Source organism: Schistocerca piceifrons, chromosome 2, assembly GCF_021461385.2.
Source record: "Schistocerca piceifrons isolate TAMUIC-IGC-003096 chromosome 2, iqSchPice1.1, whole genome shotgun sequence".
Classification (NCBI taxonomy): Eukaryota; Metazoa; Arthropoda; class Insecta; order Orthoptera; family Acrididae; genus Schistocerca; species Schistocerca piceifrons.
The window spans coordinates 776,899,087-776,971,175 of NC_060139.1; the positions used below are offsets into that span (position 1 = coordinate 776,899,087).

The 72,089-nt window shown below is 43.2% G+C and overlaps 1 long non-coding RNA gene across 1 annotated transcript; it reads right to left on the minus strand.

Moving 5' to 3' along the window:
* Positions 1 to 17,635: 17,635 nt before the first annotated feature.
* Positions 17,636 to 56,800, minus strand: LOC124777991. Its single transcript, XR_007015820.1, has 3 exons — positions 56,777 to 56,800; positions 43,530 to 43,704; positions 17,636 to 17,992 (listed from the first exon to the last, which is right to left on the minus strand). It is a non-coding gene; the product is annotated as an uncharacterized LOC124777991 (long non-coding RNA).
* Between the last annotated feature and the right edge of the window lie 15,289 nt (positions 56,801 to 72,089).

The window sequence follows — 72,089 nt, forward strand, 5'->3', positions numbered from 1 at the left end:
GAACGCATATACAGGATGCCTTCAAGATTCTACTGCAAAGTTTTCGTTAAAATATCGTAATTATCGGAATTATCAAAATATTTTTCGAGCCGGAAAAAAGATGTAATAGCAATTGCGGTTAATGTTCCCTACAACAGCTCGTCATTATGTGCTCTGACAGCAGAATTGGTAGCAAAAATTATTAGCAATTCATTCACTGTGGAAAACCCTTCTTCCTAATGTGACATTTTTAATTATGTGTCTTACCGTCATTTGCAGTTTCATCGTCGCCTAAACAGCTGTTCCAAGAAAACAGAAAGCCCGGAAGACCTTACACACGCAAGCAATTCACCGTTCGACAGCGACAACAAATGTAATGTGGAAGACTGCGACGCATGTATGTACGCATCCCGTATCTCATCGGTTTCCGCAGTCACCAATAGTGGCGCTGTCGGCGAGAACCCGATCGATAGTTCTACTGACTACCCAGAGATGACACTGCATGCTAGGAACCTTTACACTCCATCTCATTTGTACAGGCGTGATTAGACTAATGGCGCCTAATACGCAGAAGGATGATGATTGATGTTTGGTTTGTGGGGCACTCAGCTTCGCGGTTATCAGCGCCCGTACAAATTCCCGACCTTTGCTCAGTCCAAACTCGCCACTTTCATGAATGATGATGAAATAATGACATCACAGACACCCAGTCATGTCGAGGCAGGTATTATCCCCGACCCCGCTGTGAATTGAACCCGGGACCCTGTGCTCGGGAAGCGAGAACGCGACCGCGAGACCACGAGCTGAAAACGCAGATAGCACGATATCCTTTCGTGTTTACGGTGCTACTATGTCATAGGTGTGTAAAGCCTTTTGTCGTGTTTTTCGTTATTGATATGCTCTAATGAAAGTGGTTCCCTACGGCACACTTCAGAACCGGTTCGAGAACGTTTTTACGCGCAAACGAAACATTTAGCGCTCTCCCCGAAGGAGGTTCTTGGTTCTTTGTAAATCTAATTCTATACTGTCTTCATCATGAAAATAAACTTGATGTGAGTATTACACCATGTATTTTCCGTGTTTGCTGGAATCTCGGTAGGTTGCGTTTCAGATTGAGCGGAAGCCAAGATGTCTTGAGCACAATCAAGTACTATAAATAATAAGGATACATTTTAAGCTGTGCGTTACGCGTAAATCGACTCAGAGATAATACGGACTAAGAGTTTTACCGACGCCTTTAAGTTGTACAGTACTGGATAGTCATCTGATGCAACTAACGTACAGTGACGTTAACGGTTGAGGTTAAGACGCAAACGAGACGAGCAGAGAACCAATACAGCTTCGAATATCATTTAATTTTTAAATACAATGAAATAATGTACGACAAAACGTCAGCAATACGCTTCTTAGGGGACCGTTCGGAAACATAACATGCTCCCATTCTTAACTAAAGACAGCATTGTTAATAGAAATGAGAGCCATGAAAATGCCTAAATTAAACGCAGGGTAATTTTCTTTATGAGCAATGTCTGACGTAAAAGTGTATTTCAGGGTTTTCAGCATGTAGGTTAATACTGAAGACAATGTAGGTTGTTAGTCAGTCTGGTAATCTCTGAACTCCTTCCATAACCGAATCCAAGAAATCCGTTTCAGCATTGGAACTGTCATCCGCCACGTTGATAACAAGTCGATCAACAACACAATCCACGGAGCCACCAAGCAGCGTATTTTCTCTACTTCTTTCACGGCCTGCCGTTCTGTGTCTCGCCAGGGTTCACAGTGACGTGTGACGTTGCTTCGGCATAACTTCCAGTATTAAGTGTGGCAGCTTAAAGGTGTTATTTCTGTCGATAAATCCCTTGACTTGTCTCCAGATCAGTTCGGTTCACACATCAGTAGCACGGTGGCAAATGTAAAATTGTAGCATTCGTATGGTATTCTCAATGTTGTGAAACTCATTGTTTTCCATGTTTCTGCAACACTTATTGCACTAGCTCGCGTGAGACTACTTCTGTGGTATGAAACAATGAATATAGTCCAAATAAAGAGTATTTGATGTTTCATTTTTGTCTTAAAATTTAATTTGTTATGTTTTCTTAATTTAAACAACCTTATTAAAAAATCTTTCATAAACTATCGACAATTAAAAATTTATATCTGCAATTAAAATTGGAATTTTTCGTGTAATATGTAATTAGAAATTAAGAGATATGTGTTAATGAGCATAAATTTCATGAAGTTATTTTTGAAACATATAGGTACTCCAGACAGAATGAAAAAACAACAAACATCAAAGTGAGATTTGAACCACTATTCCATAGAATGTTCTGTTGATATTTCTGAAACTATCGGGAATACGATGTACCGATATTTAAAATAATATCATTCTTGGCACTCGCGATGCTAAAGATATCTCGAGTTACTTTTCCTTTTACCATAATAAAAAATAATCAAGTCACATGCAAAGTTTAAGGAAGTTTTATTTAAACTGATTATACACATAGACAAGGCAATGCTCTCTTATGATACGAAAAAGTTACAATTGTGGTTCTCTTCCTTAAATTATGAATTCTATGTACGTATTCTTCCTGGTAAATTGGTTAGTTACACCGTCAACAGGACAATCAATGTCAGGGTGTGTTCAACACAGCTATGCCATTAAGTCGAGCCCAATATGCCAGACCGAATCGCGTAAAATACGATGATGTGGACGTGCATGCTACATAGGAAAGTACAACTACTCGATAACTTGATTCAGTCGAGTCGACTCACGAAAGAAACGAACGAGTAGCGTGCGAGCTGACTCGCGCGGGCGGCGTGGGTGGCAATGCAGGCAGCCCCGCAAGGAAGGAGGGGGTGCAGGGGGGGGGGCGCCCCGCGCATCCCCCAAATCTATCCCCCACTGGACACTCGACATATCGATAAAAGTATCGATATACCGAAGGGAATAATATATGCCTAACGGTCTGTAAAAATATGGGCTGCACATTGTAAATATGTTGCCGGTTTAAAAGTTGTATATTTAAGTATTGATTTATTATTAAATATGCTGCATATCAGCAAGCTAGAACCTGCCTGTCCCCTTAGAGCAATACTTGAAAGAAAACACATAATTTGAAGATTTGTAAGTTAATAATGGGGTTTTGAGCAGACAAAAGCCTGTATTCCAATACATTTTTCGTCGACTGTTGGTTGTTAATTCACAACTGTGTGCACGGTGCACTGTCATGCAATATCTCGTTCCAGTTACTCTCTCATACCTTACTTTTCTAATTTGTCGTTGACTAACTGTCGAAATAAACCTTATTTCACGCTGATGTAAAGAAATTGAGTGGTGAAGCTAAAAGTTCCTGTTTCTGTTCGTTGCACCGAGCGCCGATTACGTCAGTTTTTCCCCTCACACGTCTCCACCCGCCGCAAAGACCAATCTTGTGGGAAGTTAATCGAAAAGTTTGCATTTCAAATACGTTTGTACCAACCAGGGCAATATTTCACATTGAATTCAATGGCAGCTCGTAGCCAGCAAATTAAAAACTATATTCGAAGAAGACAGTGCGATCATTACGCTGTCACCATCCAATAAGGTAGGATAGATTGAGGCACTTATAGAGGCATATCGACAGCCATTTCTCCCTTATTCAAACTGAGCATAGAACAGGACAGAAAATTTAAAATATTGATTAATGTTCCCTATGCCATGAACTGTACAGCGGCTTGCAGAGTTAATAAGTAAATGTAGATTCGATCTGTCTGAGTTAGAAATCACAAGTTATCCGAATCCGAGTTGAAAATCAGGGGACTCGAGCTAATAAACGCGTGGTAAAGAAACAAACGAACCGTAAAACTATGTGAGAAATTTACATTCCAAGTCAGGTGATTCGTTCACAAATATTCATGGAATGAGATGATTGCCGTGACGAAGGTCATTAATTTATGTAGGCATTATCACAGAAATCGAGTTGCAAATGGCTACTTCTTCAAAAGCTGACAAATAAGAAGCTCAACTGAGCCGACACAAGTCGCCACTCAGTCCCTTCGCAGATATTATCAGAGGGTTACGATAATTTTAATTCAGTATAATACAAACAACAGAAGTTAACGTGAACCAACTTGTGTTGGTGCACATCAACTACTGCACTCTCAGTAGTGACAGACAAGGAAAGAGAGGTTCCAAAAGAGCACCGGTTTTTATATATCAAAGTAAGAAGTTTATTTTTACAAACAACAAATGTTGTTCATCTAATCTTGCCATTTCATGTATGAAAAATGTGAGGCATATGACCTCTATTCCGCTAGCATGCAAGAAATCTGTCCATGAAGCTCACTATGACTATACTACAAGTTTTCACATCCATTTCACTGACAACTCACCTAATTTCTTCCTTCAAATCATGTATGTTTCGGACATTCACTATTGACTTAAGATGACCCCAGAGAAAAAAGTCAAAAGGAATTCTGTTGTTTTCTCAGTGATTATAATATTGCTGTAATCAGTGAAGAGAATTTTTTCACCATGAGTAAAACTGCTGGGAAAGTCATAGATGTATATCAGGAATACTATTGGTCCTAATATGCTACCTTGCAGAACCCCTATATTAATGTATTTTGATTCTGATAAGTATTGTACTAAATGTTTAGATCTATTTGAAGTATGTGTTACCTCTATTCTTTTTACCCTATCTGTTAAGTATGATCAAAACCAGTCATTAGCTACTCCTCTTATTCCTAATGTTTCTAATTTATTTAAGAGAATCTTGTGGTCGACTGTGTCAAACGCCTTAGAAAGATCCAAAAATATTCCTGTGACACATTTGTCTTTATCAAGAGCATCAGGTAGAACTTTTGTAAATTCTACTATGGCTGACTCTGTGTTTTTGCCACTTCGGAAACCAAACTGTAATTTGCTTAAAAGATTGTATTTATTCAGGTAATTCGTTAATCCGTCTTTCATAATTGCTTCTATTATTTTTGAGAATTCTGACAGCAGGGAAATGGGCCAGTAATTTTCTATGTCTTCTGCACTACCTTTCTTAAGCAAAGGTGCAACCCTTGCCTGTTTTAACTGCTCTGGAAATGTCCCTCATGTGAAAGATTAATTTATTATATTTGTTAAGGGGCCTTGCGTAATCCCTATGCATTGTTTCAGTACACACGTTCGTACTTCATCTAAGCCTACTTACTTTTTATTTTTTAGTTTCTGAACAGTTTTATTGACTTCATTCTCTGTGGTTGGAAGTAACATCACTGTATTTAGTGCAACATTATTTACAGGGGTTATATTTGTTTTGGAGAATTTTTGCTGTAACTTCTCTGCAATACTTGAAAAATGCTCGTTTACATAGTTTGCTAAGTGTTGTGGATCATTTATTACTTTGTCTCCCTCCCTCAGAAGTATGTTATTCTGTGTTTGTTTGCCTCTCCCCATTTCCTTTTTTATAACATCTCAGTCTACTTAGCTTTTATTATCTGCATTATATATTATTTTGTCATTAAACGACTTTTTTGCAGCAATCAGCACATCCCTATAATCTTTTTGTATCTATGATAGAAATTTAAGAATTCTGGATCATTGCGAATCTTTTTCATGCAACTGAGGTGTTTAAGTGTTTGGGAGGACTTCTTAATACCTGCTGTTATCCATCTGTTTTTGTGACATGTTGATACAGACAAACATACTTTTGGAAATGCCTTTTCAAATTTCAAGTTAAACAATGTGAAGAATTTAGAGAATTTCATATTCACATTGGTTTCCTTATACACTTCATCCCAGCTTTGTTTTTCTATTTCTTTTGAAATTTTTTTTATTTTGATTTTTGATAGATGTCGTTTGTAGACTTGTAGTTTAGGGAATGATTCGATGCCCGATTTTGCTGTTGTTATTTGACAGAGATGGTCTGATAGTCTGAGAACTTTTACAGTTACATTTTTCCCTGTCCATATCTGTGGCCACATGGTCAATTACTGAGGCAGTCATTGTAGTAAACCTTGTTGCACTATTGACTAAAAGGGACATGCCAAAACTTTGAAGGATGTTTATGGAGGTGCTGCTGGATTCATTTATGATATTAGTGTTGATGTTAATGTCGCCACACAGAATTAGGTTGAGCTTTGTACTTGACACTTTATCTAAAACTTGTGTTAATTTATTGAAAAAATTGTCCACACTACCACTGGGAGATCTATACACACACAGAATGATTAATTTCTTGGTGATATCAAGCCCTGTTAATTCAATAGCTGATATTTTAAAGTGTTTGTCTTCACTTACTGTACTGAGGTCATGTCTTGATTTGAACTGTGGTCCTTTTCTGATATAAATGCATGATCCTCCACGCCTTGAAGTAGTTCTGCAGTAAGAGTTTGCCTTTTCATACAATGATAATACTACATGTTGGATTTCTGTGTCTCTACACCAGTGCTCAGTAATACAAACTACAGTGCAGTTCAAAGATTGGAGCTCAACTTCTAATAGTCGTCATCTCAGAACCCAGACAATAAACTGTCCTCTCTTCTGGCAGACAGAAAATATTTTTTGTTTTATTTTGAGGGTGTGAACTGCAGCTGATGTATTTTCTCATTATTTTTCGAAAAATTAAGGAGTAAAGTATACTGGGAACTGCGTCAAAGCTTGAGAAATAAGGAGGTATGTTTCTCCATTGATCAATAAATAAACTACTTCATCAGCTGATCTGCATACTCAGTTACAATTTATTCTCGAGCTAGGCGCCAATCAATTTAACACAGTTAATTTAGTGTATGAAAGTTGTAACATACATGCAACCAATATGTGATGTTCCTACAACAAATATATGCCTATGTGCATCTGTAAAAATAAGACTCAATAGGCAACCTGAGCTATCAGTAAACGGAATCTAACCTGCATAACACTTGTGCATGTTGTATGAGCGTCAGTTGCACTGTCGTTTAAGCCTTCAACAGATCGTTACATGAAAAACTTAAAACTAAGATCTGGATAAGCTATCTGACTGCGTCTTTGAATATGAAAAACTACAGAAACAATGAACCTGTAACAATGAATACCTAAGATATCTGACTGAGTTTCTGAACAAAAATTTACAAGAGATACAGAATCTGGCTTGTGCAATGGAATTTTCTGGATTAGAGTACATGACATGTTGTGGTGTGTCAATGTCTCTCTTTTGACCCTAAGTTTTGCACTCACCTCTTTAGATGACTGCCTTTTTCCATAAGGATTACAGCAATTCGCAGCAGCATGCAGCAGCAGTGGCTAAAGCTTATTGTTACTAAGAATGAATTTAATAAAAAGGAGTTTGCTTGGGTCCTTTCAAGTACTAAATAACTTGTGAGAAGGGATTTCATAAATTAAGTCTATTTAAAACTTCTGAATCATCATGGCAATGACATAGGTGTCAATAATAGGTGAGTGCCAGATTAACGAATTATTTCAGTTTCAAAGTTACATTAATATTTAATAATCACAGCATTTATTTATTAATTTTATGTGGATAATAATAATTATTATTTAGAGGATAAGGAGGCTTCTTTAACTGACAAGCAAAACATGGGATTATTGCAAATTCGGACTAACAATCACGAGCCTAACCCTGCAATTGCTTTTGTGCTATGGTTGCGAATTTTGTCTTGAATTCCATCCTCAAGTGTAGTTAAGCCATCTAACTCTCTCCTGGCTATATAAATGAAATCAAGCCTTGAGTGTGGTAAGATCTGCCATCACCGACGCGAGGGCAGCGTGACACATTTTCTCTCTCTGACCTGTCAACCGACACTACTACTTACACTCTCGCAGACAGACATAATCTCACAACAATGCTCAGAATCGCGCTCCCATGCTTCGCCCTCATATTGTTACTATTGATATCTCAGTGCTTACCCAATGCAAACCATAGCGTTATGTTGGATATATTATTTTCAATGTAATGGAGAGTTCTGACATACTCCTTACAACACTAGGGTCCATTTTTTACGCATTTTAAATAAAAAAGAATTATCTTTAAGACTGTTTAAAGTCAAACAAATATAAACCTGTTCGGCTATCATGAGGAGCACTTCTGGTATGGACAGTTCAGTCAAAGTCTTCAGTTAAAAATGATAGTGACATTACCAAATATCACATGATTTAAACAGTCTATCAGTATCATAGGATGGCCATTTATGTGTGTTAGAAACCGGAGTGTGACTGGTATAAAATCTTGTGTGGTTTCTCATTTCACGCCTCCCCTTCTGAGTTTAGTTGTGGTAATGCGTCATAAGATTCCAATGTAGCCATCTGGTTGTTTCTAAGAAGGCAAGGCTACATCTATAAAAAACAAACCTATTAATGCCATGAGATTTTAGTTTTAAAAACCAAATTTTATATTCCACAGAAATACTTTGACAGGAATTAAGGACCACACAGCTTGTGAATGGTAGGTATATAGCTGCTGATCTATCCTGACACCCAGCTGATATGCAACAGATTGAGTTGTTATGAACGATTCCTCATCCATGCGAGCAAGCCCTGCTTTTTCCATGCAGTTGATTACGCTCCTAGGTCGTTGTGTTGTTTACCACTTGCCCTGTTCCCTTTATCCATGCAACATGTCGCTTACATAGATACTTAGTGCGATCCATCCTGTAGACTTCTCTGAGGGTTTCATTTGCTTATTCATACACGAAAAGCATTTCTGCTAGTTGCATAACCAGGTACAGCGCCACCTCACTAGGTTTGACTGTCAATAGAGCACACGCAAAATGACTTTGCCCTTGCACAGAGCTGCATTCTCGTCGTGAGCGCTGGACGAGTCCTCCACTTTGGTCCGAAGGGGCGGCTGCTTCAGGAGGCTGTCGCCTGTCGACCCACACACAAAGTGTTCGTGTTGCTGTCTGTTAAACGAACCGCATGTCACAATAGTCTTCATGCAAGCAGCATGGCAAGCTCTTCATACTCAGGCGTGTGTGATCATATGTAATGGCGTTAAATTGATGCTAGAAGTAAGCAAAAGTCTCGTTACAAAGTGTGCTTGAGAGGGCTGCAGGAACCGCTGGCTGTTGCAGTCGCACATCAAAGAGAATAAAGGAGGATGGGGATAAAGAAGCTGCAACTACTTCCCAAGGCTTCAGCACTCCAGGAACAACATGAAAGAAGGAAAAGAAAATTTTACATTTCGGTAATATTAGAGAGCAGGTTGTCAAGGGACTTACACATTATTGTCTTTGTTTTAGACTAGCGAACCCAGCAATGCTTCATAAATGCTAAATATGCATGGGAATTGGACATACATCCTAATATCCTTCTCCCGCTCTCTCTGTCGGACTCCTCCTCCCCCTCTCTTTGTCCATCTCCTCCTCCCCCAATACTCTCTGTCCATCACCTCCTCTCCCTCTCTTTATCCAGCTCCTCCTTCCACATCCTCTCTCCATCTCCTCCAGTCCCCTGTCTCTATCTAAACTTTCTGTGTCCCCTCCCCCTCCCTACGTCCAATTCTAAAGGCCCTCCTCTGTTTTCTCCTCTTCTCCTCTCTCTATAGTCTTTGGCCTTTTTTACTGATATTCCGAATTCAGATACCATAGTAACATTCTAATCATAAGCCGATAGGCCATAAATACAACTTTCCTATTTTCTGGAAAACCGACTGCGAGGAAAAAAACAAAACAGCACTCACTGTTTTTGTTCGAAAACATATTTAATGAGAAAGAACATAAATGGGAGAAACAATTTGTCTAATGATTAAAATGCCCTGCTACAGCAGTTAAAACTGACTGCGAGAAAGGAAAAAAAAAAAAAAAAACCAACGTTTTCACATCAGAGCATAGCACAGCGTATTCTTTCTCGCAGTCGGCGTCAATAGAAAACCTGTACGTTGTTATTTTTTTAAAAAAATGTATATATAGCCTATGTCCGTCTGAATGTGTATTAGAATACCATGTAAAATATTGAAGTAAATCATTCAAGAACTTTTCGAGACTTTTGATAACGATTTTTTTCTGTTTATGCTACACACACTCATATACAGATATATTATATATATATTAAAAAGTATATAGCCTATGTCCATTCGAACATTCATTAGAGTATCGTCTAAAAATTTTACACACACGCTCATTATATATTAAAAAAGTATATTGCTTACGTCCATCCCAGTGTTTATTAGAGTTTTATGAAGAAATCTGAAGTAAATTGGCCAAGAGTTCTCGAGAGTTTTGGTAACAACGTTAAACAACGGCTTGTCCCTATATGGTAGTATGTGCAGATTGTAGTATATGCAGATTATCAGTATTATAATAGGTAATATTGTCCCCTACATTACACTTTATACCCCTTTTTTCTTTTATGAGATTTTTTTCTGCTTAGACCTGTTTTGCTTTGGTTAATCCTTTATTTATGTAATTACACTGGTGTTCAAAATTAAAGCAACAAACGGAAATTTTGCAAGGATTGTGTTTATTTTGCTACAAAATAGTATAAACAGGTGATAGTAAAGTAGAAACAATGTAAAGAATACAGAACGTAACCAACTGCAACAAGCACAAAGGTAGACAAAAATGTTCTTGGGTTTTTTTTTTTTTTCAACTTAACGGATTTGTACACACATTCTGACAACTGTTTAATGTGCTCAGTATGGGGTGCGACCACTTTTGGCACTAGTATAGGCCTGACGACGACGAGACATGCTGTGAATGATGTCGTCAATCTCATGTTGAGGCAATAACGTCCATTCTTCCCGCAGAGCTGCTCGGAAGTCTTGGAAAGTGGTTGGTGGACGCTGACGTGACTCAACCCGTCTCCCTAATGTATCCCAGTCATGCTCTATGGGATTCAAATCAGCCCACGCCATGCGTGCAATATCTTCCGTTTATAAAAAAAACTCAACCACCCATGCTCTACGTGGTCGAGCATTATCATCTATCAATAAGAAGTCTGGGACCACAGGACCTCGCAACAACCGTGCATGAGATCCCAAGATCTCCTCACGATACCTGACAGCAGTTACATCTTGCTGATTCACCCGTACAACTGCATGAGGTAGTGTTCAACATAATCGCTGCCCACACCATTAGGGATTCCTCTCGATATCGATCTCTTTCCACAATGTTTGGCTCCCGAAATCGTGTTCCATTTGCCCTCCAGATGCGAATCGGTCGAGAATCATTCTCCAGACCAAATTGAGACTCATCTGTGAAAAGACCATTGGCCTACTGTTTGACCGTCCAGATGGTATGCTGATGGCTCCACTCTAGTCGTTCTCTTCTGTGAAGACAGCAGGTCTCCAACAATATAGACCACTCTGCTGAAGCCTTCTGTACACCTTTTGCCTCGATCCAACACGTCCAGGGGATGCTGCGAGGTAAGATGCCAGTCGCAGTGCAGTACTAAGGTGGTAACATCGTGCCATTACAGCCAAATAGCGGTCCACTCTTTCTGATGTCACACTTGGTCGGCCCTATCCCGGTCTCGGAATACAGTTTCGGTCTATATAAACTGTCGCCTCATTCGAGAAACAATAGAGCAGTTCAGATTAAGCCATCGGGTCACGTTAATTTGCGACTCTCCTGCTTCCATTCTTCCTATGACCCCCTACAGCAGAGAGTCTGTAGGCGTCTTCTCTATGACACACTGCACCGTCTGTGACTGTATACACAACGATTGTGGATGTGGGACTACCCTGCAAACACTACCCAGCTTGATAGGTGCCCTGATGTCTTTGCTGGCTTGGTTGTCCATTGATCGGAATGCCGTATTCCGTGCATGACACAATCGTCACAACATCTTCTGGCAGTTTGTATGATTATATCGTGGTTAGACAGGACGGGGAAATAGCAGATTGTTGCTTTAATTTTGGACACCAGTGAACTTTTTCGGAATACGTGTGACTAGTTATTGACTATATTTGTTAATTCATTGGTGCTATTGACATAGCTGGTTAATACGATTGGTTTCAGACTTGTTAGCTATAGCTTATAATTGATGCGAGGTATACTCTATACAGTTGGTGTAGGATTCAGGTGCACCTCCTCCCATCCTACCGCACGTTAGCCGTTCACAACAGAGCTCCCACTATCCTCCTGCCTCCCCACCCCTTCCCGTATTACGTGATCTGAACCTACACTGGTACAGTCCAAATTATTTTGCGCCCCTTCCACACTTCAATTGCTGCAATCATTACAGAGCATTACTTATTGGCTGACCATACCATTATACGCAAGCCGCCATCTGCGATGTGTTAGTGGAGTTTCCTGCGCCCTGCCCCTCATGATGTATGCCTATATGTTGGTTAGATTTACATCTGCATAAATAATAAATCAGTTTATTCATCGTACAAACAACGGTTCATAGGTTCTCGTATTCCACTGGCAGAGTTGTCTACAACATGTCTGACTTCATGTTCCGTAAAGTTTGTATTACTTGCTTGGAAACACCTTTCATCTCTAAGAACGGCATTGGAAGCAATAATGGAAGACAAACAACGTGCGACACTGATTCTTGGTCTCTCCACTATGCTCAATTATAAAAATGTACTCTGGAGAGCCGATTGACTTCGTACTACTTGGATCACAAGTATGTAAATAGAAAATTGTCGCTTTTAAGAACCAAACGTAAATAAGGAATCATACTTTCCAAGGCATCTGTAGTTCTTGTCAATGAATCTTTCACATTGCAACAGAATGCTGTTTTGAAACTTACCAGCAGATTAAAATTGTGTTTCAGTCTGTGATTCAAACCTGAAACTTTGCCTTTACAAGCCGTGCACTTACCAACTAGGCTACCAACGCGCGACATAACGATCCCTCCCCCACCCCCACCGCACCCTCATAGCTCATTCTAGCTGTACCACTGTCCTTGTAAGCTCCCTATTTGCTTACAAACGTTCAATGTCAGAGGTTTCTTATCCTTCATGGTGCGATAGTAAACCGTACTTTGGCAGCTGGACCTCCTTTACACCATAACCAAACAATCTTCATTCATCTTCTTCTCCTTCTTCCCTGAGGATGGTAAATAAAGATATTCTTTGATCATCTGTCTGTTGTTCGCATTGTATATCCGTACTAGGTATAGTTGCTGTCCTTCTATTCTGTCTATGATGCTTTCTTGAGTCTGTATTATTTCCCTAATCGTTGCATTTCCTACAAGATCTCGCTGAGATATTCTAGGTGATCTTCTAAGGTAATCAATTTCTACAACTCTCAGTTTGTTTTCATTTTTTTCAGTAAGCTCCTAACACTCGCATCCATAAGTCGTCATAGGCTCTACAATACTTCTGTATAGCATTTTCTTTACTTTTCAACTTATATTCCAGATATGGTTTAACTTCTGCTATTTTCCTATGGGCTATATATTGCTGTATTTCTCAATTACTTGTATCGTCTTCTGATAGTATGCCGCCCTGAAGTGCTGACCTTCAGCTATCAAGTTTCCTACATTTTCCACTGCATAGGTATTCAGTCTTTTGAATATTTACTTTAAATCCCCACTTATCATTTTATTCTAGTAACTGTATTAGCATAAAGCAGATATCATCCTCTTCACTGGTCACCAGTACCTGATCATCTGCAAAGAACAAGATGTACAAACATTGATCCTTTGCTATGTTGTTAGGTGTCCGGACCGTGACGGACCTTATGTGAACTTTATCCACAACAACAGTACGATACAGTATGAGATCCTCAGAAAATAATAATTACATTATATCAACAAAAGGCAATTTCAGTTAATCTCATGTACCCGAAAACTAACAAAACAATCTCTACCAACATACGGACAGTGGCATGAAACAAACAAATTAAAGTGAAACGCATTTTGGAGATGAACCGAGCAGGTGGATAATGATATCGTAAAACTCTCATTAGCAAGAGAATGGCGAGCTTCAGCGCAGAAATGGATAAGGCCAGAACAATACATTATTCTTTTTAGCGTAAATAAGGCCTGGACCGAAGGTAAGTGGCTGTAGTTCATTAACAAGGCTAGGCCACAAGCCAGAAAGAAAAATAAATATGTTTATTCACCTCTAGCGAGACAGTGATTGACTGAAGTCATAATTGGCGACGCAGACGCGACACGGTGGGGAGATCTCCATTATATAAAAGCATTTTGAGACCTAAAATTAAGGTTCTCTCTCTCTGTCTCTCTCTCTCTCTCACTCTCTCTCTCGCTTGTCTCCTAGCGGACGGCACAAGCGTATGGAAATAAGCGAAGGCGTTGGGAGTTCGCTTTCTGCGAAGTGAGAACGATACACTTCCATGTATCGTGGCGACAGATAGCAAAGCGGTAGTTAAATATTCCTGTGGGAATTTTTGCGTGCAAGGAAACTGTGCACTTCGCTCCAACTCATAGCAAGGGTGCAATAGCTACACTCCTGGAAATGGAAAAAAGAACACGTTGACACCGGTGTGTCAGACCCACCATACTTGCTCCGGACACTGCGAGAGGGCTGTACAAGCAATGATCACACGCACGGCACAGCGGACACACCAGGAACCGCGGTGTTGGCCGTCGAATGGCGCTAGCTGCGCAGCATTTGTGCACCGCCGCCGTCAGTGTCAGCCAGTTTGCCGTGGCATACGGAGCTCCATCGCAATCTTTAACACTGGTAGCATGCCGCGACAGCGTGGACGTGGACCGTATGTGCAGTTGACGGACTTTGAGCGAGGGCGTATAGTGGGCATGCGGGAGGCCGGGTGGACGTACCACCGAATTGCTCAACACGTGGGGCGTGAGATCTCCACAGTACATCGATGTTGTCGCCAGTGGTCGGCGGAAGGTGCACGTGCCCGTCGACCTGGGACCAGACCGCAGCGACGCACGGATGCACGCCAAGACCGTAGGATCCTACGCAGTGCCGTAGGGGACCGCACCGCCACTTCCCAGCAAATTAGGGACACTGTTGCTCCTGGGGTATCGGCGAGGACCATTCGCAACCGTCTCCATGAAGCTGGGCTACGGTCCCGCACACCGTTAGGCCGTCTTCCGCTCACGCCCCAACATCGTGCAGCCCGCCTCCAGTGGTGTCGCGACAGGCGTGAATGGAGGGACGAATGGAGACGTGTCGTCTTCAGCGATGAGAGTCGCTTCTGCCTTGGTGCCAATGATGGTCGTATGCGTGTTTGGCGCCGTGCAGGTGAGCGCCACAATCAGGACTGCATACGACCGAGGCACACAGGGCCAACACCCGGCATCATGGTGTGGGGAGCGATCTCCTACACTGGCCGTACACCACTGGTGATCATCGAGGGGACACTGAATAGTGCACGGTACATCGAAACCGTCATCGAACCCATCGTTCTACCATTCCTAGACCGGCAAGGGAACTTGCTGTTCCAACAGGACAATGCACGTCCGCATGTATCCCGTGCCACCCAACGTGCTCTAGAAGGTGTAAGTCAACTACCCTGGCCAGCAAGATCTCCGGATCTGTCCCCCATTGAGCATGTTTGGGACTGGATGAAGCGTCGTCTCACGCGGTCTGCACGTCCAGCACGAACGCTGGTCCAACTGAGGCGCCAGGTGGAAATGGCATGGCAAGCCGTTCCACAGGACTACATCCAGCATCTCTACGATCGTCTCCATGGGAGAATAGCAGCCTGCATTGCTGCGAAAGGTGGATATACACTGTACTAGTGCCGACATTGTGCATGCTCTGTTGCCTGTGTCTATGTGCCAGTGGTTCTGTCAGTGTGATCATGTGATGTATCTGACCCTAGGAATGTGTCAATAAAGTTTCCCCTTCCTGGGACAATGAATTCACGGTGTTCTTATTTCAATTTCCAGGAGTGTATTATTTCGAGTAGAGAAAGATTAGTTCTACAGAATGCAGGAAAGTTACAACTGAGTGAATTCAGTCAAGGCCAGAGTAGGGAATTAGCGGTTCAGCTCTAGCACAGAGACAACGGCATTGCAGATGCCACTTGGTAAAGTACCATCGCGAGTTAAGTCACAGTAAATGTTGTGTCTAGATTTTGCTCACTCCACCTTGCGTACGCTTTGACCATTGAATATCAAAAGCTAGGATACTAACCCACCCTCACATTGAGTACATGAGAGATTTTCATTGGTTCAAAAAGTAAATTTATGCTCCACCAACTCGGTGCGCTGACCAGATACAACAATGTAGATTTAAATGAGCTGATGAGGATTTTTAATATTCATTCTTTCCTGTGGTAGAAAATTTTCATGTGTAGAGATAACGATTTTAATAGGCATAATTTCAATATGTTCAAGAATTAAATATTTTGTGATTGAGTATCAAAAGTAATTGAACACGATTGTTGTTTACCATTTGACCCCTGAAAGCAACAGTTGATAAATTATGTGTAAAATAAAAAAGGGAAGAGTTGTTTTGTCTTTCTAGGATAGACCCCAGACTTCCACTTTTATTAATTCATCCGTTGTAGGTACTTGACAGCAGCATTTCTAATGATTTTTCTTACGATCCACACCTGATATTAGCTGCCTTACAGGGCCAGGGTCATATTTATTTAGAATGTCTGTTTGACACCCTGGGCTTTAGAAGACAGTTTAGAAGTTTTGTCCATTTGCGTTCTAAGTGGTACACTCACTGTGCAGATACAAAGGTCAGATGTACGACAATATGAATGTTCATTCCTGCACATTTCCTGCTCCACATGTCTAAGCAGTCTGGCTGCACATTTTAAACAATGTAGGAGATAAGCAGCATTCCTGTTTTAATCTTTTTGTAATTTTAAAACGCTGTGAAGAAATTTTGTTCCTCACGTAGATTTCACAATCTGTAAACTTGCGAAGGCTGTATATACTTCTAACATATGTCTTTATCAAGTTCGCTTCCCCTCAGGATTTCAGTTTCTTTAGCGGCACTGTGTCATACGTGTTCTAGAGATCTATGAACACTAAAATGGCTTCTCAGATTCCTTTCCACCTTCTTTGCCATTAGTTGTCTTAAAGTAAAAATGTCATTAAAGGATCTTCCCTTCTGGAATCCTCTTGTCTCTTCAACGTCCTTAACGTCCCCTCTATCCTGTCTTTTAGGACTCGACCATGCGACCTTCAAACCTACCTCACTTTTCCATGTAATCACCATTCAGTCCAAAGCATTTTTCGTAGCGTTGCACTGGCTTCTTCAATTCCACTGCATAGAAGTTCTCAGCCTGAGAACTGCACCAATTTACTACTGCGTTTTTGAGTTCTACTTCAACTTCAAATCGTTGTCCAACACGCCATTGTTTCATAGATCGCGCACGCTACTTCCCATTCTCAGGTCACCTCGACGAAAATGATGAAATTCGCCAAATCCTGAAATAGTGGACCCTGTACTAGATGGGATACACACAAAACAAAAGGAAGTTCTGTTTCAAGGTAAACTGAACTTTGACTACTGTAGATTTCTTTGTTCACAGAAATATTTTGTTTTATAACAGGCAAGTCAAACTTCATTAGTTTCTATACATTCTCATTTACTGTAATTCTGTACATTTTGCTTTCTACACACAATTAGAATACGATAACAAATAATGAAGTGCTAGTGACGAAAACCTTAAAAAGAAAAAAAAGAAAATTTGAAGCTTTGACTGAAATAAAACTAAAGTTTCCTCAACCATTTTTTTTATTTCGACAGAGCATTAGTCACTTTCATGCAATAAACTTACAAGGCAAAATAAAATAAACGCAACCGTAAACAGCAAAGCTGGAACGGTAAGCTGACAGTAACTTACTACGAGCAATGCATAGTAATGTAAAGTGTGGTACATAAGAACAAAAATTATTACAGAATTGCAAGGAAATAAAAAACGTATATATTAAAAATACCCTAGTGAACATTGTTTGACTCATCATTTGTCACTGTATGCTAATCGCCCCTTTCTTCTCTTGCAGAAGTCACTACTTCTCTTTGTGTCCCAAAACTAGCAAATCGAATTTTCCAAAATATGCTTACTTTAATTTCTCTTCCAGAATTGAACATTTATCTCCTTTTCTTGTTCGTTTCATCCGATTGTGTCCGCTTGGTCGCTGAGTTCTCGCTTGTCTCTCTCTGTGACTTGTAAATTCTGTAGCCGAGGAACACTGAAACAAAACAATGCGCGTTTTGTTATCCTCCAGTTAAAGATCATCATATCAGAACAATCATAAAAAGAGAAACTGTATAGCTATTGAGTGTGTATGACAGGGATCTGGGTTCAAATCCCGATTCAGGATACAATATTAACTTGTCGATTGTATCCACTACAGCATTTGCTTTGTGTAGAGCAAGAGAATTCAGAATTAGCAACTACAGCTTGCTGCACAATTGAACTGTGGTCAGTATCACACAGAAGTTGGAAGACAGCTTTGGGGTATTGAAAAGCGTGTGTTTAGAGTAGGTACTTAGACAGTTTATATCTGATTTGAAGACAGGCAGGTGAAACTCCGCTGTGATACGTTTTAAGTGTTCTACGATGACAATTAATTTTTTTTTCATTCGAGTGACAGGATGTGAAATGGGATCATATCTTCACAGTACATAATTGAAGAATTATTTGTCGCTGTGGTGTAAGATCAGGATGCTTAAGAGCCAGTGATCAGAACAGAAAAATTATAGCGAGTGTTTTTTTAGCATGATTTATATGAAAAGCAGCCGTTTCAACAACAGGAACTGGTATATTGGCTCACTCTAGAAGCTTAAGCCATTTACGAGGGCGTCCTGTAAAGTGATGTCTCCGAATTCATTATGTGAAAACTCATTCAACTTTTCCAATGAAACAAACGTTATTAACATTCTACATCTTTATTTTTCTCGTCTACATATTTATTTCTCAACAAAGTTATCTTAGAGATGAACACATTTCTCCCAATGAGAGACCAATTTGTTTATACCGACACTGTAGAATGTTTTACTTTGTTGATGGAGCTACAGCTTCACATCTGCCTGCATCGCTTCATCACTATCAAAGTGAAGTCATCGAAGGTATTCCTTACGTTTTGGAAACAGATGAAAGTCGGATTGGGCCAAGTCGCGACTATATGGAGGATGGTCGATATCAGTGAATCCAAGGCGACGGACTGTTGCAGATGTCGCAGCGCTCGTGCGTGATCCGGCATTGGCATTCTGAAGGACAGGGTGCTCCATGTGTAAACGAATTCTTCTAATTCGAGACTCGATTAAAGTATGCAATTTCTCACATAGCCGATACAGTTAAGTTACACGCCGCCATTTTACACGCTGAAATCCGGAGCCCTCTAGCCGCAGAGGGCTGCATGTGGTTCAAATGGCTCTGAGCGCTATGGGACTTAACATCTATGGTCATCAGTCCACTAGAACTTAGAACTACTTAAACCTAACTAACCTAAGGACAGCACACAACACCCAGTCATCACGAGGCAGCGAAAATCCCTGACCCCGCCGGGAATCGAACCCGGGAACACGGGCGCGGGAAGCGAGAATGCTACCGCACGATCACGAGTTGCGGACGGGCTGCATGTACGAGGGCTACCCACAAAGTACATTACGTTTTCGTTTGTGTCCGTTAGGGGCGGAGCTAGCGCGGCCATCTTGGTGTCATGGCATTCCGCCGCTCAGTCGGCATGCTGCCGTGGTAGTGAGAGATTCGTGCTGTACTCCGTTGAGTTACTGTGACAGTTTGAAATGTCAGCGTTAATTGAAAATGCCGCGAAGTGTGAAGTGCGTGTTGTAATAAGGTTTCCGACTGCAAAAAACTGTACACCGATAGAAATCTATCGGCAGCTTTGTGAAGTGTATGGGGACAACATAATCACTGAAGGTGGAGTGTGTCAAAGGTCACAAAATTTAAAAGTGGCCGAACTAACGTTCACGACGAAGAGCGAAGTGGAAGACCCAGCATAGTGACTGCCGAATTTGTCGAAAAAGTCGATGCCGCCGTCCGTGAAAACCGTAATTTCACAGTAACGGAACTCTCTATGAGTTTTCCACAAATTTCACGAAGTTTGTTGCACGAAATCATTACCGAAAAGCTTGGTTACCACAAGCTTTGTGCAAGATGGATACCAAAAATCTTGACAGAGATTCACAAAAATCAGCGAATGGCTGCAGCGTTAACGTTTTTGGACGCTTACGAGAAAGATGGCGACTCATTACTCGATCGCATCGTTACTGGTGACGAAACATGGGTTAATCATGTGAACTGCGAGACAAAATTGCAGTCAATGAGGCACTACAATAAACTCTCAAAGGGGGTGGGGTTTCGGGTTCCGCTGGATAGGTCAGGAATCCACTACACGCAGCAAGCGGCTACACGGACAGCAGGGGTTGTGTGGCGTGGACTGGGCGGTTTTTTTTAGGTTAGATGGCCTTGGGCAAGTACAGAGAGGGCAACAGCCTCAACAGGTGCGGGGCAAAGTCAGGACATGCGGGGACCAAGCAGCAATCGGTATTGTAATTGTAAACTGTCGAAGCTGCGTTGGTAAAGTACTGGAACTTCAAGCGCTGATAGAAAGCAACGAAGCTGAAATCGTTATAGGTAAGGAAACTGGCTGAAGCCAGAGATAAATTCTGCCGAAATTTTTACAAAGGTACAGACGGTGTTTAGAAAGGATAGATTGCATGCAACCGGTGGTGGAGTGTTCGTCGCTGTTAGTAGTAGTTTATCCTGTAGTGAAGTAGAAGTGGATAGTTCCTGTGAATTATTATGGGTGGAGGTTACACTCAGCAACCGAGCTAGGTTAATAATTGGCTCCTTTTACCGACCTCCCGACTCAGCAGCATTAGTGGCAGAACAACTGAGAGAAAATTTGGAACACATTTTACATAAATTTTCTCAGCATGTTATAGTCTTAGGTGGAGATTTCAATTTACCAGATATAGACTGGGACACTCAGATGTTTAGGACGGGTGGTAGGGACAGAGCATCGAGTGACATTATACTGAGTGCACTATCCAATAATTACCTCGAGCAATTAAACAGAGAACCGACTCGTGGAGATAACATCTTGGACCTACTGATAACAAACAGACCCGAACTTTTCGACTCTGTATGTGCAGAACAGGGAATCAGTGATCATAAGGCCGTTGCAGCATCCCTGAATATGGAAGTTAATAGGAATATAAAAAAAGGGAGGAAGGTTTATCTGTTTAGCAAGAGTAATAGAAGGCAGATTTCAGTCTACCTAACAGATCAAAACGAAAATTTCTGTTTCAACACTGACAATGTTGAGTGTTTATGGAAAAAGTTCAAGGCAATCGTAAAATGCGTTTTAGACAGGTACGTGCCGAGTAAAACTGTGAGGGAAGGGAAAAACCCATCGTGGTACAACAACAAAGTTAGGAAACTACTGCGAAAGCAAAGAGAGCTTCACTCCAAGTTTAAACGCAGCCAAAACCTCTCAGACAAACAGACGCTAAACGATGTCAAAATTAGCGTAAGGAGGGCTATGCGTGAAGCGTTCAGTGAATTCGAAAGTAAAATTCTATGTACCGACTTGACAGAAAATCCTAGGAAGTTCTGGTCTTACGTTAAATCAGTAAGTGGCTCGAAACAGCATATCCAGACACTCCGGGATGATGATGGCATTGAAACAGAGGATGTCACGCGTAAAGCTGAAATACTAAACACCTTTTTCCAAAGCTGTTTCACAGAGGAAGACCGCACTGCAGTTCCTTCTCTAAATCCTCGCACAAACGAAAAAATGGCTGACATCGAAATAAGTGTCCAAGGAATAGAAAAGCAACTGGAATCACTCAACAGAGGTAAGTCCACTGGACCTGACGGGATACCAATTCGATTCTACACAGAGTACGCGAAAGAACTTGCCCCCATTCTAACAGCCGTGTACCGCAAGTCTCTAGAGGAATGGTAGGTTCCAAATGATTGGAAAAGAGCACAGGTAGTCCCAGTTTTCAAGAAGGGTCGTCGAGCAGATGCGCAAAACTATAGACCTATATCTCTGACGTCGATCTGTTGTAGAATTTTAGAACATGTAGCAGTTACTTCTGTAAAATATCTGGGAGTATGCGTGCGGAACGATCTGAAGTGGAATGATCATATAAAATTAATTGTTGGTAAGGTGGGTACCAGGTTGAGATTCATTGGGAGAGTCCTTAGAAAATGTAGTCCATCAACAAAGGAGGTGGCTTACAAAACACTCGTTCGACCTATACTTGAGTATTGCTCATCAGTGTGGGATCCGTACCAGATCGGGTTGACGGAGGAGATAGAGAAGATCCAAAGAAGAGCGGCGCGTTTCGTCACAGGGTTGTTTGGTAACCGTGATAGCGTTACGGAGATGTTTAACAAACTCAAGTGGCAGACTCTGCAAGAGAGGCGCTCTGCATCGCGGTGTAGCTTGCTCGCCAGGTTTCGAGAGGATGCGTTTCTGGATGAGGTATCGAATATATTGCTTCCCCCTACTTATACCTCCCGAGGAGATCACGAATGTAAAATTAGAGAGATTAGAGCGCGCACGGAGGCTTTCAGACAGTCGTTTTTCCCGCGAACCATACGCGACTGGAACAGGAAAGGGAGGTAATGACAGTGGCACGTAAAGTGCCCTCCGCCACACACCGTTGGGTGGCTTGCGGAGTATAAATGTAGATGTAGATGTAGACCTTCAGAGGTGGTGTCCACAATTTCATCAAGGCACTGTTGGTCCAGATAGTCCTACTTTTGAACAGCGGTTCGGTGTAGATCCCTCAGAGCGGTTGGTGGGTCACATCGTCCATAAACAGCCCTTTTAAATCTATCCCAGGCATGTTCGATATGGTTCATGTCTGGAGAACACGCTCTCCACGTGTCTAAGGCGTTCAGCCTGAACGGGTTGCCTCCAAACACGTCTCCGACGATTGTTTGGTTGAAGGCATATGTGGCACTCATCGATAAAAGAACGTGATGGCAATCCTGAGTTGTCCATTCGGCGTGTTGTTGGGCCTATCTGTACCGCACTGCATGGTGTCATGGTTGCAAAGATGGACCTCGCCATGGATGTCGGGAGTGAAGTTGCGCGTCATGCAGCCTATTGCGCACAGTTTGAGTCGTAACACGATGTCCTGTGGCTGCACGAAAAGCATTATTCAACATGGTTTCGTTGCTGTCAGGGTTCCTCTGAGCCATAATCCGTAGGTAGTGGTCATCCACTGCAGTAGTAGCCTTTGGGCGGCCTGAGCGAGGCATGTCATCGACAGTTCCTGTCTCTCTGTATCTCCTTCATGTCCAGACAACATCGCTTTGGTTCACTCCGTGACGCCTGGACACTTCCCTTATTGAGACCCCTTCCTGGCACAAACTAACAATGCGAACGCGATCGAACCGCGTCTAGGCATGGTTGAACTACAGACAGCACGAACCGTGTACCTACTTCCCAGTGGAATGACTGGAACTGATGGGCTGTCGGACCGCCTCCGTCTAATAGGCGCTGCTCAAGCATGCTTGTTTACATCTTTGGACGGGTTTAGTGACATCTCTGTACAGTCAAAGGGACTGTCTCTGCGATACAGTAGCCACAGTCAACATCTATCTTCAGGAGTTCTGGGAACTGGGCTGATGCAAAACTTTCTTTGATGTGTGTACATTACACAAAACTGAAGTCGATCAGAATTCACCATGATAATGTGTCACCCGCTCTAAGACACCAGTTTGATGATATACAAATTGAATTGTTCTGTGATTGCCTGTCTATAGTACATATTATAATTAATAGTGAAAACGGAAACAGGTGAAAGTATACGGGTGTAGAAAGAGAGATGTTTCAATAAATATGTGTGGTTACGAGCTGCCACTGTCTGCAGTATGAAATTACGTCTTAGTTGGTATGTTGTAATCGAAATGCAAACTTTTCGAGTAAGTCTCCATCTAAATGGGATCAAATTTAACCCATCCATGGTTGGGAATGCGGTACATGGATAATGGTACTGATGTAGGACCACATCTAACATGCCAGGTCTAACATGGACAGGTGGAGCAGCGACTGTACCTCGGCCCATACCTCAGTTCTCTGGATTTTTCCATCTGGAGTCATCTCGGAACTCTAAAGTACTCCCGTTGATGGGACTGCAGAACTGCAGAAGCACACTATACAGTCTTGTCAAACTTTATGTAATGAGCCAGCGGTAACTTACCGCAGAGGTGGGTAGAATAATGCACGCGAGGACGACAAATTGAACACCACCTTTAAAAAGGAAAGAGTGTAGAGTACAGGGTATCCGGAGGTGTGCAAAAACATTTGTTTGTATTTCAGTACCTATTAAGGTTCATAACTTTATTTGTCCAACATTGTACCCAGGAGCTGAAATATTTTTATGCAACAAATAGTCCTGTTGGCAGAACATCCGCAACTGAGCATTATAGCAGAGGTTGAAAATACCGCTCCAGTTGTAAATTACTTTATTTTCACATGACCGGTTTCGGACTGTTATAAGCCCATCCTCAGCCCAGCTACGACACCTGAGGATGGGCTTATAACAGTCCGAAACCAGTCGTGTGAAAATAAAGTACTTTACTACTGAAGCGGATTTTCAACCTCTGATATTTTTATGCAAGTTGGTACAGTTCAATGAGGCTGCCGTTCGTATCTCGACAGATATCGAAACGATACTCCTCACCACATGTTCATATGATAGGTGTTCTGGCCTCTACTGCGGCTTAGATCCGTTGTCTCAAATCTACCAGATCTCGAACCTTTGTTCTGTGAACAATGTACTTCATAAACCCCTGTATAATGAGATCCAGTGGAGTCAGATCGGGAGACCGTGGGGGCCAGACAACGCTCAGGAAACGTCTAATGAGGAATGTGGTAACATCCCCGTGGGCTTCAAACGAATACTTTGCATTCCACGTTTCACAGTCTCTTCATTTGATTGAGATTTAGGATGATTTTCAAGCATTTGAAATGAGACTTCACGTTTCTCGAAGAGTTACATCGCGGCCATAAATGGATTTACGTGTGGGAGGATCCACATTCCATTCTCGTCTTGGACGACACTGAACACCTATTACAGATTTTAACACTGCTAGTTATATCACCCACTGCACCTTTAGTTGTGGTGTTCACATGTCGACTCTCAGGAGAGAGTCTGCCTGCTGCACAGTAAACATATGTGCGCATGCGCGCACATGCGCTATACGACTCAGCGCTGTTCATAAAGTGGTGAGGATCACATCTTTGGAAGTGTCTCTATCGATAGCGTATTTAACCAACAACATAAAAATGTCGAGTTCTTTCGTTATAAGCATTTGTTTATGTATAAGTATGGCCCGAACATCCTGTATATTGTGACATGTAACGTACTGAAGTAGTATTCTGTTCCTTGCTAAGGTACAGTACATCATGGTTGAAATCCGAGCCCAATTAGATGGGGAAGTTTGCATTTCAAATAGACTTATACTAACCACGACAATATTTCATATCGAAAATTGTGGCGGCTCGTAATCAAGTATTCACAACTATCTCGTAAATGACTCATTTGCAGACTCACCTTTACTCTAACGTTTTCGCTTCTTTTAACGTTTAAAGTCTTCCGTGTCAGTTTTCACTATTACACTACTGGCCATTAAAATTGCTACACCAAGAATATGACGTGCTACAGACGCGAAATTTAACCGACAGGAAGAAGATGTTGTGATATGCAAATGATTAGCTTTTCAGAGCATTCACACAAGATTGGCGCCTGTGGCGACACCTACAACGTGCTGACATGAGGAAAGTTTCCAACCGATTTCTCATACACAAACAGCAGTTGACCGGCGTTACCTGGTGAAACGTTGTTGTGATGCTTCTGTAAGGAGGAGAAATGCGTACCATCACGTTTCCGACTTTGATAAAGGTCGGATTGTAGCCTGTCGCAATTGCGGTTTATCGTATCGCGACATTGCTGCTCGCGTTGGTCGAGATCCAATGACTGTTCGCAGAATATGGAATCGGTGGGTTCAGGAGGGTAATACGAAACGCCTTGCTGCATCCCAACGGCCTCGTATCACTAACAGTCGAGATGACAGGCATCTTATCCGCATGGCTGTAACGGATCGTGCAGCCACGTCTCGATCCCTGAGTCAACAGATGGGGACGTTTGCAAAACAACAACCATCTGCACGAACAGTTCGACGACGTCTGCAGCAGCAAAGACTATCAGCTCGGAGACCGCGGCTGCGCTTACCCTTGACGCTGCACCACAGACAGGAGCGCCTGCAATGGTGTACCCAACGACGAACCTGGGCGCAAGAATGGCAAAACATCATTTTTTCGGATGAATCCAGGTTCTGTTTACAGCTTCATGGTGGTCGCATCCGTATTTGGCGACATCACAGTGAACACACATCGGAAACGTGTATTCGTCATTGCCGTACTGGCGTATCACCCGGCGTGATGGTACGGGGTGCCACTGGTTATACGTCGCGGTCACCTCTTGTTCGCATTGACGGCACTTTGAACAGTGGACGTTACATTTTAGATGTGTTACGACCCGTGGCTCTACCCTTCATTCGATCCCTGCAAAACCCTACATTTCAGCAGGATAATGCACGACCGCATGTTGCAGGTCCTGTACGGGCGGCCTTTCTGAATACAGAAAATGTTCGACTGCTGCCCTGGCCAGCACATTCTCCATATCTCTCACCAATTGGTAACGTCTGGTCAATGGCGGCCGAGAAACTGGCTCGTCACTATACGCCAGTCACTACTCTTGATGAACTGTGGTATCGTGTTGAAGCTGCATGGGCAGCTGTTCCTGTACACGCCATCCAAGCTCTGTTTGACTCAATGTCCAGGCGTATCAAGGGCGTTATTACGGCCAGATGTGGTTGTTCTGGGTACTGATTTCTCAGGATCTATGCACCCAAATTGCGTGAAAATGTAATCACATGTCAGTTCTAGTATAATATATTTGTCCAATGAATACCCGTTTATCATCTGCATTTCTTCTTGGTGTAGCAATTTTAATGGCCAGTAGTGTAATTATGATACAAACTGCGTACTACTGCCTGGATGTGGCACTCCATTCTTCAGTATGCTTATCGAGGACAACGGTTTATGCAATGTCTAGCGCCACGTTTGTCTCGCCAACGACCAAAGCGTCATTCTTGGCGCCGGCGTCACGAGACGGCGGACCGCACGTGCACTTGATCGCCATGAGCACCCTTGGGGCTGAGGTGGAGCAATGACGAATGGGTGGGAGTGCCGGCGCAAGGGTGAGACGCCGGTAGCAGTCAGCATGGGGAGGGGTGCTGTGTGGACACAAACAACCTAGTAGAGTGGTTCGTTTCCTTTCTCGGGCCAGAGGACGATTCGAGTGTACTAGGAGAAAAAGGGTTTCTGCATTTTAAGAGCAACACTACCTACTTGTTTTAGTATCCGACGGCGGCATCTCGGTGGCTGAGTGAACCAGTATAGTGCGCAGTGCAGAGTACAAGCGGTGCATTGAGAGTGTTCTTCTGAAGTAATATACGTGGCAATCAAAAATTTTCGTTTCAGCACGCTGCTGCAGCATATAAGCAATGTAGCGCGACTCCGATGCAAGTATGAGTACCAACATATAGGGAGGCTATTAGTGTTGCGGTCCCGTCTTTATGGCGTGATTGCCGTGAATAAGGCTCTAAGCACTATAGGACTTATATCTAAGGTCATCAGTGCCCTAGACCTAGAACTACTTAAACCTAACCAACCTAAGGACATCACACACATCCATGCCAAGGCAGGGTTCGAACCTGCGACCGTGGCAGCAGCGCGGTTCCAGACAGAAGCGCCTAGAACCGCTCGGCTACAGCGGCCGGCCGTTAATAAAGAAATCTAAACCAACTGTGACCTTAGAAAACTTTAATAAATTTTGTTACATGTCAGATCATAACAAGAGAAGTGAATTAGGTATCATAAGCAAAACGGCCCGCGTGCGTGAAAGAGGCAAGCTGGACAGAATATTGGTGGCAGACAAAGTTTCTGAAAGCAGCTGGATACATTTACTTAATCGAGGCTGGTCAAACACGTCAGCAAGTAATACACTTGGCATCTCGCCGCCTGCGCTAACAGTCGAGGTCAACAGAACAGGAAACTTTCCAACGTATATTATGGGAGGATCCCAGTACGATTTACAAAGACAGACATTAAGGCAGTGAATAACAGGTAAAAGTTACTGCTTGGTATTTGCCTCTTGTAAGGTATTCAAAGTAGCCTGTGGGTACTAGTGAAGTAATTCAGTGTTGCTCGTTGTGTAGTTAGGCCAAGCGGTCGGTAATTAGCTGACTGAGTGAAAGTCAGTCACTCGCCTCTAATAGAAACCTTGCCCAGTAAATATTGAAAGCATCTGATAAGGTGTTTTGGTCCAACACCTCACTATGTAAATATGTTTGTAAGCACAATAAACTGATTAAAGAAGGAGTAATAACTTGCTGCTTCAGCAAACCATTCCTGCCAACTCCACGGGAGTTACCGATCGTCTATAACCTAACTCTCTCGACTCAGAGATTTTCTCCCTCCCATCTCCGCTATAAAGATCGATAACAAAGCAAACTAAACCCATAATTTCGTTAACGTCCAGATTACGCCATGGAGGGGTAGGCAATGCGCCAAGCTCATTGCTGATCGCAATTCGACACAAGAAGCCAGTCGATTTGAGAGGACGGCAGAATTTATACCAACTCATGTGCGGACACTCAAGCACCCGTCCTGTATTCCTAATCTCTCCCCATGCGATTACCACTCCTTCAGTCCCTTAAAAATGTCTTGAAGGGTAGCCAGTTCCCACTGGACGAAGATGTGCTGCAGACAGCTATGGACTCCTTCACACAGCAGGGCACAGTGTTTCACCAAGCATGTATCTGAAACCTGGTGCGTTGATAGGATGATTGCCTGGGCTCACAGTGATTTTGTCTGATTGGCATACTGATATGGCCTTTGAATGGAAACCTTTTGACTGCCCCTTATCTTGAACACACAAAATTCGTGGTTATAGTGCGATGAGTTAAGGCCTGTGTATGGTGGTACGGTGGCCGTGCGAATGTATTCTCTAAAGACAAAACCCATTTTGGTTTGTTAATGCACCGTGAGCATGGCTGATTTATATGTTACGCTGCAAGTGTGACTGAGTTGGTTTAAGCCACTTGTGCAATGAAACGTTTTGTGTGTTGTATTATCTGAGGCGGATTTATTTTTCTCTGTGAGAGTGATTTATTTATATATTTCATTGTACAGAAGACTGTATTCAGATATATGCATCGTTTCCTGTAGACCGCTGATGGAAGCTTCTCGTAGTGACGAGCTGGTGATGGGAGTAGTCATAGACCAGTGTTCAGCTGTATGCATGCGGGTGATCTTAATTAAATCTCAAAGTTGTCTTACGGTCCTATGGTTAATTGCAGGAGCTATATTTATTGTCTTTCTGTTTGAGGCCAAGATCTTTGTATTGTCATTATTATTGTTCATCTCCCATCCTGTGTGCAGGAGCAAAGTTGATTTTAATTCTGGATCACTGAATTAGATTTCATTGCGTTGAAGGTATTTTAAGAGTTGTTCTCTTGTTTGAGACCTACTTTCAAAAACCATATTGGGCTGTAAATTGAGTTGTGTCTGATTGTTATTGTTCTGTTGTAAAGACGATTTTATGATTAATAAATTAGTTGTTAAACTGAGCCCACACCTGCACAACCCCAGCCCGAACCCCCAAACCCCGCCTAAATCCTATGCTACAGGTTTGATGACTTAGACGGGTTGACACTGTGAACTATTCTTCTTCTTAAGAGTATTAGGACAGATTCACGCAAAAAGCGCCCAAGAGAACATACCTACAGTGTTACACTTGCAGTGATGAGTGCTTCGTCAGAATTTGCGGTACCCACATAGCTTTCTACATCTACATCAACATGGATACTCGGCAAATCACATTTAAGTGCCTGGCAGCGGGTTCATCGAACCACCTTTACAATTCTCTATTATTCCAATATCGTATAGCGCGCGGAAAGAATGAACACCTATATATTTCCGTACGAGCTCTGATTTCCCTTATTTTATAATGTTGATCGTTTCTCCCTATGTAGGTCGGTGTCAACAAAATATTTTCGCATTCGGAGGAGAAAGTTGGTGATTGGAATTATGTGAGAAGATTCCGTCGCAACGAAAAACGCCTTTCTTGTAATGATGTCCAGCCCAAATCCTGAATCATTCCTGTGACACTCTCTCCCATATTTCTCGACAATACAAAACGTGCTGTCTTTCTTTGAACTTTTTCGATGTACTCCGTCAGTCCTACCTGGTAAGAATCCCACACCGCGCAGCAGTATTCTAAAAGCGGACGGACAAGCGTAGTGTAGGCAGTCTCCTTAGTAGATCTGTTACATTCTCTAAATGTCCTGCCAATAAAACGCAGTCTTTGGCTAGCCTTGCCCACAACGTTTTCTGTGTGTTTCTTCCAAATTAAGTTGTTCGTAATTGTAATACCTGGGTATTTAGTTGAATTTTCGGCTTTTAGATTCGACTGATTTATCGTGTAACCGAAGTTTAACAAATCCCTTTTAGCACTCATGTGGATGACCTCATACTTTTCGTTATTTAGGGTCAACTGTCAATTTTCGTACCATTCAGTTATCTTTTCTAAATCGTTTTGCAATTTGTTTTGATCTTCTGATGACTTTATTAATCGATAAACGACAGCGTCATCTCCAAACAACCTAAGACGGCTGTTTAGATTGTCTCCCAAATCGTTTATATAGATAAGGAACAGCAAACGCCTACAGCACTACCTTGGGGAACATCTGAAATCACTTCTGTTTTACTCGATGACTTTTCGTCAGTTACTACGAACTGTGACCTCTCTGACAGGAAGTCACAAATCCAGTCACATAACTGAGGCGATATTCCACAATTCACTACAATCCGCTTGTGTGGTACAGTGTCAAAAACTATCCAGAAATACGGATTCGATCTGAAATCCCTTGTCAAAAGCACTCAATATTTCACGCGAATAAAGAGCTAGTTGTGTTTCACAAGAACGATGTTTTATAAACCCATGTTGACTGTGTGTCAATAGACAGTTTTCTTGGAGGTACTTCATAAAGTTTGAACACAATATATGTTCCAGTATCCTGCTACATATCGACGTTAACGATATGGGCCTGTAATTTAGTGGATTACTCCTACTACCTTTCTTGAGACTTGATGTGACCTGTGCAACTTTCCAGTCTTTGGGTATGGTTCTTTCGTCGAGCGGACGGTTGTATATGATCGTTAGGTATGGAGCTAATGCATCAGCGTACTTCGAAAGGAACCTAATTGGTATACAGTCTGGACCAGCAGCTCTGTCTGTTGTCTGTCTGTCTGTCTCTCTCTCTCTCTCTCTGTCTCTGTCTCTGTCTCTCTGTTTCCCCCTTCACTTTCACAGTCACAACCCAGTATTTTACGTCATAAAAAATGAAACAGCCAATCAGTACCGACACCAGAGCCACCATATACTAGTTCGATCTCTGGAGCCTTGTGCATCATCTTTGTTCTTGTAGTATCTGTGTGCCACACTTGGCACTAAAATCGCGCAAGTTCGGTCTCTGTCCCCTGCTCCACAATATCGTTCTTGTGTTTCGTTATACATACCATAGAGCCGCCAGTTTGCTCTGCTGGAATACGAACTGGAAGATATCAAAGTCAAAAAACATATTCTGGAGTATTTGACCAGAACATTTGCTACAAAGTAAGTATATAAACTGTTTCTTTTACGAATAAGTCATTGCAGACGTACAAACAATCTTTACAAATTACTTTCTATTCAGTATACAGAAAGAAGGGGTTACGACTGGAAATACAAGATATCGAAATTTACTGTAAGTACTCACTGACAGAAGCAAACCGAGCAGCCACCTTGTTGATCTAAGCGTTAACGAAGCCAAAATGTTGTATGAGTGCATTTCGTAGTTACACTTCATCATACGAAAATATGCAATTAAGCGATACACGTCGTTACAGATCTCTCCAAAACATGCGGTCTTTAGTATGTTTGTTGTGCTAAAGTGTCGGGAAATGTGACCTTGGCAGGTAAAAATGCTGTAAATCTTTGGCATTATTGAGTGGTTGGTTACGAAAAGAAAAAGAGATACAATCTGCAAACTTTTTAAAAATATCTGGCGTGATAGTTTCGATGCTAAATGTCGCAGCCTTCTTCAGGAAGGCAACCACAAACTGTGCCTGTTCAATCTTAAAGCTATGTCGCAACTTTCACGAAGAACAGTAAACATCCAGCCAATCAATAACGTCAGTTAATTTTTTCTAGTGGAAATCGTGATGCATTATCTCCTTTCTCTCCCTAAAATTCAGCTCGTTTTGCTTGGAATTTAATGACTTAACAGCTCAAAACTGTGCAGTATAACAGGTGAAAACTCGTTTCACATTTTACAAATATGTTCAAATAAAGCAAAACAAAAGTAAGTGATCGTGGAGATGGGTGCAACTTCAAACCTTTTTTCTCTCAAAACCTTAAAATAGGAAAAAAGGTGCCATATGGTTAAGACACAACAGAAAAGTCTAGCAAAGAGCAAGGCTCCCATCGTCACATACATTGCGCCCTGATCATCTGATTACTCTGGACGTGTGTTGTACTGGTCTGTGAGGCTGGTCCCGGCGGAGGTTCGAGTCCTCCCTCGGGCATGGGTGTGTGTGTTTGTCCTTAGGATAATTTAGGTTAAGTAGTGTGTAAGCTTAGGGACTGATGACCTTAGCAGTTAAGTCCCATAAGATTTCATGCACATTTGAACATTTTTTTGTTGTACGGGTGTTCGACATATATATCTGTGTCCGAAGTTGCGTGGATTCCAGTAGTGGGGTGTCAGGCTCCGATTGCCACATATGCGGCACCCTGATTATTGGGTATGAGAGTTGTACAGGATGTTTCATGTACAATCCGTGAGATGCATCCGGCACTGTGCAGGTTCTAGTACCAGGGAGGCGCACTCCGATCACTACATACGCTGTGCAATAATCATCATACTTTGGCAGTCTGACAGAGCAGTTTTAGCTGAATTACGACGTGTAGGAGCCAGCATGAAAAGAAGTCTAAAAAATCTTTGGCTCATTTAACATTTCAGTGTAAGTATTAAATGATGCTGATAAAAGATTACTTATTATATAATCCTATCTAAGCTGCATGCAGGTTTACTATAAAGCAACGTAAACTGGCATTATCAGCGAAGACAGTAAAAACTTCATACTGATTACAAGAGTGAGCACTGAAGCGTGGGGTTGGGTACCTGCATAAGGCTCAAAAGCTAGATGACAACCCTTCACCAGAATGAAATTTTCACTCTGCAGCGGAGTGTACGCTGATTTTGAAACTTCCTGGCAGATTAAAATTGTGTGCCGGACCGAGACTCGAACTCGCGACCTTTGCCCGTGAGGAGGGTTCGTGAGTCGTGCTTGGGTAGCTCAGCTGGTTTGGTCCCGGCGGAGATTCGAGTCCTCCCTCGGGCGTGGGTGTGTGTGTGTTTATCCTTAGGATAATTTTGGTTAAGTAGTGTGTAAGCTTAGGGACTGATGACCTTAGCAGTTGTGTCCCATAAGATTTCACACACATTTGAACATTCAAGTCGCCGAAAAGGTGTCATCTCGAAAGACTCCCACCAGGCGAACGGTCTACCCGACGGGAGGCCCTAGCCACACGGCATTTCCATTTACTGACACAATAATGCATAGGCACGCAGTTCGATCAGGAATCGCTTGAGAGAAAAGTTGTCAAAAGCTATCAGGAAATCTAAAAATAAGGAATCAATGGGACATCGTCTGTCGATAGCACTCATTACTTCCTGTGAATAAAGAGCTAGTTGTGTTTCACAGGTACGAAACTTTCTGATTGAGTGTTCATTATTTGTTTGTAAATAGTTTTTTTTCGCCGAGGTAATTCATAAATTTGGTAGAACACTTGTCCGCGAAAGGCAAAGGCCCGAGTTCGAGTCTCGGTCCGGCATACAATTTTAATCTGCCAGGAAGTTTCAACCCGTCGCCAGTATATACAGTCTAAATTCATTGGGCTCACAGAACTAACTGTGAGAACAAAACTAGTGGACGACGGGGTGGAGATCAAACTGCCACAGTAACATGTTCGAGAGTCAGAGAACGAACTAGCAGAGCAATCTGGCTGCTTTTGTTTATGTAGAACGAACTGCGAGAACAAAATGGCGGAGCAGTGATTAGAGATCGAACTTTCCCGATTTTAGCGCCAAGTGGAGTACAGAGAGCACACTAAATGGACAAAGATGACAGAATAGGTGGCAGAGATGGTGGCTCTGAGGTACATACTGATCTGCAGTTTCATATTTTAGTGTGGTGAAATACTGGGTTGTGGTTGGAAGAACGAAGTTTGTGCCTGTGTGTACGTGTGTGGGAATTGCAAGGGAAGGACTGTGGTCACGGATTCTATCCTTCATAGGACTGCAAACTGAAAAGTGAGCGGATGGTTCACCACTACCTACCCCACAAGATAACAAGAAGCAACTAAAAGTTGCTTCACAAAGTTACACAGAACAACTCTTAGCAACCCGCCTCGATGCAGTATGCACACATGCCTGGCGTGTGAGTATTTTGAACAAAGTGCGTTAACACTATCTGCAGTACAGTCGAGTTACTAAAAATACTAAGGCAGGAAACATATGTACAGAATCAACGTAAGTTTTTGCACACTGTTCTACACCGGTAGAGCGAAATTGATTCTTAGTCATCCTGTAATGCAGCTATAGAGTACTCTTGGGAAAGTCAGCTTACACCCACCACGAGCAATACTCCCTTTCCAGCTTAGAGACAGTCTGACAGTATACATCCCCAGCATTTCCTGTCAGTTCTCTTACGTGAGCAGACAAAGTAATTCCACTGAGCTCTTCTTTATGGCTCTGAGTACTATGGGACTTTAACAGCTGAGGTCATCAGTCCCCTAGAACGTAGAACTACTTAAACCTAACTAACCTAAGGACATCACACACATCCACGCCCGAGGCAGGACTCGAACCTGCGACCGTAGCGGTCGCGCTGTTCCAGACTGAAGCACCTAGAACCGCTCGGCCACACCGGCCGGCTCTTGTTTATGCAATGGGGTTATTTTCAGTTTATTAAATGTGTACTTATTTTCAATTGTTAAGAGAGCTAATATGTAAAAACGTTCTATGACTGAACCCTTAACTGTCTTCCAACATGCTGATACTATGTATTCGACAACGTCAATTTCATTGTCTCCACTGTCAATGGCTGGAATAGTTTTCACAGTTTGGGGAGTATCAAACACATCACCCCAGCCTCAGCTCTTCCAATGTCTGAAAAGGCCCAAAGGCTTAAAGTGCTTCCCTCTGCAGCAGAAATAGGTCACTGAGGTGTTATGGAACTTCAGATATTTCAACACAGCCAGGCGCTTCATTACAGCAGATTACTGCTCTAGACTATAACATGATCAGTCAGTCCCATTCCATCACGCATATCCTCACCTACACTATGTGATCAAAAGTATCCGGACACCCCCAAAAACATACGTTTTTCATATTAGGTGCATTGTACTGCCACCTACTACCAGGTACTTCATATCAGCGAACTCAGTGGTCATTAAACATCGTGAGAGAGCAGAATGGCGTCGTCAGCAGAACACATGTGGTCAGGTGATTGGGTGTCACTTGTGTCATACGTCTGTACGCGAGATTTCAGCACACCTAAACATTCCTAGGTCCACTGTTTCCGATGTCATAGTGAAGCACAAAAGCGTAGAGGCCGACCTCGTCTGTTGACTGATAGAGACGCCGACAGTTGAAGAGGGTCGTAATGTGTAATAGTCAGACATCTATCCAGACCATCACACAGGAATTCCAAACTGCATCTGGATCCACTGCAAGTACTATGACAGTTAGGCGGGAAGTGAGAAAACTTGGATTTCATGGTCGAGCGGCCGCTCATAAGCCACACATCACGCCGGTAAATGGCAAACGACGCCTCGCTTGGTGTAAGGGGCGTAAACATTGAACAGTGGAAAAACGTTGTGTGGAGTGACGATCACGGTACACAATGTGGCGATCCGATGGCAGGGAGTGGGTATGGTGAATACCCGCTGAACGTCATCTGCCAGCGTATGTAGTGCCAACAGTGAAATTCGGAGGCGGTGGTGTTATGTTGTGGTTGTGTTTTTCATGGAGGGGTTTGCACCCCTTGTTGTATTGCGTGGCACTATCACAGCACAGGCCTACATTGATGTTATAAGCACCTTCTTGCTTCCCACTGTTGAAGAGCAATTCGGGGATGACGACTGCATCTTTCAACATGATCGAGCACCTGTCCATAATGCACGGACTGCGGCGGAATGGTTACACGACAATAACATCCCTGTAGTGGACTGGCCCGCACAGAGTCCTGACCTGAATCCTATAGAACACCTTTGGGATGCTTTGGAACACCGACTTCGTGCCAGGCCTCACCGACCGACATCGATAGCACTCCTCGGTGCGCACTTCGTGAAGAATGAGCTGCCGTTCCCCAAGAAACCTTCCAGCACCTGACTGAACGTATGCCTGCGAGAGTGGAAGCTGTCATCAAGGCTAAGGGTGGGCCAACACCGTACTGAATTCCAGCATTACCGATGGAGGGCGCACGAACTTGTAAGTCATTTTCAGCCAGGTGTCCGGATACTTTTGATCACATAGTGTACGATGCAAGATACACAATAGACAGCAGCAAGGCGTCACATTTACCAAAACCAATCCATTTCCCACCAACAGGTCACTGACATATCACGCTTCCAAATTATTCTTCACAGCCATTGTTTATAAAAACGTATTTTACATAAAAGCTCACTTAACAACTGCAAATAAGTACTCACTTAACAACTCCACATATAAATATGAGCTTAATGAAGTTATTTTGTCTGTTAATGTAAGAGAATTGGACAGGAAGTGCTGGTTTACAGAAAACCAAAAAGCAAGCAGCGCTCATGGTGGGAGAAATTGCCTTTGCCGCTGCTGTACGGGATGACTAAGTATCAATTTGACTAAGAATCAATGTGCTCAGAGATTTACGTATATTTAATAGCTCGTATCCGTATTCCAGGTAGCGTATAGAAAATAAACACTCCCACCCCCCTGGCATTTCTGCTCACTGCGTCACCAATGATTCATAAGGCGCGCAGTCCTATGAAAATGGCAATTCATGGCAATAATCTGGCAATCTACCTTCCGTCGCGTTTCACCCTCACCTCTCTCCGCTCTGTTAAGCTCCCAGAACACAATTTGTTCCTTAATACAGCTCTACTACACTTCGACGTGGTACACACATTTAATATTTGTTCTTAACCCACTTTATTTAACAATAAGCGCTAATTTTATTCCGTTAAAATCTGTTTTAAATAATCTCCGGTTTTTCAGTCGCCTACAACGCGGAAGTTATTAGTCCTAGAAAAAAAAGTGTAGACATTTGTTTGTAGGAAATTTGAAGTAATTTATTATTGGGAAACATCTTCACTAGAAGCTGCGGTTTTCGAATTCTTCGAGAAAGTCATAGAAAAGTGACCCTCCACATCCGCACATTTACACCCCACCAGAGAGGATTTTTAGTAGGTTGTTCATGACTCTCCCTCCTACCATTGTACAAATATTTGTGGCTACACGATTTTTCCCCTAATTTTCCTTCGTTGACTGGACTAGTGCATTTTACGTGCAAGTTATGGATGCATATTGATGACTCGTCCGCTGCTCGTGGTCTTGCGGTAGCCTTCTCGCTTCCCGAGCACGAGGTCCCGGGTTCGATTCCCGGCGGGGTCAGGGATTTTCCCTGTCTCGTGATGACTGAGTGTTGTGTCGTCTTCATCATCATCATTCATTCCCATTACGGTCGGAGGAAGGCAATGGCAACCACCTCCACTAGGACCTTGCCTAGTACGACGGTGCGGGTCTCCCGCATCGTTCCCCTACGCTCTGTCACGGAGTATGGGACTTCATCATCATCATCATCATCATCATCATCATTAATGAATATTCTCCAAGAGGGTCTAACATAGTGTTACTAAATTCTACTACGCGAACAATTCTTTGTCGGGAACCTGTGGCTTGAATTTCACAGTTTCTGTGTGTGTGAAATCGTATGGAACCCAACTGCTAAGGTCATCAGTCCCTAAGCTTACACACTACTTAACCTAAATTATCCTAAGGACAAACACACACACCCATGCCCGAGGGAAGACTCGAACCTCCACCGGGACCAGCCGCACAGTCCATGACTTCAGCGCCTCAGACCGCTCGGCTAATCCTGCGCGGCAGCATAAGTTTCTATCCACAGTGAAGATTTCTTCCAGTTCGGGCAACGCCTGTTCATAAACGTTTCTTCGCACATTCGTTTGTCTCTATGGGCACTGAGGCTGCTGCTCCACACATCGAATAACTGTCCACATGGTCCTGCAACGAGTAATGTCCCACCTTCGCCAACCAGCTACGAACAGAAAACAGTGCTAAACGCTAACACGGATGCGTCGCAGGCGATTGTGAGCTGATTGTCAAGACAGCGCCATCATCATTGTTGCGGCAGGCTGTCGTTTGTTATGAAGCTCGAGTAGCTTGTAGACACTTTGCCTATTGCGAAAAGCTCATTCAAGGCTTCGTGCCGCGCGATATATTCATAATTTCTGGTCTCAAAGTATTATATTTTGGGTTCCCTACTGTCTCTATATTTTGATCCTGAAGGTTTGGGATCTCCTGTATATTTATTTGATCAATTTTGAGTGGCTAACTGAAGTACTGAAATTGTGCTCTGGGAAACTTGAATCACACGATTTGTCTTTCATACAATAACTAAATAAATAAATAAATGAAAAGCACCAGTTTGCTTTTGATCTACAATATAAACAAACGAAGATTAGCTACAAATTAAATCACCAAAGTCAAATGTCTAATGTAACTTGCAAATGAAAAACTTTTATACCAGCCTCCGTAAATCAAAATCAAATGACATGAATTAAGAAAACGCAGAAAGTTACATTCGACGTGTGACGATAAACAGTGTGCTGAGTACGGAACACAAAAAACGTATCTCATGAATTTAGGTTCCGGAAAAATAATTTTAGTCAGTATTTAGAACATATTTTGAAGAAAATGCCAGCACCAGGTGGCCCCAAGGCCATTATGCAAATGTGTATTTCAGGCGTCCTGAGATAACACAAAACGACTCAAGTAGGGGCGGCATTTTATTCAAAATAAATACACTACTGGCCATTAAAATTGCTACAACACGAAGATGACGTGCTACAGACGCGAAATTTAGCAGACGGGAAGAAGATGCTGTGATATGCAAATGATTAGCTTTACAGAGCATTCAGACAAGGTTGGCGCCGGTGCCGACACCTACAACGTGCTGACATGAGGAAAGTTTCCAACCGATTTCTCATACACAAACAGCAGTTGACCGGCGTTGCCTGGTGAAACGTTGTTGTGATGCCTCTGTAAGGAGGAGAAATGCGTACCATCACGTTTCCGACTTTGATAAAGGTCGGACTGTAGCCTATCGCGATTGCGGTTTATCGTATCGCGACATTGCTGCTCGCGTTGGTCGAGATCCAACGACTGTTAGAAGAATATGGAACCGGTTGGTTCAGGAGGGTGATACGGAACGCCGTGCTGGATCCCAACGGCCTCGTATCACTAGCAGTCGAGATGACAGGCATCTTTTCCACATGGCTGTAACGGATCGTGCAGCAACGTCTGGATCCTTGAGTCAATGGGGACGTTTGCAAGACAACAACCATCTGCACGAACAGTTCGACAACGTTTGCAGCAGCGTGGACTCCCAGCTCGGAGACCATGGCTGCAGTTACCCTTGACGCTGCAGCAGACAGGAGCGCCTGCGATAGTGTACTCAACGACTAACCTGGGTGCACGAATGGCAAAACGTCATTTTTTCGGATGAATCCAGGTTCTGTTTACAGCATCATGATGGTGGCATCCGTGTTTGGCGACATCACAGTGAACGCACATTGGAAGCGTGTGTTCGTCATCGCCGTACTGGCGTATCACCCGACGTGATGGTATGGGGTGCCATTGGTTACACGTCTCGGTCACCTCTTGTTCGCATTGACGGCACTTTGAACAGTGGACGTTACATTTCAGATGTGTTACGACCCGTGGCTCTACCCTTCATTAGATCCCTGCGAAACCCTACATTTCAGCAGGATAATGCACGACCGCATGTTGCAGGTCCTGTATGGGCCTTTCTGGATATAGAAAATGTTCGACTGCTGCCCTGGCCAGCGCATTCTCACCAATTGAAAATGTCTGGTCAATGGTGGCCTAGCAACTGGCTCGTCACAATACGCGTCATTACTCTTGATGAACATGGTAACGTGTTAAAGCTGCATGGGCAGCTGTATCTGTACACGCCATCCAAGCTCTGTTTGACTCAATGCCCAGGCGTATCAAGGCCGTTATTACGGCCAGAGGTGGTTGTTCTGGGTACTGGTTTCTCAGGATCTATGCACCCAAATTGCATGAAAATGTAATCACATGTCAGTTCTAGTATAATACATTTGTCCAATGAAAATCCGTTTATCATTTGCATTTCTTCCTGATGTAGCAATTTTAATGGCCAGTAGTGTATTACAGTTGCGGAACCTGCCCCAACATGTCCCATACGATGAACAAGAAATTTAAAATATTCCTGGAGTTTCGGTATTGCAGCTGGATGATGTCGATTCCTTGCCACGATATTGCGGTTGACAACCATTCAGCCATCTTGAGGTGAGTCCTTAGCACTGGAGATTGCTTGTTCACGTCGCTAGCTTTATTCAACAAGAATAAAAAAATTAAAAAAATCAAAAATAAAATAAAACTAAACTAAAATGGTGCGGAGGTCCATGTGCAAAGGCAGCCACTACATGAGCTACCCCGTCAAGTTTCGCGCCCTCTCCGCATACTGCTCCACCTATGACCCGCGGGGACATACGAAGTGCACATCCGGGCTCTCCGTCGGAATGCGGTCTTGGGGGGTCAAAATTCAGACCCAAAATTAACTGTTTAATGTTTCCTTTCTGTAGATATTAAGGAAATCTAGCGCTTCCCAGGCCTGATCTAGTTGAAGGCCGCTATCATGATTAATAAGGTATTCCTTGGTAACTGAATCCCGAAACGATCTCGTCGAGGTCAAGATTTCTGTGGCAGAAATAATCCATGGGACGTCCTGTGACAGGACAATGCTAGTTTATGGTTGAGCCATTGTCTGCGAATAGCGAGTATCGCGCACCGTTCACGCAATTGCACGTTGTCTGACCAATGTAGGCATTGACACACTCGCACGGTTTTCTGTAGACCTCAGCCACACTCACCTTTCGCAGCCCAGTAAGTTCGATGGATTATAACGCTACGAAAATCTTGGCCTCGACGAGATGCTTCTGGAATTCAGTTATTAAAGAATCGATGAAAATACGTTTGGCGGAAGATCTTACTAGTCATGATAGCGGCTTTCGATTGGATAAAACCTGGAACCCGGCAATTTCTTTAATATCTACAGAAAGGAAATGTTTTATGACTAGTCACTATTACTTCTGACATTAACTCGGCGAGCCTGCATTCCGGCAGAAAGTGCGCCTGTGGTACGACCATTATGCATGCGTTTGCGCGCCGTAGATGGAACAATATTCGAAGAGAGCGCGAATGTCGACAGAGATCGCTCATGTAGCGGCTGCCTTTGTGCATGCGTATCCAATTTTTGATATAAAGTTAGCACTGTGAATTAGCAATCTCCAGTGCTAAACATTCGCCTGAAGATGGCTGAACGGCTGTAAGCCGAAATATCGTGGCAAGAAGTCATCGGCGTCTTGCTGCAATCCCAAAATCTCATAGAATACTCTTTATGCCTGGAAAATGCAACTGTTTAGAACAGGGCTTCCCAACCTTTTCAGCTGGCGGACCCCTTCTTCAGTCGAAAATCCATGGCGGACGCCTAGTCAGTCAAGAGCACAGTAACTTAAAATTTCAGAGCGAAAGCCATGGGAGCTGAAAGCTTCTTAATGCAAGTGCAATGTTCGCAATGACCCCCCACCCCCACCCCCCTCCCTCGAAGTATCAATAGTCTTTGGTTTAGAGATGAATGAAAACAACTTGAAGGTCAAAAATCGACTTATGAATAGGTAGTGCACTGACAAAGCAAGTTTAACATTTAATGATGTCAGGGGCCGCACACGTGCCAGCGAGCGCTGTGACTGGTCGACAAAGTTCGCTCCGCTCAGGCGTAAATGGTTTCAGCGCATCTAGCGCCTTGAGCCGGCGCACAAACGCCCCCCGTATTGTTGCGAAACAGTCGATCAGAGAAGTCGGATTCACCGGCACTAAACTGTGTATGCGTTCTCACTTAGGAACCGCAAAGGCTGCTTGGGAATACGACCTAAAGTAAAAAAAAGTACACATGTTTTTCACACGAAAACAGTGATTAATTTGATTTTCACACTTTTATTCAATAATTTTACTCATTATTTTACACGATTTGGTGAAAGGTGTCCACGGACCCCCTAGAAAGATCCGGCGGACCCCTGAGGGCTCCGCGGACCACATGTTGGGAAGCCCTGGTTTAAAACATACTTGATGCCGGCCGCGGTGGTCTAGCGGTTCTAGGCGCTCAGTCCGGAACCGCGCGACTGCTACGGTCGCAGGTTCGAATCCTGCCTCGGGCATGGATGTGTGTGATGTCCTTAGGTTAGTTAGGTTTAAGTAGTTCTAAGTTCTAGCGGACTGATGACCACAGATGTTAAGTCCCATAGTGCTCAGAGCCATTTGAACCATTTTGAAGAACATACTTGAAATAAACAAAATGTTTGTGGCAGTTTGGTACAGCACAAGTAACACAAAAGTACAGAATGCAATTAGTCCAAGCGTAATTACACGCGGGAATGCGTGATGTTCTCAGTAATAGTGCTTATGAAATCTACGAGAAGTGAATACCGTTCGCTTTCTAAATTTGCTTTCAGCGCCGCAAAAGCCAGGACAAGAGGACTACGAATAGCAACTTGTTTTATGGGATTTAGGATGAAAGATGTAGCTGGCCACTGCATGCAAAGAATTGATTGTTAAAGATGAGCCCCGTGAGTTAAGGCGATGGCGTTATTCAAGAGAAAATTATCTTCGTTTACAGTGTGGTATCCTTCTGTATAAACCAGACATCTAATTTTTCCTTCGTGCTCCCTGTTAGAAAGATAGAGCAAAGAGCACAACATCTTTTCACTATCAAAGCAGAACCTCTGTCCATTTTTATCGCTATATGTGGTCCATTTGGAAATTCTTCTGAGTGCATGTGGTACTGAGGACACAACATTGCGTCTACTGTACAGTAGATTTTGTCCTCCGTGACGCTCTAAGAATTCCTTTCTGGCGAACACAGTACGCTGAACAGGTAACCAGGCATCGCTTATCTACACAGTGCTGTGTCATGTCTTCCGTATCAGACGCAAAAGCTCACCTTTAAGAAAGACATAAGCTCTTTAAAAATATTTATTTTAAGTTATTAACGAATAAGTGAAGGTCTAGGACAGAAAACCAAAGCAAGTTAACGGTTGTTACCTCATTCAACTTTATAGTCCCCAAGTTAACGTTAATACAAAATTTTATGCAACACGTCTTCACTGACGAAGAAAGAGAGGAGACATTGTGGTGAAGAAGTACTTGTGAGAAAAATACCTTCGTTTATCTCGTATATTTACCACTGTTAGACGCTAAGTTCTCCGCTGAATATTATGATGTAGTACAGGCAAAGACAGTAGTATGCCCTGTGAGATTCTTGAGCAAATCCGTCGACTGAAGTACATTTCACGTGCTACAATGAAAGCATGTAGAATCGGGAAACTATTCGGTATGCTCCAAACGAGATGACAGGCACTGGAAAAGCGAACAAACCAAGCATTAACGAATTTTCATACAAACAATGTACATTAGCAAACTCCAGGATGTTCAAAAGTTCAGTACCCAGACTGACAGATATTACGACAGAGCCAAATTAAATGTATTTCGTTAAGCAACCAGGTGTCGGCAATATATATTAACTGAGCACTAAGCAAGCAAAAATACGCCCGTGCTGAAGAAAACAAAAGAAAAAATAATTTCCTCAAATATTGTTACACCAAAACTGATTTAAGGCACGTAGTGCTGTGAAGTCATGACGACTCTTATTGAGCCAGCAAACAGCTCGTAGCGCTTAGTACGAGACACTATACTTGGTGTCAAAACCGGGCAAAAGCAAAACTTTGCTGCAACAGTTTGGATGTTTAGTACCCATAATACCCTTTTATGGTTGGTGTCTCACAGACAAGTCTAAAACTGTAACCTTATTTTATTCTTAATCAAACCCAGTGACGTATTGGATACTCCGTACTCAGTATGCATTTCCGACTGTTGTTTACTTAACGAAATGTGTTTGCTGTTTCCTCCGTCATCGTACCTCCCCATTTGAGCATTTGATTTTTGAACACCCTGTCTATTATCCCTTGACAGTAAAGACATTACACTGTAACGAACACGACACTGCAGAAACTTGCACGACGCAATTGACAGTTCATGTACCACAGTAAACAATAAAATGTACATTTCTAAACTTGTAAATTAGTGGTTCTGTGGGTAACATATAGACCATAAATTCATAGGTCTCAGATTAGTTTAACTGAAAGCATGTACAATCTGGAACCTGTTTCGCATCCTCTAAGGAAGAAGACACGCACTGCAAAAACGAACACACCAAGTATTAACGAATTTTCATACAAGCACTTTATAACATCAAACAATATCACTAACTCACAGTCAAGACATTATAGTATGACAAAGACGGTAGTCCAGAAACTTGTATATCGTAATTAAGAGCTCATACACCAAAGCATACACCAAAGTAAACAATAAAATGTAGCTTTCTAAAGGTGTAAATCAGTGATTTTGTAGCTAAGACGAAGACCATAACTCTATTTGTCTCAGATTAAAACACTGTGCGACTCTTTTTTGGGATTCCAAGCCCCAATCTTCAAAAACGGAACCCTTCTGGATCGCTTTATTTTCTGTCTGTCTGTCTTCCAATTATTAAGAACCGTTTTTCTCATGAACAAGTGGAAGTATCAGTTACAAATTTATGTCACATATTAAGGTCCATGGTCCCTTAGCGGTGTAAGAATTTTAAGCTTCTAAGTCAATTCAGTCAAGCGATACGGCCATTTATGACATATATTTTGAGACTAAAAATCTCACTCTTCGAAACCTATAGCGTACTTTCCGTTGACCTAGAAACATGAAGTTTCGCAAGAATAAAGATTTTACTGCAAAAATAAAGGTTAAAATCTGAAACTGTTACTTTGTAATTTTATCACATATAAAAAAATTCATTTTTCATTTGTTGTCCGACTTCAAACTTGAAATAAAAACATTCTCGAAAGTACAATGAAATGAATACCCCTAGCTGCATACAGGCGTTGATATAAGTCAACGGTGACAGTTGAAAATGTGTGCCACGACCGGGACCCGAACCCGTGATCTCCTGCTTATATGGCAGAGGCTCTATCCATCTTTTTTTTCATTTTTTTATTTTTTTTATAGCTGATCACTTTTTTTTTTCAAATTCGGGATAGTGGAACGGTGGGGGGCAGACGTCGAAACCCGAGGCATGGCCACAGTGTCCCACTCACGCGCCTCCCGTGAGACCCACATTCGCAGCTTATTGTCCCGCACTATATTCATAGTGCCCCTGCCCATTATATTCATTACTCTTTTGCTGATTCCCGTAAGAGTTCGGGTACTGTTTGTGCATCAGCACAGAAGAAGACGGTAAAATGGCCGGTGAGCCTGAAGATGCAGCTCGTTAGAATGAAATTACAATGAAATGAATACCCCTAGCTGCATACAGGCGTTGATATAAGTCAACGGGACAATTGAAAATGTGTGCCCCGACCGGGACTCGAAGCCGAGATCTCCTGCTTACAAGCAGGAAAGTCTTGGAATCCCTGGGACTGATATCTTGGCAGTATCAATGTCGATACCAGGCAAAAATAGTCAGTATGCTCGATTCCCGAAATGGATGAATTGTCTTACATGCATACTAAGTTTGCACAGGGTGACAATTATTGAACTAAAAGAAATAAAATTTTCATGACTTCTGAACGGTTTGCGTTAGGACGTTCAAACTGCACAGTTGGCCACGGGCATGATGGGAATTAGTATGCGCTGTATGGTTTGATTTTGCGGCGATGCCCACTTTCATTTGGTTGGGTTCGTCAATAAGCAAAATTGGCGCATTATGGAGACAGAATCCGCATTTCGCGATCAAGAAGTCTCTTCACCCTCAACGGGTGACTGTGTGCTGTGCAATGTCCAGTCACGGAAAAGTCGGTGCGATAGTCCTTGATGGCACAGTGACTACCAAACGCTATGTGAAGGTGTTAGAAAATGATCCCCATTAACCAAAGTGACTCTGATTTCGACAAGATGTGGTTCATGCAAGACGGAGCTCGACTCCATAGAAGCAGGAGAGTGTCTGATACCCTGGAGGAGCACTTTGGGGACCGCATTCTGGCTCTAGGGAACACAGAGACCATTGGCGTGAGCCTCGATTGGCCGCCATATTTCCGGATCTGAACACTTGCGACTGTTTTGTGTGGGGCTATGTAAACGACAAGGCGTACAGCAATAACCCCAAAACTATTGCTGAGCTGAAAACAGTCATTCAGAAGGCCATCGACAGCATCGATGTTCCGACGCCGGCCGGAGTGGCCGTGCGGTTCTAGACGCTACAGTCTGGAGCCGAGCGACCGCTACGGTCGCAGGTTCGAATCCTGCCTCGGACATGGATGTGTGTGATGTCCTTAGGTTAGTTAGGTTTAATTAGTTCTAAGTTCTAGGCGACTGATGACCTCAGAAGTTAAGTCGCATAGTGCTCAGAGCCATTTGAACCATTTTGATGTTCCGACACTACAGCGGGTCATGCAGAATTTCGCTATTCGTTTGCGCCACATGATCGCCAATGATGTCAGGCATTTCGAACACGCCATAACCTAAATCTGTATATCTGTAGTGATATTTACATGTTGAATAAAGCGTGTTCACGCCGCAGTTTGTAACTAATTTACGTTTTTTTCATATTGGTCAATAATTGTCACCCTGTATGTTTTTTTTTCTTTTTTTCTCGTGACACTGGACACTGCTTTCGCCTGTAGCGATGCTGTATGTATGCGGAAGATAACAAGCTACATCGTGGTTTGAATATCGCGTTAAGGCGCAACTTCACCTACAACAGGCCGTGTGAGCCAAGTCACTGGAAGCACAATACCATCATGCTCAGAAAACGACTGCGGTGTTTCAGCCAACGATCATTTTCATTACTGCTTTTTTTAAAGTTGTTGTTCGTCGTTTCTCACTTCCTCTGCTCGAAGTCATTCTATTGAGGTGGTACGAAGTGATACCGTCAGACCTGTTGCAGCTTACTGGGAAACTTTAGAAGAATTTCACTTGGGTGTAACACTTGATATGTGGACAAAGTACATGTCGTAATAGAAAAATGTGTATCAGTTGCCAATAAACTGCACAAGTGGAAGGAAACTCGACGAGCACCAATGACAGCTCTAACGCCTAATCATCCACACCAGGGAAACCCACGATGTAGGAGTAATTCGTTACACATCTTCGTCCACAAAGACCGGCGGCTTGGCACTGGGGAATTTCGGCACATGACCGCTGAGGACTATTTTCCTCCTCCTCTTGCATTGTATTTTTTCTTTTTTTGTTGGAAATTTGTGGTAAGCTCCTATGGGGCCAAACTGCTGAGGTCATCGGTCCCTAGGCTTACACACTACTTAATCTAACTTAAATTAACTTACACTAAGGACAACACACACATCCATGCCCGAGGGAGGACTCGAACCTCCCACAGGGGAGGGGGGGGGGAAGGGGGGGAGCCGCGAGAACCGGCCAAGGCGTCAGAGACCGCGCGGCTACCTCTCGCGGCATTGCATTTTTAATTAAGTTCCCAACCTGGTAATACCTCTGACTGTGCCTCTATTGCGTTCGAGAAATTAATATCCGTTTTATTCTGTGGTTCCTCAGAATAGCCCTTTTTTTTATTTGCGACATTGAGGAGCTTGTCTCGGGTATCTCTGTTCCAGGCTCTCGTGAATGCAGATAGTCGTCACAATGAGCAACGCTTGTAACATGGAACGTGAAGATGGAAAGGAAGTTCCCTTTCATGTGGAAATTAAATATGTTTCTCTTCCGCATGTCCTTACAAATGTTTCCATAAATTTTCATAGTCTTATAATCACTCGTTTTTCATACTGGCCCCGTCCACTAGCGAAAGTTTAATTATAATCACCCTGTATTATGCCCAAGTCCACCGGGAGACTGAAAGCCGCCTGGTGACACTGCGGGCGCGTGACGTGGTAAGGAAAGTAGACAGGGCGTTCATAAATTCCCGTTACAAACTTTTAGGACTTATAGAGGGGAGTGAGTACTTAATACACTACTGGCCATTAAAATTGCTACACCAAGAAGAAATGCAGATAATAAACGGCTATTCACTGGACAAATATATTATACTAGAACTGACATGTGATTACAGCTTCACGCAAATTGCGTGCACATAGATCCTGAGAAATCAGTACCCAGAACAACCACCTCTGGCCGTAATAACGGCCTTGATACGCCAGGGCATTGAGTCAAACAGAGCTTGGATGGCGGGTACAGGTACAGTTGCCCATGCAGCTTCAACACAATACCACAGTTCATCAAGAGTAGTGACTGGCGTATTGTGACGAGCCAGTTGCTCGGCCACCATTGACCAGACGTTTTCAATTGGTGAGAGATATGGAGAATGTACTGGTCGGGGCAGCTGTCGAACATTTTCTGTATCCATAAAGGCCCGTACAGGACCTGCAACATGCGGTCATGCATTATCCAGCTGAAATGTAGGGTTTCGCAGGGATCGAATGAAGGGTAGAGCCACGGGTCGTAAAACATCTGAAATATAACGTCCACTGTTCAAAGCGGAATCAATGCGAACAAGAGCTAACCGAGACGTGTAACCAATGGCACCCCATACCATCACGACGGGTTATACGCCAGTATGGCGATGACGAATACACGCTTCCAATGTGCGTTTACCGCGGTGTCGCCAAACACGGATGCGACCATCATGATGCTGTAAACAGAACCTGGATTCATCCGAAAAAATGACGTTTTGCCATTCGTGCACCCAGATTCGTCGTTGAGTACACCATCGCAGGCGCTCCTGTCTGTGATGCAGCGTCAAAGGTAACCGCAGCCATGGTCTCCGAGTCCATGCTGCTGCAAACGTCGTCGAACTTTTCGTGCAGATGGTTGTTGTCTTGCAAACGTCCCCATCTGTTGACTCAGGGATCGATACGTGGCTGCACGATCCGTTACAGTCATGCGGATAAGATGCCTGTCATCTCGACTGCTAGTGATACGAGGCCGTTGGGATCCAGCACGACGTTCCGTATTACCCTCCTGAACCCACCGATTCCATATTCTGGTAACAGTCATTGGATCTCGACCAACACGAGCAGCAATGTCGCTAAACGATAAACCGCAATCGCGATAGGCTACAATCCGACCTTTATCAAAGTCGGAAACGTGATGGTACGCATTTCCCCTCCTTACACGAGGCATCACAACAACGTTTCACCAGGCAACGCCGGTCAACTGCTGTTTGTGTATGAGAAATCGGTTGGAAACTTTCCTCATGTCAGCACGTTGTAGGTGTCGCCACCGGCGCCAACCTTGTGTGAATGGCCTGAAAAGCTAATCATTTGCATATCACAACATCTTCTTCCTGTCGGTTAAATTTCGCGTCTGTAGCATATCTTCGTGGTATAGCAATATTAATGGCAAAAATGGTTCAAATGGCTCTGAGCACTATGGGACTTAACTTCTGAGGTCATCAGTCCCCTAGAACTTAGAACTACTTAAACCTAACTAACCTATGGACATCACACACATCCATGCCCGAGGCAGGATTCGAACCTGCGACCGTAGCGGTCGCGCGATTCCAGACTGAAGCGCCTAGAACCGCTCGGCCACCACGGCCGGCTATTAATGGACTGTAGTGTATTTTGAATAGGAACCCATTTCCGGAAACGTATTGTTTCCGTGCTACAGCCGTTTAAAAACGTGTTTGATTTGTACGTATGCAACAGGTTAGTAATGGTAGGAGGTGGCTGAAGTCATCTGACGTCTATCCTACCTGTCTGACCTGGTACGCTCGACATTTTCATCAAACGTACGAGGCCGACCAGTGCTCTTCCCCTTTCCATATGCATCCAACTTCCAAGACTTTTTTTGTACCAGTCATAAATCTGCGTGTGCAAAGGTGGCTTCTTGCTGAATCGATAGCGGAATGCAAGTTGCACTTGAACAATGGATTGACTTCGCGCAAATTCCAACACATAAAAAGTGGTGTAGCCGCAATGTTGATACAAACAATTAGCGCGGCTGTGTCAAAACTTTGAATCTTCTTCTACCCAGAGCCATTTGCAATGTCTTTCTATCTTTTATACACAGAAGCGCCAAAGAAACTGGTATAGGCATGCGTATTCAAATACAGATATATGTAAACAGGCAGAATACGGCGCTGGGGTCGGCAACGCCTATATAGAACAAATGTCTCGCGCAGTTGTTACACTGGTTAACGCTGCTAAAATGGCAGGTTCCAAGATTTATGTGAGTTTGAACGTGGGGTTATAGAGATCGCACGAGAGAAGGGACACAGCATCTCCGAGGTAGTGATGGAGTGAGACCACTTCAAGAGTGTGCCGTGAATATCAGGAATCCGGTAAAACATCACATCTCCAACATCGCAGCGACCTGAATAAGATCCTGCAAGAACGAGACCAACGACGACTGAAGAGAATCGTTCAACGTCACAGAAGTGCAACCCTTCCGCAAACTGCAGCTATTTCAATGCTGGGCCATCAACAAGTGTCAGCGTGCGAACCATTCAATAAAACATAATCGATAAGGGCTTTCGGAGCCTAAGGCCCAGTTCTGCGCCCTTGATGACTGATCGACACTCTTCTGAGTTTAAACACTTCAGCTGGTCACCAGACTCCCCAGGGATGAACATTATAGGGCACATCCGGAATGCCTTGCCGTTCAGAAGAGATCTCCGCCCCATCCTAATCTAAAGGATTTCTGGGCAGCCCTGCAGCATTCATGGTGTCAGTTCCCATTAGTCGAGTCCATGTCACGTCGTGTTGCGGCACGTCTGCATGCTCGCTGGGGCCCTACACGATATTAAGTAGGTGTACTAGTTTTTTGGTTCTTCAGTGTAGTTTGTCTGTAATAAACAATTGAAACCTATTCTTCCTTTTTCAATTACACTGTACAATACAATGAAATTTGCTTTGTAGTGTAATCCATAATATTTCATAACAAATTTGGAGACACTTCGCACAAGCCAGTGCCAGAAGCAGCAGCAGGTAAGGGTCAGTTTCGTTTTTTGGTAATTCAAGTGACGGTGAAATTCTGGAATGTTTGTTACAGTAGTCTCACACTGTAGTGGAAAGAAGAGTAAGTTAACATTTCACCAGTTTCCGTTTATACTCGCCCAGAGCACATATGGATCCAAAACTTTTATTTCAGTTTTATGATGGAGCGACTTATTATTCATAAGTTAAGTTGTGCGTCCTCCTTGCCGTTTGAATGGAGCTAGTAAGAAATCAACTAAGACGGGTAGTTTCACTTTCGATTAATATTGATTATAATGCTCAGGTAGCGGTTCAGAAATAGAGATGCTGTTGATACTTAAATCAGTGAAATACGATTTTTATTAGTCACTACGTACAAGTTTTATATGGAAATGAAATAATACATGTGAACATGTTGCTGAATAGGGACTCTGCAGTCCATCGGTGCTACAGGTCGTGTGCCCTACTTGAACTTAAACCGACGCTGAAGAACAATAAAACATTTTAGCAGCTTTGTTGTGGTCATACATCAAAATATCTTTTACAATCGCTGTGGAGCACAACTTCAAGCGGAAAGAAACTCTCGCGTGTTCGATAACATTTGCGTACCATTGGATGCGCTTTCACCCATGGCTGTAGACATGTCTTTCGTGCGGGGAAATCTGCTGAGACAGGGCGGAGATAGTCCGATTGTATGCAGTATGCGCGAACTCTGCGGACTTTTGTTGTAAACGAAAAGGAACTTGTAAAAAGGCACTAACTCTCCCTTGGAGTACTCCCAAAGTTACAGGGCCTTTCAAAAAGGGCCTTGCAACTTTGAAAATTCATATAAATTAATTCATAGAACCTACAGAGGTGATTGTAGTGTCAGACTGTAGGGAAATACATCCAAGTTTTGTCTCGCGTAGTTCGCTAGTGCCGAATCGCACCGTAAGGAGCGCTAGCGGCAGTTTCGTTAAAGACTGCTGCCTTCACTAGACCAGAGCGTACTAGCTGTGTGTTTTGGTTTGGAGAATCGAAGTCGGCGACAACAGGCGAGGATGACCTATAACGAAATATTTACTTCATGCAAGATGGTGCACTACGCCACTGCCTGGCTGACGTCTGGGATTTTCTCAGTGACCGCTTTTCTGGTCAATGGATTGGCTGTGATGCGCCAATTGCATGGCCCTCACGTTCCCAAGACCTGACACCACTCGATTTTTCTTTATGGGGATTTATCAAGGATATCGTGTTTGTACGTCCTGTGCCGATTTCTTTACCTGAACATAGAGCAAGAATTTACGGCGCCACTGAGCAAGTTACACCTGCAATGCTACAGCGAGTTTGGGAATAAATTGCCTTCCGATGGGATGTGTGCAGGATAACCAACGGAAGCCACATACAACGTCTTTAGTTTAAGGTAAGAAAAACTTAATGTGTTTCCCTACAAAATAACATTAAACCCAGCTCTGTATCTTCTTTCAATAAATTTATATGAATTTTTAAAGTTGTAAAGTCCTTTTTGAAACACCCTGTACTTTTACGTCACTGATAATGCAGGGTCCAGCAGCGTGGACAGTAGGATTTGAGTCACGTAATATGGCGTCGCTGTTTTTCCTGCCCGAAATAAGAGTGCGTGCGCTGCATTGAGGAAGGACAGCCAATTGTAATTACGCCTTTGTAGAGTTTGGAGTACCGAGCATGTGCCGTCGAGGCGTCTTTCAAAAACAATGAGTCTCCCATCACGGTTCAGCCACTCTTTCACCGCCATTTCTAGTTCAAACGAAATGGTGAGGTCCTGGATCATCGGACGATTGTACACTGGCTGCAACAATTTCAGGACTTCTGCATCTTGTGCTACGAAGAAAAGCCGAGAGCGGCAAAGGACACAACAGATCGCGGGGCGCGTAGAGGTTCAAATGGTTCAAATGGCTCTGAGGACTATGGGACTTAACATCTGAGGTCATCAGTCCCCTCGAACTTAGAACTACTTAAACCTAACTAACCTAAGGACGCCACACACATCCATGCCCGAGGCAGGATTCGAACCTGCGACCGTAGCGCTCGCGCGACTCCAGACTGAAGCGCCTAGAACCGCTCGGCCACAAAGGCCGGCGCGAGTAGAGGAGATGCGTCACTCATTCATCAGAAATTCTCACCGTTCTGCTGCCACACGTGTCTTGGCGCTAACAATGTCAGATCGTTCCCTGCGGCGCATCGTCCGTGATTACCTACACTTCCGCCCATAAAAATTGTACGTCGTACAGAAAATAAATGAACATGATGCAGACGAACTTTAGCCTTGCGCTTCCTACAACTTTTATCATATGTGAAAGAGCATACTGATGTCGGATAAGGGCGATTTTCATCTAGACAGTGGTGTAAATCAACAGAATTACAGGCACTGGGTGCCACATAACCAAGTTAATCCTCGTCAGTTGCACGATAAATCCCTGCACTGTGAACATGTGACTGTGTGGTGCTGCGTGGCTATGTTTGACATCCACAGTCCAAATTTTTTTGAGGATAATCATGTTCATGCAGTAACGGTTACCAGCGATCACTATGTCCAAATTTTAAGTGGCTTCCTTCTCCCAAATTTGGACGACGACGTAATGGTTCCAAGGAGACGGGGCTGTAGATTATGGTGCCTGTTAATCCACGAATTGTCTTGCGGCATTTTCCTGGTCGATTGGTTCCCAGGTTGGGAGACATTGATTAACCACGACGGTAGCCCGATTTGACTGCCCTTGACTTCCTCTTTTTGGGATACCTGAAGAGTGAAATGTTATTATCTCCTCGTACCGTAGCTGAACTCAAATAAACGGTACGTAGAAATGTGAAGGGGGTCACATTGAATATGTTGAATCGGGTGATAAAAGCTTTCCTTCACCACCAGGAGGGATGTAGAGAAAGTGATGGTGACCATGTGTACGGTGTTATATTCAAAACCAAGTAAAGGGCGTATATGATATACAGGGTGAGACACCTAAATCTTAAACCGAAAATATCGCGGAAATGGAAAGTCTTACTGATGTACGGTTTTCACAGAATGGATTGGTAATCAGAAGCTCATGTTGTTAGCCAATCAATAGATTGTAATAATACTTAGAAAATGTATTTTTTGTGCGAACATACACTTTTTAAATGGAGCAATGGCTATTTACATTAGCAAACAAAAGTAGAGTAAAGTAGAATATCAGTGTTATTTGTTGCAGTATTCTAATAAGAGTCGTTTACGAGATGTCGTATTTTGAAAAAGTTCACACGGACGCTTTTTGTACTATTCAACCTGTGTTGTTGCTAGGTACGATGTCGTTACGCTTGCTTAAATTCCTTGAGTGCATTGCGACTTGGTAGCCAGTTAGTGAGTGACAATCCAAGCAGTAGGCTGTGAGTGGACGACAGGATTTACCAATATAGAAAATGTGACATCAAATGGTTCAAATGGCTCTGAGCACTATGGGACTTAACATCTGAGGTCATCAGTCCCCTAGAACTTAGAACTACTTAAACCTAACTAACCTAAGGATGTCACACACATCCATGCCCGAGGCAGGATTCGAACCTGCGACCGTAGCAGTCGCGCGGTTCCGGACTGAAGCACCTAGAACCGCTTGGCCACCACGGCCGGCAAAATGTGACATCCCCATGGTGTATGAAGAGTGTAAGAAGAATGCAGTTCATTCTTGTATAGTGTTTGCAGCAAAATATCCCAACAGACGTCAACTACACTGGCAGTTACTTTGATGTGCTGACGGTCTACGTTGGCCTTATCAGTGGAACGTCAGCGTCAATGGAGTGTAAACATGTGATGTGGCATAGTGAAACCATCAGCTTACAGCCAGATTTCCACAGGCAGGGTGCTGAACCCACACAAGTATTGCAGCCTACTAACAGACCATCTCCCACAGATGATAGAAGACATTCCTCTGCAGATTAGGAGGAACCTGTGGTACCAACACGATAGCTGTCCACCCTATACTGCACTACAGCATGTCTTCACGAATTGTTTCCAAATCGTTGGATTGGATGCAGAGGAACTGTACTTCGGCCGGCCCATTCCCTGAATCTGACGCCTGTCGACTTTTTTCCGTGGTGGAAAGCTGAAAGAAGCTGTCTACAAGAACATATCAACTACACCCGATGGTATGCAATGACGTATTACTGCAGCCTTGTTAGACATATCCGTTGAAATATTAGCAAATGTTGTGCAGTCATTCCATATCAGACTGGAAGAGTGTACTGCCGCTGAACACAACCTGCGGTGGTCAAATGTGTCATTACTGCTCAGAATCCACATAACTAGTGTAAGCACTTGCGTTGTTCTTTAGTGTGTGCTACTACAGGCATTGCCTAAATCTCTTGAAACATCCCCTTAGAAAAATCAGTGAATTACTGTGCTGATAAACCTCTTACATTATTTGATTTTCAAACAGCTTTGCAGAGCTGAACGTACTCAGACATTTCGCTCTTTACCTATTCTGATCAACACTAAACTGACACACAATATTTTTTCCGCAACGCAATCTGACTTTCAAAAATCCCTACAAAAGAATGGCCCTGACTAACAATAAGCTATACCTTTCATGAATCACTTAACCTCACAAAAATCTTCGTTACTCGAACTACTGCAGTGCAGCGAGCGCCACTACTGCCAGCTAAATAAAAGATTCTAACTACTGAAGGCACTAACTACTGATAGGCATAGTTAGCAAATGAAAGATTTTCATAGAGAACAAACAATGTGTTTACCTTAATAGTGTTCAAAAATCATAATATATATATCAGTTCATGACATCCAGTCTTACAAATTTACTCTCTCTGATGGACACACGTCCAGATCATCCGCTCTCAAAACTCCGCCATCTCACTTTCCACATCCACCACTGCTGGCGGCTCACCTCCAACTGCGCAACGCTACGCGCTGCTCACATCCAACTGCCCAACACTACAATAGCAAATATTACAACAATGCCAACCAGCCACGGACTGCACACAGCACAGCTGGTGTTCTTCATACAGAGCGCTACGTGGCGTTATCAATATAAAAACCTAAACAGCGTACTTACACTCTGTGTGGAAACTTTTCGAAATACGATATCTCATAAACAACTCAAACTACAATCCTGCAACAAACATCACTGAGGTTCTAATTTGCCCTACTTTTAGTTTGTTAATGTCAATACGCATTTTCTCATTTAAAAAGTGTATATTTGCACTAAAAATACACATTCTAAGTATTATTACAATCTGTCGATTGGCTAACAGTTTCAGCGCCTAGCTACCAATCCATTCTGTGGAAACCGCCCATCAGAATCACTTTGCATTTCCGCATTATTTGTGGCTCAAGTTTCAGATGATTCACCCTGTATAATGGGATATATTTTTCTATATTGTCAATGTCTTTTTCAATAAACTTGTTTCGAAGCTCTGTCTTTTTTATGTCCTACTATCTATTCTGCCGGAGCCTATACATTAAATGCTAGCAGTGGAGAGAAAGCAGTGTACAGACGCACGCAGTATGAAGGCGACGGTGACGGCGAGCGCGGTGAGCACCAGGTCGTGCGCCTGCGGAGGGCCGGACGCCAGCGTGCTGGCGCCAGCGGCGGCGGCGGCCGCCAGGCGCTGGCTGGCCTCGTACTGGCGCGCCAGGCTCTCGCGCAGCGCCTCGCGTTCCGACTCCTCCATCGGCATGTTCTCCACCATCGACAGCAGCTGCTCCAGCGTCATCGGGGGTCCGCCGCCCGCCGCGCCGCCCCATTCCGCCATGGCTGTTGAGACCTGCGAGCACGAAGCAGGAATGGGCGTGTGTTACAATGACAATCAATTCATTAAGCGGGCTAAGTAGTGGAAATGGGAACCTCGAGGCATGACCATAAGCGTCATGGATTTCGAGGTGTCTGCCATACACATCAACTTGGCAATCTATTCTGGACAATTCCTACTGAGAGCTCGATTCGGAATTTATATGCTGCACACTCCAATGAAGACTTTTGCAAAGGACGATCTCAAGCTACCGCAGAAGATTCATGCATTGAAATGATCCTTACATCTACCGATATGAATCAGTTAAGGAAATAATAATTCATTGAAATAAACTGACAAAAGGCTACCAGCATGCTGCTCCGAAAGAATTCTAGGATACACTTAAATACAATTTTATTTTTTCCTGAAATATTGGTGAATGTTGTGTACTCATACGAAATGCTATCCAAAATGTTCGGAACTAGTGCTGCCATCTGTTGAAAACCTTACCTGTGGACTAATGGTCACCATCACCCTCGAAGTAGTTCCCATCTGCAAGTGAACACTAGTCCCAGCTTTTCTGCCATTGGTCAAACGTTTTCTGGAAGTCCTGTTCTTTGAGGGTGTTTATCATCGCCAGCGATGCTTCTTGAATCCTCTCTAGAGTGTCGAACCGACGGCCTTTCAACTTGAGTTTCAGTTTTGGGAATAGCGCGAAGTCGCAAGGCGCCAGATATGACGAGTACGGTTGGTGGGGTACAACCACCAAGTTGTTTTTTGCCAAAAAGTTTCCGGTGAGCAAGGACGTGTGACAGGGCGCGTTGTTGTGATGCAGCAGCCAGTTCCCTCGACGCCAATGTTCGGGCCATCGTCGCATCACATTTTCACGGAGCCGTCGCAAAATGTCACAGTAGTATGCGGAATTCACTGTTTGGTTGGGTGGGACGAATTCCTTGTGCGCAATTCCCTTGGTATCAAAGAGAACGATGATCATGCTCTTCACTTTGCTCTTCACCTGTCTCGCTTTTTTGGGTCTTGGAGAGCCCGGGCTCTTCCACTGGGACGATTTTTGCTTCGTCTGTGGGTCATAACGTTAAATCCAGGTCTCGTCGCCGGTGATAACCCGTGACATGAAGGTTGGATCATTAGATGCGGTCTGACGAAGGTCCGTGCACACTTTAACATGCTGTGCCTTCTGATCGGCAGTCAAGATCCTTGGCACAAATTTTGCGGCAACACGATGTATGCCCAAGTCATCAGTCAACATTCGTTGACATGTCTCATAACCAATACCCACTTCATCTGCCAGATCTCGAATGGTTCGACGTCGATCCACACGAACCAGTTGTTGAAGTTTGGCAACAATCCTCTCGTTCTGCGGCTAACGGGCCTTCCAGTGTGAGCATCATCTTCGACATCTGTACGGCCGGCCCAGAACCGAGCATGCCACTCAAACACACGCGTACGGCTCATGCTCTGTCCCCCAAACACTTGTTGAATCATTGCAAGGATCTCCGTAGCACTTTCCCCGAGATTCGCACATAATTTGATACATACGCGTTGTTCTGTTCGCGGAACCATAGTAAAATCGCCACGCACCAAACACAGAGTATTACGGAAATCACTGTGGACACGCAACATGTCCTCCCAGCTGAATGCTGCTCCGCACACTGACTCATCAGATATGCAGCTCTGACCACCTAGCGGTGCATAGATCTACTACTCCTACTTTCCAGATGGCAGCACCAGTCCCGAAAATTTTGGATTCCACCTCGTTGTTGTTGTTGTGGTCTTCAGTCCTGAGACTGGTTTGACGCAGCTCTCCATGCTACTCTATCCTGTGCAAGCTTTTTCATCTCCCAGTACCTACTGCAACCTACATCCTTCTGAATCTGCTTAGTGTATTCATCTCTTGGTCTCCCTCTACGATTTTTACCCTCCACGCTGCCCTCCAATACTAAATTGGTGATCCCTTGATGCCTCAGAACATGTCCTACCAACCCATCCCTTCTTCTGGTCAAGTTGTGCCACAAACTTCTCTTCTCCCCAATCCTATTCAATACTTCCTCATTAGTTATGTGATCTACCCATCTAATCTTCAGCATTCTTCTGTAGCACCACATTTCGAAAGCTTCTATTCTCTTCTTGTCCAAACTATTTATCGTCCATGTTTCACTTCCATACATGGCTACACTCCATACGAATACTTTAAGAAATGACTTCCTGACACTTACATCTATACTGGATGTTAACAAATTTCTCTTCTTCAGAAACGCTTTCCTTGCCATTGCCAGCCTACATTTTATATCCTCTCTACTTCGACCATCATCAGTTATTTTGCTCCCCAAATAGCAAAACTCCTTTACTACTTTAAGTGCCTCATTTCCTAATCTAATTCCCTCAGCATCACCCGACTTAATTAGACTACATTCCATTATCCTTGTTTTGCTTTTGTTGATGTTCATCTTATATCCTCCTTTCAAGACACTGTCCATTCCATTCAACTGCTCTTCCAAGTCCTTTGCTGTCTCTGACAGAATTACAATGTCATCGACGAACCTCAAAGTTTTTATTTCTTCTCCATGAATTTTAATACCTACTCCGAATTTTTCTTTTGTTTCCTTTACTGCTTGCTCAATATACAGATTGAACAACATCGGGGAGAGGCTACAACCCTGTCTTACTCCCTTCCCAACCACTGCTTCCCTTTCATGTCCCTCGACTCTTATAACTGCCATCTGGTTTCTGTACAAATTGTAAATAGCCTTTCGCTCCCTGTATTTTACCCCTGCCACCTTTAGAATTTGAAAGAGAGTATTCCAGTCAACATTGTCAAAAGCTTTCTCTAAGTCTACAAATGCTAGAAACGTAGGTTTGCCTTTTCTTAATCTTTCTTCTAAGATAAGTCGTAAGGTCAGTATTGCCTCACGTGTTCCAGTGTTTCTACGGAATCCAAACTGATCTTCCCCGAGGTTGGCTTCTACTAGTTTTTCCATTCGTCTGTAAATAATTCGTGTTAGTATTTTGCAGCTGTGACTTATTAAGCTGATAGTTCGGTAATTTTCACATCTGTCAACACCTGCTTTCTTTGGGATTGGAATTATTATATTCTTCTTGAAGTCTGAGGGTATTTCGCCTGTTTCGTACATCTTGCTCACCAGATGGTAGAGTTTTGTCAGGACTGGCTCTCCCACGGCCGTCAGTAGTTCCAATGGAATATTGTCTACTCCGGGGGCCTTGTTTCGACTCAGGTCTTTCAGTGCTCTGTCAAACTCTTCACGCAGTATCATATCTCCCATTTCATCTTCATCTACATCCTCTTCCATTTCCATAATATTGTCCTCAAGTACATCGCCCTTGTATAGACCCTCTATATACTCCTTCCACCTTTCTGCTTTCCCTTCTTTGCTTAGAACTGGGTTTCCATCTGAGCTCTTGATATTCATACAAGTCGTTCTCTTATCTCCAAAGGTCTCTTTAATTTTCCTGTAGGCGGTATCTATCTTACCCCTAGTGAGATAGGCCTCTACATCCTTACATTTGTCCTCTAGCCATCCCTGCTTAGCCATTTTGCACTTCCTGTCGATCTCATTTTTGAGACGTTTGTATTCCTTTTTGCCTGTTTCACTTACTGCATTTTTATATTTTCTCCTTTCATCAATTAAATTCAATATTTCTTCTGTTACCCAAGGATTTCTATTAGCCCTCGTCTTTTTACCTACTTGATCCTCTGCTGCCTTCACTACTTCATCCCTCAAAGCTACCCATTCTTCTTCTACTGTATTTATTTCCCCCATTACTGTCAATTGCTCCCTTATGCTCTCCCTGAATCTCTGTACAACCTCTGGTTCTTTTAGTTTATTCCAGGTCCCATCTCCTTAAATTCCCACCTTTTTGCAGTTTCTTCAGTTTTAATCTACAGGTCATAACCAATAGATTGTGGTCAGAGTCCACATCTGCCCCTGGAAATGTCTTACAATTTAAAACCTGGTTCCTAAATCTCTGTCTTACCATTATATAATCTATCTGATACCTTTTAGTACCTCGTAGATGGTGTGTATTGTTAGATTTCATTACTGCAACAACTACGTAAACATCTACTTACTCACGACCAGAGTACAGAGAATAACCTTGCAATGAAATGGTTGCTGAAGTATCTGTATTCCAGTTCTTTGCCACTATGGCCCCTCACCTAATTTTTTTAATTATTGTTGCCACACACATTTTTAATTACCTACATCGTAAAGGTGAATCCACCGTACATCACTTGTGACTGAGAGACGCGTTTAACATATTTTGGAGGGCAGCTGTGCTAAACAGAATGCGACTCGCCTGACCTTCCAGTTGATTTGTATTTCATTAATATGTGTTACGCTGTTATCGGTATTGTAACCATCACGTACTGGTGGCTGTTCTTCATGGAGGGAAAAACTATGCCTCAAGGGTCAGTCAAATTCTTGGCAGAGGATTAGCATTATTTCATTATGTCTGCTTGATAGGAAGGAGATACATCACGGTTGGATGATTTGGTTTAACCAACTGGAGGTTATTGTCCATCATTTCTATCCATTCTTGGTTCCATATGTGAGATTATCCTCCTCCACAAATGAACTGATGTATATTACCCAGATGGTGTATTCAGTCACAGCAGTCTCCTCGCATGTCATATCACCTGCTGCACCTATGTGTCTTATATCTGCAGAATTCAGACTGTTTTGGTCCCAGAAGACTGATACCTTTCTACCCTACCTCAGGTGAAGGAAAGGGAATTCTGGACCTCCTGGATAAATTTATCAGTTGGGTTCGTTGTTGGAAAATCGGTAGAGCACCGAGAAAATCCGTGCAGGTGAGATACTTCAGCAGCATCAAAAAGTATGAATTCAGTCGGTTTGTTTTTTATTTGCGACACAAAATGAGCTGTTAACTAAATTCCCTTGTGTACAGCCATTAGTATCATACCAGTTAACAGTCATAGACTGAACTTGTTTCACGTAGATGGTCCTTTACCAGCAATACCTGTTACCCAGCAGTGTATACCTGTGGGCAGTAATACATCAGTTTACAGAAAACCATACTGCATAACGAAGCATCTCCAACCCATGATGGAGATGTTTATAGATCAACAGTTAGCAGAGGATATCATAGAGCTTAGTGATAGCCCAATTTTGGGGGGGGGGGTAATGTCGTCCTTGTTCTGAAAGAGCCACCAGATGGTACTAAGAAGTATAGCTTCTGTTGTGATTACCGCTACCTGAATGCCAAAACTGTTACTGATGCATGCCTCATACCCATTACCACTAGTTGAATGCAAAAACTGTCACTGATGTCTGTCCCATCTTCAATATTACCAAAACCTAAGACGCCTTAGGACAGTATCAGTGCCTTACAACAATGGATCCAAGAAGCAACTATCATGAACTAGAGGTAGTCCCATAAGATACAATGAATACAGCTTGTATAGTTCCATGGGAGACATTAAAGGTATAGCACGATGCCGTTTGGGCTTTAAAACGTCCTAGTTACGTTCCAGAGTTTTTAGCTGATAAATGCATGGTATATTTGGACGGTATCATTGCTTTCTCGAAGGATATGCCAGAGCATCCAAAACATGTGGAAGATATATTCAGCAGGCAACGATCAGCACGTCTCATGCTTGGCACATATAAGTGCCATTTATTAAGTGCCATTTTCTGCAGACACAGGTGAACTACCCTGGACACTAATTAGCGTTAAAGGTTTTCACAGTAATCTTCACTGAACAGAGGCAATCGAGAACTTTGCAACACCACAGATCATGGAAAACCTACAGTCATTCCAGGATTTATAAAATTATTATCACAAATTCGTAAAGAATTTAGCACAGATTGCAAAATAGTTATATTGGTTACTAAGAAAGGACGTGAAATTTCAGTGGTCAGCAGAATGTCAAATATTGGAGAAAGCCTTAGTTTCCGATCCAGTACTGATCTTTCCTGACTTTGAGAAGGAATTTATCCTTTCATGTGACACCATGACTGTAGTTGTTTTATGATCTGTGGTGTAGCAAAGTTCTTGATTGGCTCTGGTGAGTGAGAATTAGTTTCAACACCTTTACCGCTAATTAGTGTTCAAGGTAGTTCTCCTGTGTCTGCACAAAATGGCACTTATCTGTGCTAAGCATCAGACGTGCTGATTGTTGCCTGCTATCCATTGCTGGGGATCTACTTCCAATGGGTGTTCTATTGAAAGATTTAGAGGCTTCTGTTATTCTTTGCAAAAGGGATTTTCTGATGACCAAGATCAGCTTTTTTTGCAGAAGGTCCTTTATGCACTACTCTACATTCCACTTTCTTTTTCTACTCCAGTACCTTTCCATGGCTTACCTGTCCATCATTCTGCTTCCTCCATGAACTTACAACATATGGTCATGCGCTTGTCACAACACCTCATCTTTCAGTGCTGTCAAAACCACTATATATGACTGCATTTCATCGTTCTGCAGAGTAACCCCTCATGTGTCACAAACTGCAGTTGTGACCTTAATCCCTGATAGTCTTTGTTGGCCACCAGCTGTCTCTCCCTCTCCATTACACTTTTCGCTAGTGTGTTCTACACTACAACTTTCCTACTCAGTGTATCCAAATTTGAATGTTAACTGACCAGTTTATGATTCAGTTCGTAATCAAACTCACTGAGTTTGAATACCCACCTCGTGAATCTGCTCGAAGGGTTTTTCAGTCCCAACAGACATTTCAACAATGCATCATCTATTACAACCTTAAACGTTCAGCAATATAAATAACAGCGAAACTATTGCTCCCATATACAACCGCTGGCATTTCGTTTTCTTTAGTGGAGGTGTTACGCTTTGTTCTAATCAGCTGCCTTGAAGTATACACTACTGGATATTCCTGCGCATCTATATTTTGGCATCACTCCTCCGTTCTTCCAAAAATTTCATCCTGAATTTTCCTCTGATCATCCTCTGCAACGATCCCACACATTTACATATGTAAATGTCATCGTTTGAGGTGGTGTATGGAAGGAAAACGCTGTCCTCCTTTGATGCCATAATTCCTAAGTTGAGACCTAACTGTGAATCAGTCAAAAAATTTGCAAAAAGGATACATGAGGTGTGGCAGAATGTAAAGTGGGACAAGACCTTGGAAGAACAAGGACAGTTGGAGCGGTATGTAGGGAAAATACCACAGCACTGAGTGGGTCAATAGATGTTGGCCACTAACCCTTACAGGTGTAAAGGAAAGACAGAGGAGTTCTTGACTATGTGTCAGGGTTCTCATCAAATCATCAACTGAAAATTACAGTGCAGTTTCCGAATAAAACGTCATTGTTAGTAAAGTTAAACCTGTTAAAGGAACACAGGATGTGATACCACAAATTCAAGCAACCGGTTAGTGAGCAGGAAAACGACTAAGAAAGCCTAAAGGCATGCACCAGTGGATAAGTGTGATGTGTGTAGTGTACCCTATGCACTGGCGTCATGCCACAAATAGTCATATTTGTGTTTAGTTGTGTTATTTCGCAGAGCTATTTAATTCATGTGCCATTTTTTCTGTTCTTATTTCAGTGTACTGTGATTTTACATTTATATTATTTATCAAAGGTCGTTAAAATGTGCTGGATACTTGTTATTTCATGATTTTTTTAATATTCTGAATACGCATTTTCGAAGAAGAGAGGGAATGATGAAAGCTCCTTTCCTCTGGTATCAGATCGCCAGGAACAACCGGACAGGTTATTGTATTCGTGATGTCATCGATAGAGGAACAATGCATAAAGTTGGTTGGTTGGTTGGTTTGGGGAAGGAGACCAGACAGCGTGGTCATCGGTCTCATCGGATTAGGGAAGGATGGGGAAGGAAGTCGGCCGTGCCCTTTCAGAGGAACCATTCCGGCATTGGCCTGGAGTGATTTAGGGAAATCACGGAAAACCTAAATCAGGATGGCCGGACGCGGGTTGAACCGTCGTCCTCCCGAATGCGAGTGCAGTGTCTAACCATTGCGCCACCTCGCTCGGTAATGCATAAAGTTCACATTCAACAGTTAGAGTAGGGTTTGTTGGTTTCCAGGCAAAAGGATGTGCAATTAACCAGTCATCAATGGGCATTGAGGTTGATTGTTGGTGTATGGGAAATACGGAATGAAGATCGCAGGTTGCAGGCACTGAGAAAAGCGCAAGGAAACAAAATTCTCATTGAAGTGTAGGGTGAATACCAGGAACTGAGGCTACCATATGGCAAGACGAAGCTCAAATGACGCAAATAGCTGACATTGTACGACGGACACGAGTTCATAGGAAAAGAGTGTGGCTGGACGAATGGGAAAATATTTGGAGTGGCAGGTAACGAGGATACTCAGAAGTTGAACAACACAACTTGGCTAGTGCAACTGATGTGCGGGCATGCAAATGACAACTTTCTTTAGGGAAAACAGACCAAGAGAATGCAGGACTAAATATTGGCCCGACAACCTCATTTTCAGAAGGCAGGAGAAAATTAATCATGCATTGCTATGAAAATGAGAAACCTAAGCGTGTGGAAAAGTTCGAGTTACAGTATAAGTTACATAAGAGCGATATTTTGGTGAATGCCACAACTTTTGAGGTAGCTGAGAGAAACTTTACCTACCAGCAGCACTCGCTGGTAACGACCGTACTCAAACTAACCCACTCCGTGTTGCCTTGGCCACAGAAACTGTTAGAAATACCGCCAGCAGAAAATATAATTTATCTCACAAACAGCTTAAATCCTGACCTTACACACTCATTTTAGATAAATTAATGGAATCTCAGCAAGGGAAAATTTCCATGAGACAAAAATTTAACATTCATCGATATCAAGAGAACTATAACCGTTGCAGCTACCAGCCTTGCAGTGTTTCTGGTAGCATTTTGCGTACTTTAATTTTGTCTCAGATACAGAAGTATACATTCTCTAGATCTACTGACACTTCAGATACCTGTCGAGTGGCTCAATGACGTAATCGAGAATGTATAGCATAAGGAAAATAGTGAATTTGTGATAGATAATAAGGTTGGATATTGAGATAGCATGACTGAGATATGAAAAGGGTTCAGTGAACCAAAACTTAGGAATAATGGTATAGAATTAATACTATGTGGGTCACCTTACATGAGCAAAAAGTTGGTGCTATGAGCACAGTATACAGTTATATATGTAAATGTATGGGATCGTTGCAGAGGATGATCAGAGGAAAATTCAGGATGAAATTTTTGGAAGAACGGAGGAGTGATGCGACCCAGAATGAATTCGACGTGGAAGCTTAAAACTTTTAAAGTTTTACCCGGCTAGCGCAGATCCCAGAAGGCAAGCTCAGGGCTAGTGTACCAATTCGCAAGTAACACGACGTACCGCCGATGTACCGGAAGACAGGACTCCAGGTGAGCACTGCGACACATCCCCTGAGTGAGGGAAGCAAAAGAGCAAACGCTGCAATACAACATAATAGGGCAGTATGAAGTACACTCCATAGCATCAAGCACCAGAGAGCAACTGCAGTAGTCAAACGTTGCAGGAAGACCCAAGCTCAGCAACCCAGAATAATCTGTGAGCCACCACAGTAAGACAAGAAGCAACGACGAGACCAATAAACAAGGACAAATTCAGTCATGCACCCACGTCACAGGCGTGGGCTTGGCATTTTAAATAATGGGGGTTTCAGAGCTTGAGAACACTTTGTCGTGGTGCCATTATGTCCCTGTCACCAGAACCAGAAGGAATGATGGTCTATTGAGTTTCAGCGAAACCACAACAAGCCAGTCGATGATGGTCTGCATCTACCCGCTCACTTGCTTCAGTGCTGAGAGGCAGCCAACCTGATAGAAGCCACTTCGATGGTCTGCCATTGCCACCTACTGGGACGCTGCAGATGAGAAGGCTGGTGTGTGACCAGACCTGAAGATCACTCACAATGACCTGAAAGTTGCCATCTCCACACAGTCCGGGCAGGCAAGGCAAGTTCGCACTCCCCTGCATGACTCGTGCATACTTGCTGAAGTCTGGGTCTACCCATGGTGGATGAAGAGGGTCTGATCTTCATGACAAATGACATCCTTGACCACGCAGATGGCTATAGTCATGCTATCTTGCGATGGGGGGCCTATGGGAGCACTGATGCGTAGGGCCGCACTGTACCACAGAATGGAGCGGGCAACGACTGCCTATTGCCACACTGCCGCCGTGGTGCACTGTCCTATGGCTCCGACGTCACAACTCATTGACGAGGCACGTCCGCGCTTCTTCATGCCATGCACAGAAGCCCAGCTGCTGTGTGGAGCAACGAGACATCTTTATTCATTTACTCATCCCAGTCAATAAATGCTATAACAGATACCATTGTGTTCCTAACACCTCCAGACGTTTCTCGAGAACACTCTTCCACTCTGTGCTCGAACCCCGACAAACAAAGCGACCACAACTCCCTGGGTCGCAACAGTGCACTAGGCTGTTCAGGATTGTACAACCACATCACTTACTTTGAGTCAGAAAATGTGTTTGATTCCAGCAAGACAAGTATCCATACAGGAATGCGATGACATCTGGGGCACCACAGACTGTCAGCATGACTACCATTGTTGTTTCCTTCCTTAATGTGGCAGCAGAGAGAGGCCAGCGGACAGTGATGCTCCCAAAGACTATACTGGACAAAGGAGTAGCAACACGTCACCTTTAGAGGTAACGCAACACCGCACATTGCCCGTGCTATCAATTTATCTGGATATAGAAGGTCCTCGATTATTACCCTGGGCAACTAGCTCTGCAGACTCTGACCCACTGGGAACATCTGGTCATGGGTTGCCGAGAGACAGGCATGACACTACTCGCCAGACATTGCAGTGGATGGCCTCTGGCACTGAATTGAATCAGCATGGAATTACATACTCATGTTTGTCATGCAAGCTCAGTTCGGCTCAGCGCACAAGTGAGTTATAGCCACTGGTGCTCCCAGGTATGACACTTTTGTGATCTACATTTTGCTCGCTATATAGGATGTTTTTTTATTACTTGAGACAACTAAATATCTCGAAAACGACGTATCATACGAAAAAATGTTCTTGCTGAAAAGTTAGTATCACAAACGGGACATCTGCCTGTGCTACAACTGGCCACCTCCTAATTACTCCTCCAGTGTGGGCGGAGTAAACTTTGTGTTTTCAAGTGGCAACTCCCAATTTTTATTACATAATCTGATTCTATGCAAAAAAAAAAAAAAAAAAAAAAAAAACACGTACGGTTTACTCAAAGCGTTGTTTCTTCATACATTACTGTAGCGTCGCAAATGTGATGGTACAATACAAATAATATGGCAAGTCATTAACATTTCTGGCAAATAAGGTGCTTGTATGGTAAGGTGGTTTTCTGTGCCCTACGGGGTTTATCGTGGTGAATCCCCAAATCATCGGAACGATTGATTTCGGAGGCTGCCCTCGAATCCTGGTATCAGGGTGACTGATTTTGAAGTGTGTTTCCTTCCAAGTGCCGTAACTGTCGCGCTGGTGGCTACGAGTCTAACAATTAATTCCGCTATGCGGAATGTAATATACTGGCCATTAATTTTGCTACCCCAAGACGAAATGCAGATTATAAACGGGTATTCATTGGACAAATATATTATACTAGAACTGACATGTGATTACGTTATCACGCAATTTGGGTGCATAGATCCTGAGAAATCAGTACCCAGAACAACCACCTCTGGCCGTAATAACGGCCTTGATACGCCTGCGCATTGAGTCAAACAGAGCTTGGATGGCGTGAACAGGTACAGCTGCCCATACAGCTTCAACACGATACCACAGATCATCAAGAGTAGTGACTGGCGTATTGTGACGAGCCAGTTGCTCGGCCACCATTGATCAGACGTTTTTAATTGGTGAGAGATCTGGAGAATGTGCTAGCCACAGCAGCAATCGAACATTTTCTGTATCCAGAAAGGCCCGTACAAGACCTGCAACATTCGGTCGTGCATTATCCTGCTGAAATGTAGGGTTTCGCAGGGATCGAATGAAGGGTAGAGCCACGAGTCTGAAATGTAACGTCAACTGTTCAAAGTGTCGTCAATGCGAACAAGAGGTGACCGAGACGTGTAAGCAGTGGCACCCCATATCATCACGCCCGTTATATGCCAGTATGGCGATGACGAATACACGTTTCCAATGTGCGTGCACCACGATGTCGGCAAACACGGATGCGACCATAATGATGCTGTAAACAGAACCTGGATTCATCCGAAAAAAAATGACGTTTTGCCATTCGTGCACCCAGGTTCGTCGTTGAGTACACCATAGCAGGCGCTCCTGTCTGTGATGCAGCGTCAAGGGTAGCCGCAGCCATGGTCTCCATGCTGCTGCAAAAGTCGTCGAACTATTCGTGCAGATGGTTGTTGTCTTGCAAACTGCTGACTTAGGGATCGAGACGTGGCTGCGCGATCCGCTACAGCCATGCGTATAAGATGCCTGTCATCTCGACTGCTAGTGATACGAGGCCGTTGGGATCCAGCGCGGCGTTCCATATTACCCTCCTGAACTCACCAATTCCGTATTCTGCTAACAGTCATGGGATCTCGACCAACGCGAGCAGCAATGTCGCGATACGATAAACCGCAATCGCGATGGGTTACAATCCGACCTTTATCAAAGTCGGAAACGTGATGGTACACATTTCTCCTCCTTACACGAGGCATCACAACAACGTTTCACCAGGCAACGCCGGTCAACTGCTGTTTGTGTATGAGAAATCGGTTGGAAACTATCCTCATGTCAGCGCGTTGTAGGTGTCGCCACTGGCGCCAACCTTGTTTGAATGCTCTGCAAAGCTAACCATTTGCATATCACAGCATCTTCTTCCTGTTGGTTAAATTTCGCGTCTGTAGCACTTCTTCTTCGTGGTATAGCAATTTTAATAGCCAGTAGTGTAATATACTGGCAAACCACAATCACTGTTATAAGATGTCCGTGAGGTGGTAATGACAGGCGCACCTGTCATGGATATTCACAGAAATCAAGCACCCCAATGGTGAGAGGCAAGGGGACTCACTGATATCAAGCGTCCCGATCCAAATGGCTCTGAGCACTATGGGACTTAAGATCTATGGTCATCAGTCCCCTAGAACTTAGAACTGCTTAAACCTAACTAACCTAAGGACATCACACACATCCATGTCCGATGCAGGATTCGACCTGCGACCGTAGCAGTCGCACGGTTCCGGACTGAAGTGCCTAGAACCGCTCGGCCACCACGGCCGGCGACAAATATCAGGTGTGCCTGTTTTTTCAATTAAGAATCGGTTCATTTTTAGTCTACATTTTATTTACGATGTAAATGTAAACCAATGTTTTCCAACGGCTGATAGAAATTTACTTTACTGTTCCAATTTGTTTTATCAACACAACATGACTGATGGGCTCAGCTGTTACGTCCCGTAGTGCTCAGAGCCATTTGAACCATTTTTTTTATATATTTGCCGATTACAGCCTCATCTAACACGAATGGAAAACAATTGTTTGAGTAAAGTGAACGTATTGTTTGGCATAGAATCCGAGTATGCAATAAAAATGGGGGTCACCATTTCCAAATATGAAGCTGACACTGTCCACCGCAGGAGGAGTGTTTAGGAGGTTGCCAGTTGTAGCACAGACAGGTACCTCTTTTGCTAAAACTAACTTATTTTCTGGAACATTTTTTTACGTATGGTCCGTCGTTTTCGAGATACTTAGTTGTCTCAAGTGGAAACAAACACCCTGTTTATCTTTGAATCACCTACAAATTGAATAATATATTCCTCCTATTACAGCTACAATAAGTGGCATTTCGTAATTTTATATCGTTCTTGTTGCTATAGTCGTAGTGGGCAGTAGTTTATCTTTCCATCATCTACAGTTCCTTCCACATTGAACCCTCTGGATTGCTGGTTACTCTTCAGACTGTTTATTTGTTTTGTAATCAAACAGTGCCGGGCAGTTTAATCTACTTACACGCATATTTTTAAATTTGTACAAGTTGAAAGTTAATTGCCAGTTTATGGGACAAGCATCGATCTTCTGCACATTGTAACAATTTTTATGTTGATGCTACGTCTCCCTATACGGCCCGTCTACTTACAGCTTCAGGGTGGATATACAGACACATCTAGAAACACCTTGTTCCCAAATCAAAATAGACTGTAGACATTCAGGTAGAAAATTCAAAATAAAAAGTAAAGACTCATTTAACAGAATTTCTTGCACCAATCTGTTCTATAAATCCAGTTTCACATAGCAAATGCTCCTTCAGACACAGTATCGTTGCGTACAGTTGGTATGTATGACGGTGGTTACAACGCGAAAGCAGTGATCTCTCAGGTGTTTTCTCGGCGTTATTGATTGATGCTGTGCTTTCAAGCGTTCAGTCGACTTGTTGACTGAATTTCTCTGCTCGATATTTCGACGACAGATCCAGTCGTCTTCCGCAGCTGCTGCAAACTATATGCTATTAAGCGCATTCGCTGTGTGCACGTCAGCCAGGCTGTGAAGGGTGTTGGCGTTGCGCTTGCATTTATAGACGAGTTTCTTTGCTCTCTCATGCTCATTTTTGCTCATTTCTTCGTTCTCGGTATCCGCACAATTATTCCGTGAAAAGCGCATTTCGGGCGGTGAATTCTTAATAGATGCGGTGGTACCGGATCCAGAACCTTGCTTAAATTTTAATTTAAGTTTACCAACTTTCCCGACATCCTTATAAACTTGTCTTTATAAGGAACATCACTGACGTATCTGACTAAAACAACCAAGCAAATCAGCTTTCGCTGAGTATGGCCTCGAATATAATCGTGGAATGAAACACTTTTACGCTGAGACCATTATCACGGTGCAGACGCCGAGTTTCTGGGACAGTGCATAGGAGTCTATCGAAATAACGATACTGGAAAGTAGACCAGTGCTTAATTTCTGCCGGAACCGTGTTTCTACACCTCTAGACAGATATTGTTTATTGGATTGGTTACATTTCACAAGAGGGGTAAAAATCATAGAGGCGAGATCAAGAGATGAATACAGAAAGTAGATTAAAAAAGACGCAGATTACAGTAG